This window comes from Bombus terrestris, chromosome 5 (genome assembly GCF_910591885.1).
Source record: "Bombus terrestris chromosome 5, iyBomTerr1.2, whole genome shotgun sequence".
In the NCBI taxonomy this organism is placed as follows: domain Eukaryota; kingdom Metazoa; phylum Arthropoda; class Insecta; order Hymenoptera; family Apidae; genus Bombus; species Bombus terrestris.
In genome coordinates, this window is record NC_063273.1 from 2986440 (window position 1) to 3058528 (window position 72089).

The window sequence follows — 72089 nt, forward strand, 5'->3', positions numbered from 1 at the left end:
TTTATTATTAACAATAATCGCATGGCGAATTTAGCGTATTGCTTGCATGCTCGTGCACATAAAACGCGAATGCACCCTTTGTCCTTCTCTTTGTTCTACGTCATTGCTACGTTTCGAATAAATAAATTGTCAATGGGTATTAACGGAAAGCTTTGCTCAAAATATAATTAAAAGAAGCGCAAAAATTGTACTCGCTTCTCAGAAAATATTTCAAGAGCTCTCTGTAACGCTGCCACAAGCGTGGTGACCTAATATCCAAGAACGAAAATATCAACGCCATAGTAACAGAAAAGATCACGGATAGATGAATACGATCAAGGTAAATGCGAGGATAATGAAAATACACGTGTGCATAGATAATTTTTCAATCGAATAAAATCATCTCGTTAGATGTCACCGACTGACGAGACCTTTAATCCCTTTGAAATTTCTAGAATCAAAAATAATAACTGATTTAAAGATAATCCAGAAACGATGGTAGGCCATGTAGTAAGGTAGCAGGGAGGAGAAGTATAATTCAGACTCGACAAGCCGTTGTTATCAATAACATTTTTGCAGAGGCCGTAATATCCCGGGAAAGTAATTAGAGTAAATTCAGGGGCTCCCGGCCGACCCTTCCAGCCGCACAAAATGGCGGCGGGAACCGCCCTTGCGAAAAAAATTAGGCCTCCTTCCGCTGCGCAGTAAAATTTACATGAAAAAAAGGAACGCCCAGTGGCTTTCGGGAAACGAAGCTTCGACAATGCGAATCGTTCTCTCCTTTCTTTTCGCTCTCCCTCACCCTCTCCCTCTCATTGCCGTTTCCTTTTTTTTACTTCTCCTCTTTTTCGCCTTCCTTTTTTCCTGTGTTTTTTAATGGGTAAATCGAAGGGAGTCCTGCTGCCGGGGAAATACCTGTAATTTATGTGTAGGAAATGGAAAAAATATGGTAAAAGGTCACGTTCGTCGGTGGACTTTAAAAACGATTAGAATCTTAATATCCGTCGTAAAATACGGACCCGGCCATTATCAGGCGAGAATGTATTTGTCTTTACCACCAATATGCATACTCGTGTCAGAATCTTGACAATACGAGCTCTTCGTCGTGTTTAATATTTTTCCTCGGCTGTTTCAGAAGAACAGGAAACCGAAAACGAACCTACGTACGATTACATTTCGAAAGGTTTCTCTTTTCTTTCGAGTTTGTCTGAACTTTGTAAAAGTCGTAATTTTCCAGGTTGTAAACATTTGTTCTGCCATTTGATGGGTGCGGTTATCGATTTAGATGGGTTAATTTGCGTTCCATTAATTCAGGTAAAAAGTATCATTCATTGTTCTGTATCAAAGCGTTTATTAATAATCTGTTGGTATTAATATATTGCTAATCGGTTACACGTATAAATATTAACTTTTGAAGTACGCAACGAGCGCAACTCGATGATTTCATAATGGAACCGGTCGAAAACTTCATTGGAAAAGGAATTTTCTTTAAAAAATTTAATGGTCAGAAAGGCGTTGACTGTTGTGCCAATGGAAATTAATACACAGACGGATTTTGAACACTTTTTGTTGTTTTTCGCTTGAGAGAATTTGAAATTTTAATACCTTCACTGCCCCTTGTGTAAACGCTGCCGGTGAAACATGTTATAGAGGGTGTTCTGAAACGGCACGGTGGATGTATCAACTGTTTCTCTGCCGCTTTAATTGCAAAGCATTATCCAGTTTTCTTTTCAGCGAAAATACGCACCGAAACTGTTCGATGGACTCCTAATTATATTTACGATTCTTGTCGTGGATCGGTCGTAAAAATTTATTCCACGAAATTATCCACGACGTTTTTAAATTCTAAATATAACATGGTGTTTCACACGAAGAAATGCTTGCTGATAATTTTTATATCCATTCTATTAATATATTATTAAAAACTTTATGCTGTCAAGCAAAAGCGCTGTAAAATAGAATTTACCGATTGCTCATTGAGAGACAAGCAAATAAATTTATAAAACCAAAGATAAAATAATTAATTTTACGAATAAAATAAGCGCCACGACTTTTCTTTAAACGAAAGTCGATTTTATGAAAAGAAACGACACTGGCAAGAGATTCACTTAAGAAGATACCTACATTCTTCAATTATTTTACGTCACCAAATTTGATATTCCAACCTGTAATTATAGCATGTTAGTAAAATTTGTTTGCCAATTTGCTTTACATACGAAATTTGAATTGGTACCTACTGAACTTTTTCCCTTTCTAGATTACCCATAGCAAGACAATTCTCAACTATCAACGTGCAAGACAAAAGGATATACAAAAGGAAGAAAGAGAAATTTATTAAAAATGGACTCCAAGGACTACGAGAAAAGACTACAACGGAACAACATGGCGAACGACATGACCGGTCCTGACGACTAAGGGAAGTCGGAAGAAAATTGGAGGAGAGGAATCTGGACGATATCTTTTTTAACCTCGTAAATATTCTTTTGAAACGGGCATATTAGCAGGCGGTACATTCTTGGCAAGAAGCCGCTGCTACTGACAGGGCATTCATATTAGCGAACCACCACATGCCATCCGCTTTTTCTCTTTCTCGACCTTCCCTTCCGCCACGTTCCACGATGGAAACGATACCTAGCGAACCTACCAGCCGTTTCTTCCTCTTCGCGTCGTTCGCACGAACATAACAGAGTGAAAGCCCACTGATTGGTAATCGTTAATTACCTCATAGATAACTTCCTTCGGACGAACCCTCTTCTGTTTTGATAATCATAAAATATCGCCATTTTCGCCAGTAACCAGGCCAACAGGGTGGTATACTCGAGGGAAGAGAATCCGAGAGAAGAGAAAGTGACACAAAAAAGAAGAAAAAGAGAGATAGGGAGAGAGGATTGCGAACAAGAAGGTATTGATCGAGTTATAGTCTTCAGGGGCTCGAGAGGCTCTATCGTGAGAGGCCGATGGGAGCCAATGAGAGATCCGGAGGGTGAATTTAGAACAAGAATGGCGACTGAAGGTTCCCATCGAAACGAATCCCTTGCTAATGGACATGTATGTACATGGTACACCCGGATATGTACCTTGATCGTGCTTAATCGCAGTTGAAAGTGGTATATATTGGCCTTCGATCGAGGTTACTTTTTGCAGAGGAGAAGGTGCTAAATTAATGGATCGAAACGAAAGTCTGGCCGATGTTTGAATTGGTTCGTTTCGGACGATTCCGCCGATTCATTAGAGAAGTAAGAAGGTAGAATTGAAAAGGAGTTAATGAGAAATCTGGAGGCTGAATTTAAAACGGCAGAGTCCGAGGCTGAAGTTTCTCGACGCTTGCTAATTAGATGTTTCGATCGGCTCTGAATATTTTACGCTACCCACGATCAAAGTTCTGGGTACTAATGGTACTGACTTTTAAACTGTTCTATTCTTTGTGAAAAAAGAAGGCCCGCTAAATTAACTGGTTGGAATTTTTACGTCTTACCCTATTAACTTTATTTGGCCTGGAAATTGAAAATTTTATAGCTGTTTGCCTAATTCGATCATACTCTGTTGTAGTCGCCGATTTTTTGTCTCAATTTCGCTTTCGTTTCGACAAACAGGAAGGTTTTCGATATTTTCAGAAATTTCTCGCATAAAATTGAACCGAAAAATTATATACATCAGTAACGATCTTTTTATATCTTCTTACAATCTAAGCAATTCTTTGACGACAAGAAACATGACACGATGAACGCAGCGAGCTGCTGGACTTGATGAATTCTAGACCTATCTGAAATTGATTCGTCCTTAACAACTTATAATTTCATGATTATAGAAATTTTTGTACAAAGGATGTCCCAGTTAGTGGCAATTGAAAGTTTTTAATGAAGTAAATTGATAATTTTCAGGACTCCTTCTACCGTCCATAGATGAAGTACTTGCTCAAAATTTAACTAGTTCTATTCTTTATAATGAAAATGCAAAATTAATCGAGTTATTATAACCTGAGTGTCTCTACAAATTATCTCTCACCGACATTTCAAATTTGTTGAGTAAATACGAAGCAAGCGTATTACTTAAAAATCTTCAAACCAGTACCATTTGTTATGTATATTTAATACAGCAATTACTTCAATTATATTATACTTCGAATATTTGAAAAACAATTTTAAATTGTTTAATAATCTTGCCTTCGATCATTTTGTTTTCGTTAAAACTATTTAACACTGAAACTACCGATAACTGAAATATAAAATTTATATCAAGGGAATTAAAATGAGAGACATACGAGAAACGAGGGAACCAGGCAACAATCCATATATTTAAAATGAAATCCATTTACATGGCCAAGAAGTGTATCTTTCTAAACCTAAAACATTCGAGTGAAACATTTTGACATCTCTCATTGATAATTCTAGTGTTCGAGAAATGTTAGCCACCTCGTTTCTACTCTATTCGAAGTGTACACCTTTATCGACGAAGAGCCAGAAGAACAAATCAAAACGAGCACATCAACAGCGATAGAAAACCGAGCAACATAAAAGTTTTCCCCGCATAAAAGTAGCAAAAAAAGAAAAAGGAAAGAAAAGAATGAAAAAGAACGATACGTTCTCTAAGCGATCAAGCGATCCTCTCTCGACGCCCACTGCCGATTGAAACCATCGGAATGGCCGATAATGGCACGGTGGTAAGAACCGTGAAGAGAGACTCGGCGAAAAAAGGTCGGAAGAAAAAAAAGGGAAAAGGGGTCGCGATAATTTCCGAGCGTTCACCAGCCGGCAGAGAGAACAGAGCTGACCGAAGAAGAAACGATACGTTCTCCATTACGACTTTCACGCCATAAATCACAGCCAGCCGGCCATCGTCCCGATAGAATTCCCCATAATTCGTAAATTATTCGTGAAGAGGACCGCGCGGTCACGAACGGCACGTATATGGCTCTATAAGATCCGGAGCGAGGATAGGGTGGCTGCAGAGGAGCACAGGCTGCAGGACATTAAGGGTAACAAATGAGGCTGCCTAGTCCTCCCGTAGGACTCTCTTCCGACTGAGGTGGCGGGAATGAAAATAAGTGTACCTCGCTCCTACGTACCTCGAGCTTTTTTCTTCGTTTCCTCTCACGGACGGCGTGACCCTCTCTTTCGCTCTGCTTCTTCAGCCTCCAGCCGCCCGTTTGTCGCACTCCACGCATTATTCTCGCTCTCCAACCCCCTGCAACCTCCGTTTTTACCACCCCCTCTGGTTCTCTCTTGACGTCCTCGTACCAACTTCCTGTTTCTCTGGCTGACTCGATTTTTTAAACGAGCCACGCTTAGCCGAGAAAGCGCGACAGAAATTTAGCGCGCGCGGCTAGCGGAGCGTGCACACCGTGCACGAGGAGGACTTTCATCGGGGCGTCTCTAAGCGCTGAACCGAGGTGGCGTGTCGCCAGCTGCACTCCTGTACCGCACACACTCCGACGACACCGGGAAATATTTAGCAGTTAGCCGGGATTAAGGAATGCGTTAATTGCGAAATACTAGCTACTTCGGTCTATTAAGCAGAAATGTAATTTTCACGCTGGACCAGGCGCCTGCTTAATTGCTCAAGGCCGATCCTTTAATCTCGCGCTTGATTAATTGGAAATTACGGACTACTCTTCTCGCAAATTCGAACATGCAGCGGCTAAAATCTTGGTACACGATACGTGTATCAGACATTTTGACGTCCAGGCGATTTGGTACGCAACAGATACGTAAGATAGATAGTTTAGATGCACGATAGAAGTAATCGTTTCGTATGTTACCGATTTCTTTATATACTTTGTATTACGATTGTATTGTTCGACGTTACTTGTATATGTATCGATTAATGTATGACTTTATATGTTTGAGATTAGTAATGTTCATATCAGAGCGTATAGGTAATTTAGATGGATAAGAAACTTTGATGTATGATGAATCATATATGTATGAGCTAGGAGCCAAATTACGCAACTCTACCGAGAGTAATCATTTCGTTTCTCAGAAGTTAAACGCCAATCATCGGATTACGAGTGTTTGCACAGAATTTTCATAAATTTATGAATCTAGCAAAACGCACCGTAAACAAAAATTTGTTTCTACTACTAAATAGGACTTGTTATAATTAGTATTTTATTTCGCTCATTTTTATTTGAATTTCCTATAAATACATAAACGTGCACAGTGTAGTAATATATTCTAGTATCAGAATTAAAAATTGTTTAGAAAATGAAGATGATCAGTTTGACTTCTGAGTAGTTCATATATTTAAAGATAGAGATTTGGTTTAGTTCGAGCAAATATGTAGTGTCAATTACGGATACGAGACAATTTTTCCTTACAGTTTCGATATTTTATATAGAGTTTCTGGAAAAGTTATGTACACAATTTAAATACTTAATTGTTCGCTTAGAGAAATTGCTCTCTGCTTATTTCATAAACAAGCTTTCCTTGTCTTGTTCGCGTTAAAATATTATAAATTCTGATTTGCACAAAAGTTCGCAATTATCCACAGTGAGAACAGGAATAGAGAAATATTTAGTCGTCACAACTAATCGTGTTATCTAAAAACGTATCTTTCTATTCTATAAATATGGAATGGGCAGAAAATTTTGATTTCTAATAACAATTAAGATCTATATTAACTTCGGTTCGGTTTTAAACGCTTACGTATTTATACACTCGTGGCTATAGAAATTTTTATATTTCTATTATTTAGAACATATTCAAATCTTCAACCTATTTCGAAACAATTTAATTTTCTTACTTGTTTTACTTAAAATTTAGTAACAACAAACAAATCATAATAACTACCATCGCTAATACGATCATCCAAATCTAACACCATAAGACAAATAGTCTCGATCTGGTGATTGACATTATTGACAAAAGTATGTTCCGAAAAAGAGTTGACACTGTATCTATCATATCTATCGACATAACATTCTATCATTAAATAAATATCTTTATTTTACTATTATTCAAAACGCGTATGAGCTTTTGAAAAAATGACGGATTCCAGTTTCCTCTTTTTCTATAATTACGCGACACTTTCTCATTATACAGAAATAATATATCATATAATTATACAAAAATTATTATTATAGACATTTATCAAAATCGACTCATAGTTATACATACCTGTGGCTTGACGCAAGAAGTGCCAATGTCAGTATTTATAAAATTGAGATATTAACACTTAAAGATATGTTAATACTTCTTGTTCAAATAATTTCTGGCGCAGAACTTTCAACTGTTCCAAAATTCTTTTCTAATGCAAAAAGGGAGAATTAAAGCCTATGCTATTTGGTTCTTTTTCCATATTGACTTTGGTATTTTTTGCAGAGAGTCTATTTCATGAAAAATGTTAACATTGTCATATACAAATGTCACTATAGTCATTCTAGATAGAATCTGAAACTATCGTTTTTTATATAGAAAATACAATAGTTTAGAAAACCAATACCGGGTTTAACTCATCTTCGCAAAAATACATTAGTACCCCTAGCACCAAGCCACAAATATATACATACTTTACTTTCATATCATAATCCTTTTAGTTATAATTTAAGTACGCATTGGAGGTTGGTTGTTCTAGCGTTGACTACCAAACCGTTTTAAAGTAGGGAAAAGCGTAAAATGAAAATCTCGGCTTGGCTAATTGGTAAACAGTTGCGAAGCAGCGGGGTCTCCTCCGCGAAAGAGGAACAAAACAAGAGGCGATGCAGGATGGCGAGGAAATATTTTCTCGATTATTACCAGGGATTAAGAAGTCTACTAACTGCAAAATACTGTAGCAGCGTTTTTTCATGATTATGCGCGAAACGGGGTATCCCGTAGGACGCGGTGGCCGGCTTTTGTTGATTGGACGAAAGCGTGGCCACGTTCGCGTTCCGGTCAGCTCGCGTGCATGCGCGAGGATCGAGACGCGCGTATACAAGCGTAAAAGAAAGAAAACGAGCTGACGGCCAGCCGGCCGAGCCGTGTGTACCAGCCGATGTGCGATTGATGCAACACGAACTATCGAGAGGAATGAATTTGTGTCGACGGTCCTGCGAAAGAATGCCACAGGTTGACGCCGGGAAAATCGGTTTCGCGGTCTCCGCCTCCGATACACAGACCTCGATCCGTATGTTTTCACGCGGCACGTATAATTGAAACGATCGTATCAGATTGCCGTTTATTCGATTATTATAATTTCGTTTGTTAACTCGTTCCTTATTTTCTTCGAATGTAAATTTTTTATATAAAAATATAGAGAGTATTTTGTCAACTATTCCTGTGAAAATCTTTTGTGTTAATGAAAATTAAAATCTGATAATTAATTTAGGATTTAGATTATCTTAAAACGCTGATATATTTTTAAGTTATTTTCGAAAGATTTAGGAAAATATATTTTGCTTTATTCATGTAGGTATATAATTTACAATTTCTATTATACGAAACGGTAATACAAGAATAAACAGGACGGAAAAATTTACATAAAGCGGAAGAAGTTATCCATCTTTTGTATTTATTACCATTGTGCTATGGTGCACTGTTAACGTGTTATTGCTACAATACTCTTAAGTTTAACAAATTTTTGGATAAAATTACATACCGCAACGAAACAATTGGGAAGGTAAAATAAAAAATATTGAAATATTATGAAATATTTATTAAAACATGTTTATATTGTATAAAACGTTTAACAAGTGACAAATAAAAATATTGTTCGCGAAAGAAGATACAAGAGTACAAAAAAGTTCCTTCTACGATAAAAAAAAGCTAGATAACTGCAGAAGCTTTTTCTTTTTTATTTCTTCGCTGCGATGAGTAAACGCAAACCCAGCTTTTTTTTTTCTAAACAATCATAGATTACACACTTTACTATCCCCGGTATTTATCGCGGACACAAAATACACGTAAAACTCGAAACTAAAAGCGACCCAGTTTCCCTTCTGCAAGCGCCAAGATTTCTCTAACGACCGTCGAACCAGCGTCACGTAGGTATCGTATCGATTACGAGCCAATTAAAATCGAAATGCACAGAAACGACCGCGAAGGAAATCGCGGAAGCCTATTAATTAATTCTAAAAATAAATTGATACAAGAATAAACGAGCGTACGTCGCGGATTCGCGAATAATCCGGATGCGGTTGCAGCCGGATCCGAACGAATAAAACGCGTCAAATTGATCGCTTTGGAATTTAAATAGCTGGCATTAAACGCCCATTATGCCGGCGAATTTTATTACCGTTCGATCGTTACCATCGATCCGTGTATAGACAATCAAAAAACACAACGATACCCTGCGACAGACACGCCACAAATTCCAATAACAGAGTCCCACATAGAGAAAAGAGCAAAGACAGGCGGCGAACGATACGACGCGTCGGCGAGAGGCGCGCGAAAAAATAGAGCAAGCAAAGAACCCGCGGTAGAGATTTGTATAATCAATCGAATATAGTCGATAAATCGAGCGCGCGTAATCCCACCGCAAAAATAAACTATGGCCGATTGCCCAGCTCGGTCGACGCGGTTCGCGCGATACGAATTCCGCACACACGCGCCGCTTCCTCGCCTCCCGGTATTCCGCACACCCTCCGTTTCCTCGTCCGTTCGTTCATCTCCCCTCTGGCTCTGGTGGACGCGTTGCTCCCCCCTAGTCGCCGACACCCTCATCCCTTCGTCCTGCCTCCGCCTCTTCAACCCCTCTTTTCCCTCCCTCTCCACCCCCGGCTACCCCTCTCGCAAAACAAATTCGCGGCCATTTTTCTGTTCCGTGGCCCGCATATATATATTCCGCGCTTCTACTCCGCGGAGGCGCGTGTTCCACGCCGCGAAAAAGGCGCTGGGAGGCAACAGCCGTGGTGGTCGGTTGGTCTGCTTTCTGGACACGCTTCGGCCACGTCCGTGTGTGGGCGGCTGGCCCGGGTGGATGGGTGGTTGCATACGTGGGTGGTTAGAGAGGGTGGCGGCCCAACAGGAGGAAGGGGGCGCACGGTGGTGGTCGGTGGCATGGGTTCGTTGAATGTAGCACGCTCGGCTCCGGGGTTCGCTGGTAATTTTTTTTCCTCGAGTTTAGCAAGGGAAATGACCTACGATATATTTCTAAGGGGTTTTTGCTGGTTGGTAAACGGGTGAGACGCTGCCAGCCACCCACTGGAGGACCGCCCGACCCGCTCTAGGGGTTACCGGACAATTTGCATTTCTCAACCATTAATCTAACCTTCATCCGGCTCTTTTTTTGCCGACAGTCCGACTGCCCTTACGTTCAGATGTGGCTAGTGGACTCCTTGTCCTCTTTTCTATGGCTTCGTAGCTATCGTCAGGCTACCGGAACATCCCGGAGGATACTTGCGGTATTCTAAACTCTAGAGTATCGCTGCAGATTGAGATATTTTTATCGGATGAATAAAATTTGTTTCTCTGATTTCTTGGTTGTTCGATGTCGCTGGATATACTATGACAGCTTTTATATATCATAGACTACTGGTCGAACGTTTGGGATCACCACCATATACTAACTTTTCTGTCAATCTTGCTATTATTTCAACATCAATGTTACAGGTACCTACTAATTCTTTTTATTTCGTTTTAGTTGCTTGAATATATGTCACGCAGAAGCGAAACTGATCAAGTCTTGTTGTCAAGTCGCGTTTAATTATTTAATGTCTGAACAATTTTTTTAGAAAAGTGCGGTTAATCATTTTGATTTCCGAATGGTTCGGATTTCTTTCATTCTGTTATCGGTAGTAATTTTCTCTATTTCGATAGATTTTTGGCAAAAATGACTCCTAAGATAAGAAAACTTTTATTCTGGTAATTTTCATATTCTTTTAGTGGTAGATGATAACGATACTGAACTTTCGGTTGATACTACATTTTATACATACTATGTATGTTTCACGAGATAGATGCAGTGGGTAGTTTCTAACCTGTTGACATGGGAAATATCTTTAAATGGTTCTTCGAAGGACTGGTACATCCCTTGTGTCAGTTCAAACGAAAGATAATTCAAAGAGGAAGTTATCCATTAATCTTTTATGAAACCAGGACGAAGTATCACACTGTGGTGAACTGACATCAAAGGTATTCATAGAGGAGTCTATTTTGGAGAGTTATAAAGGCTTGAGTATATTCCATGACAGCATAAAACCAGATATGAATCACTGCAAATAAAATTAATTCTTCCAAATTGGTATGGATTTAATAAGAAATGATTATTTTATACATTTAGGTATCGTATTTGAAAATGAGCTACTTAACCAGTATTATAAATAATTAAATAAGGAATAAAATACTTTACAATAAAAAATTCTTTAAATATATGCTGCATTTTATTCTTCCATTCAATCTCACGTTAAGTATTATGCGATCACTATACTTATGTGTATTGTAACGAACAGAAAAGTAAATTAATTAAACAAGTACAAAAATTGAGCTTCTTGGTCTCGTTATCGCGTAATCTTTTACTCTCAAGACCCACGTTAGCGATTTGCAATTTCGTTTATTCGCTTTTAAAAAATTATATTCCAAGAGTTTAAGAAAATAAAATATCTCTAAGTGGTACTTCGTCCTGCGGCGAAGAACATACGATGTACTGCGAGATAATGTCTCAACTGCGAGGAAGAGAGATATCTTAATTTGATAAAACTATAAAACAGATTGCAATTCGTTAATTTGCAGTAGGTTGGTCAGTCCTCTGTGAAGTTGCAAAAGAAAAACGATTTCAATCCTGGCTGTATTCATTTGCGTTGCTCGTACTCGCGGTGAAACTTGCCGCGCGTAGGAAAGTTTCGCAGAGGAAGCCGAGCGGATAACGCACAATAACGGCATCTTATCGTTATTAAAGTTCAGTTTCAATATGCCCGTTTCGTTGGCCAAGTACATTCGCTAAAATATTCGATCTTTGTCATAGCTTGTTAAATGAAATTCCATATATTAATAGTTGTTACGTGTGGCGTGGTAAGGCGGACGAACATGCGTGGATAGAATTTCCTATCCCTGCGATATGAGGCCACATCACGAGGGAATGAAAATGGTAAAGGTGGGAAGAAAGAGCGAAAAGCATCGAAGCAACGAAGATAGAAGTAGTAAAATCAAATGATAGAAAGAGCGAGAGGAAGAGAGAGAGAGGACGTGGCAGGGTGATGGCGATGGTAACGCGGTAAGCGTTATGGTGGATGGTAGAGTCTGAGGGCATTCAGATATCATTTTTCAACAGTTTTACTTCGCAAGCACGTACCTGGTACAAATGAGCTCGCTATCTCCGGGCGACTTTCTCTTCTACCCATCGCTCCTACAACCTTTCCAACCGATCTGCCTATGGGTGTGGTCCAAGTGTTCAGAAAAACACGCAAAGGGACGAAAAAGTGCGAGATAGTTAACGCGATCTTTGGTTACAAAGCTGTCGATTATAACGGGGTCTGGGAAAACCTGTTCAAGTAGCATGGTCAAAGGAAAGAGGCGGCGATCTCGATGAGGGAAACGATCGATACAACCGACCGGATAATTATGCGGAAAGAAATTATATTAAACGAAAAGCATCCATCACCCATGGTTATTATAATATCGATTCTACATTAATGATTCATTAAATCATTTTGACCGAGCCGAAGGGAGCCCATAAAGGCAGAGCTGGCTTCCATTAAGTAAGCAATTTTCATCGGCTCCCTCCAAACCGACGAAACGTCAACCGTCAACGAACAGAACGTTAACCCGCCAACGATCCTACTATCCTAATTCCTATTTTCTCAGAAAAAAATCTTCTCTGAAACTTATCTACTCTACTTGGAGAAAAATCTACGTTCAAGAATACACGACGATTGTTTTTCAGAAAATTAATCGCATTTTCAAGTCGTAATTATAGATATATAGCTTCATGCAGAAATATATAAAACATTTAACACAACATAATTCACTTAATCTACACTGACTGTAATGTTCTATTTTTCAAGATTAAAAGGCTTTCCTTAGAAGTAATCGCAAGAACGTCACCTTATGTCTCGACGTGCTTCAGCTATTTCCCATGCCTCTTCGAGTAAACACGCCTATATCACGAAATATCTATAGGATGTACCGCATCAAGCTTGATTGGTATTACGGAATTTTAGGCACGCGTGCACGCACATGTTTCCTCGCGACCGTGTGGAAAAGACGGGAAATGAGATGGGCTACATGTTGGAACACGATAGAGATGACCGGTAATTTGTTGAGGGATTGACGTCTCGGAAATTGGATATTAACCGAAGCCTTCTTGTCCTCCGCCACCTGTCATCCCTATAGTTCCATCCCTACTCCAAGAGCAATTGCCAGCTACCGATTCCGGTACTCTTTGGCTTTCATCGTGGTCGAAAAGAGAAAAGAATCGAAAAAGAAAGAAAATGGATTCCGTGAGAGACTCGAAGATTGGTCGAGATGCATTTTGAATTCTGCGCTACGTTAATTGTCTCGGTTACGTAATTAGCGTTATTTATCGGCGGCCAGCTTATACGGTGCGCCGGCATTAATCGCGTCGCAGCTGCAATTCTACACAATTATTTAATGGAGTCCGGTAACCGATCGATTATATTAATAACGGAGCGTTTTATAATTACTTTATGTAATGCGTCCGTTGTTTGCGACCCGCGTCAGGCACGCGGCCCGTTTTTGTAATTGCCCACAGTAAATCAGCTGATACCGGCTCAGTTTCCATCCAATTGAACCTTATTGTTTTATAACGACACTTTAACACGATTATTTTTCTTTGTCTCTCTACTGACAATCAGAGATGATTATTTCCTATTATTACTAGTTCAACGCTTCAAATTTGATTAAATTCTCTTGCAATAGAATTTTCTGTTTTAATAAAGTTGCTAATTTTGTAAACAGTAGATATTTACTGTGTTTATCATTTGGTTGTAATAATTTAGTTTCAAAATTTCAATAAAATTAAATGTAGAAAGGATTACATTAGATCATATTTGTGATATCGTCGAACAGTTCAACTGAAAATATTTTGTATAGAATTAACAGTTACACGTATCTGATATAAATTCTACTTGTCACGTAATCGATATATTTCAGTCTATTTCAATTTAGAACTGCTTTTTTAACAAATCAATAGCAACGTAATCGAAATCAAGTTGCAATATATCATACTACAGTGGAAACCAATATTTATTTATTCACTTATAATTATCAACTTTGATGTCTAAAAATTTGTTAATCTTTTAGAATATGAAAGAATAACGAAGAAGATCGTCATATGACGACATCAGTTTCGTTAATTTCGAAGATACAAAGACTAATTTCGTCTCCGCGAATGCAATATTTTATCAGAGCGTAGTAATTATTACTAGACCACCCTTGATAAATGTTTGTATAAAATTACATTTGAATAATGAATTATTATATTACGGTAAGTACACGTCAAAACAAACAACTCGTCCAATATTTGTCTACCATCAAATTAGATTAACAGATCGAAATAAACGGAGATATATCCACAACCTAATAAAGGGATTAAATGGAACCAGATAAAATCCATTTAATCGCTAATTCCATGGCTGACTATAAATGAGTAAAGATCGGTCTTTGTAAGTAAATTCGATACTGGAATTTCTTTCGAACCTCAAAGTAAAAACGCCGTTTTCGTAGCAACAGTAGCTTTCTTGCAGGAAACAAGGGGGTGAAATGGACGTGCATTCGCGAAGGGTACGATTTATTGCTAAAACGCAACTAACACAGCTCGTCGTGGTCGGCACTGATTAGCGACGCGATTGGTTAATCTGTCGGCGATTATGTCGAATTCATCGGCGCAACGTGCAGAATTCGCTCAACTTCCGATTTAATTATTGCTATTTACCATTTCGAATTCACGATGAGCCATTACTGGCGATCGAATCGGTAATATTTAACAGGCCACAGGAACGTGAAGATTACGGATATTCATCCATGTTCCGCGCGAATTGCTTATGCGAATTCCGTGATGTCTGTTACGTGCGCAGAGATCGGCGTTGTTCCATTCATCAGTAGAAAAGAACTGTTGTTAAATCCATTCGAATCCGATTCGTATTCAGATACAAAAAAAAAGAGGACAATGAAAAAATAAAATAGGAAAAACGAAATATTCGATAATTCAATCGAAAACAGGCAAAATATTCTCTCTGGTTAAAACTCTCCGGATCCGTTACCAAATTAATCTCAAGATTGGAGCAGCGCGGAACTCCGCTTCGCGTTCCCGTGCGACACGAGTCACCGGAAATTAAACAGGCCGGTGGAACAACGAGTACGCGCGCAATAATTCCACGGAAGATATGTAAAACGATTAAAAACATGGGTGACCTAGGTAAAATGCAACGCACGAGAAAAACCGTTCGCTACCCTTGTCCTTTTTCCTGTGGGGGACCCGTATGGTTCTCCAAAATGGCGCGACGCTGTTACGTTCTACGCGGTCACCGTCGACCCTTCCTTCGTTTCATTCCCCTACTCCTCTTCTCTCCACCACCTTCTTCGCCGTCACCAAGCTGGGACGGAGGCTAATTTATTCATTCGTTCCTTTTTACTCCGCCGGCTAACACGTACCGTACTTTCAGGGCCTTTGTAAAAAGGCTGGCTGGGCGGGATGCTTACGGCACATAGCAACGTGCTCCGTATTTACGTTGCTCGATTTCCCGCCTCGTCCCGTAACTTTTTCATTCCGTTTGCCCCACACCCCCGCGGCCACCGTTCCTTCGTTCGTCCACGGCAAAGCGTACAACAGCCTGTCTCGTTCCACCGCGCCGCCCCTGGAAAAATCCCCCTTTTCGACGTGCTTTTTGTAAGAAGGCTAATTTTTCAACGCTCGAAGCACGAACCGGGGAACCACGTACACCGAGACCGCGACCACTTATTAACCCCGACCAAAGTTCCGGCTCTCTCGTCCGTTGAATACCGGACCAGCAGGCGTACACGTGGTCGTACAGCTGGATTCCGTCGTATTGGTTCGCCTGCTATCGCGTGATGGACAGTGTCAGTGTGTGTTCGATCCGCGCGTGTCAATACGCGCACGCGTTCTCCGGAATTCGAGCACGTGCGTGTCCCGCGGTACACGTAATTCGATTCCGATTTGCCGCCAAGACGTTGCCACTACCGATAGCTCAACGGGAGAACGGGAAAAGTTCAACCTGGATTTCCATCCACGGATGATACATTCATTTTTACCGCATAATTCGAACGAACGGAGTCGATAAAATACCATGCCGGAAATATCTTTCGTTCGCGTGGCTGGTAGTTTCGCAAAAAAAAAGAAGCAGAAATGGAGCTTGGCTTCTGCTAAATTGCGTGGATTCGGATTGAAAAGGGTTGTGACGAAATTCAATTTGAAAAAAACGGAGTTAACAGACAACGCAATTAAGAGACGTAATGTATTCGCGATTGAGCGAACTCAATAAACATGTACATTTTGTTCGACAAATTTGAACAAACTTCCGAAAACGTTGGTATCGCTAGCCGATCTCTTTGCGAGAGACGAAGTAAGAACGTCGATTTAATCAACCCATTAGGCGGCATCGATTGTATATAGGGAAAGCTGTAAAAGAAACACGTGGAAAACCAACGGTAATCGTCTATACGTTGCGTTCCTCGTTTACAAGAAAGAAAAATATTTCTCTCCATCCTCGACATTCACCCCTGTCCTCAGTTACCAGCAAGACGAACCCTCTTTATCTCTCGAATTCTCCCTCTCCTCGCGTTTACCGTCTCTTTCCCGCGGCACGAGGCTCCCTTTCGCAGAAGTAATAGAGTCGTCAATTGCAGAGTGGCAAAAAGAAAAACCGGACAAAAGCAGAGACGACACGATGGTATCCCCCAGCACCCGGCGTCCGTCCCTCTGTCTCACCGAAAAAACTCCCACCAACGGAAATCGACCGCGCGTCTCGACGCGGAGACTCCTCTCGTCGCTTATCGTGCCGTTCGAGGGTTCTTCCCTCTTTATTGCGCTCTCTCGTGCCTTCTATCCTTCTCCAACGGAGACGTCAACCCCTTCTCTCGTGTTTCCATCTCGTCCTCTTCGAGGTGGCAAAGCTGAACGGAGAACGCGCAAATCAGACGAGGAGAAGGAACTCGTGGGAACGGGTGGAACAGGGAGAAAAGGGTGGTCGTGTAAGGAAGAACAGAGAAAGAGATGGAAGTTTCGAGGGCTGGCCGCATAGAGGGAGCCAGGATCTGAAAAAATTGGCGGGGAATGATGGCGCCGTCGCCGTCGACGAGAGAAGCTCGATGGCAAGGGGTGGAAGAGTTTCGTGGCAGAGAGAAGGGTGGTGGCGCGCGCGAGAGGGTGTCGTTGGGTGGCATCCATCCTGGCTGTTCTTCTTTCCTCCAATACGTACGCGTACTAACCGTACGTACGATAGACGAGGTCCTCGAAAAGCCCAGCTGGGGCTACGCACACGTGCCGAGAACGCGGCAGCCGCGCGCGCGAGGGCGGTGCTTTTGCGCGAAGTTTTCAACGAATAAGGCGTCGTGACGCCGACGCGTTGCCACGCCTACGCCACCTTTACAGGCACGCAACGGCCGGAATTTTCCCTCTTTCTCGCGTAATCAATGAGAGACGTAGCCTGGGCCAGCGTCGGCCGACCGGCAGCCCGTCCACGACGACGCCTGCCGCACCCCCGTCGCCTGCTGACACCGACGCTGCCGCCGACACGGCCGACGCGCCGCCAGCCGCGTCGGTATTATGCTACATTACGTATCACGAATATAGCGCTAGGGAAAACCGAGTCGATCCTGCTCCGACCGAATTCGGAGGAAACCACCACCGCTGTCTCCCTCGCTAGGGGAGACAACCCTAATTCGTTCTCCCTCTCCTTTCCACCGAGTCCCTTAAGCCTCCCTCGATGCTTCTCGCTTTTGCCCCTGCTGTCATGCTCCTCCTTTGATTCGCTTTTCGGGTGATTGTCTTTTGATCTTTCTCTGTTTTTCACTCATACCCCCACCCCCTTTCGTTTATACCCTTCTCTCCTTATTTTTCTCATTTATTCGCGTCTTTTCTCAATTTCTCTGACTTTCTTTGATATCGTGAATTCGTGTTTCTTCGTTCCGTGTTCCATAATCATGCTTACCACTTTATACGCCTTATTCCTCTGTGTACTTTTCTGCTACCCTTCGCGTTCTGCTCTTTTCTATTCTATTCAAGCGCCTCTTTAATGTTTCCCTCGCTCTGCCTCGCTCTCCCTGGCTCGGCAACCCTTCTCACCTTCCTTTTCTCATGCTTACAGCGTGCTTCGTCCCTTTCTCGTCTTCCACCCTCTCCACACCATTCTCCTCTACTTTCGTCCTCTTCTCCAGTTTTAGCTTTATCCCTATGCGTCCTTTCTCCCTTTCTCTCGCTTCACATGCTCTTTCTTCCTCATCCCCTGGCTACACCCATGCTCACGCTTCCACGTGATGGAAGGAAAAATGGCGCTCCTCTCCCCTCTCCTGACCTGGAGCAGGACAGAATTCGTGGGATGTTTCGGTGTGTTACGATGGAATTTTTTCCCCGCTGGAACACCGCCGGGCGGCTGTTTAGGTGGGTCCACGCACGCACTCACGAGAGAGAGGGTGTGACAGATGGAAGGGGATGCGAAGCGAGGGATGAGCGATGCGGACCGCTCTGTTTTGTCCATTGATACATCGAGAACTCGCCACTTGTAGGTCACGGAGTACGTAGGGCGTATCGATACGGTTTTGATCCGGCTGGAATGCACGTATCGCCCCTCGACTCTACTTGCTCGCGTTACTTCGTGTCACAGAGTCACGCTCACTGAATCGTTGTTCCATTCTTCCGGGTGCTATTTTTCTTCCTTTTGCCCATTAAATGTGTGCATTTAGCCAGTTCGTAATGAATAGGGAATTGCAATTTTTAATTTGGAGTACACATTGGGCCCCGAAGGGGGCTACAGGGCTGTAGCTCGCACACACGCTCCTACATATACACGAAAATTGTTTTAGTATCTATATATAACTATAGGAGTATCGTTACGACTGCTCACGGTGCGAATACTGCGGCAACTTTTTCGTATGCGCTCTACGTGGTACGCGTTCTTGTACGTTACATGGAAATGAAAAACATTCCCATGCAAAAGTCAAAGCTGAAGAACGTCCAACGGTGGAACACACTCGACCGCCTCCCCGCGCTGAATGTTCCGACAGTTTGCAGTTTGCTCAAACATGTATGCGGACGGGGCTGGCGAACAGACCAGAGAGAAAGAGAGAAAGCCAGGGACTCACGACGAGGACTTTCGGAATGGGACGAGCAAGTTTCACTTTGCTACATCGCCGACCTCACGGAAACGTCAAAGCGCGCGGCTCGCTGTGACTGCTGCCGCTGCTACGCTCGATTCTTACCGAAGAGCACGTCGCTTTTCGAGCAATGTTTACCGCCTGTTGGGCTCGATTTCACTCGATGAGTTCATTTAGACCAGGTTGCAGTTCGTAAGATGAGTTATCGCAAAAATACACACCGCAGAATGCTCAGATGAACGCCTACGTTATTTCATCTTTGATGGAATTCCGTGACACGTTAAGAGCGGCTCGTGATACAAGAATTTAAAATATTTAATTTCAAGTAAAATATTTGTGGATTGTATTAATTATACTAAATAGCGAAATTGATATTGTCTACCAAAAAAGAATAAAAACAAGTTCTAGCATAGAAGGATACGCAAACAAGCGGGGCTGGGGATTTTATAATGAATTGTTATTATTAATTGAATGGGAGGTTATCGCCTAAAACAAAAGAGCAGCACGCACCGACCCGACGGCTTTATTAAATTTTCGACGTTAGGAAAGCGTGATAATATTTTCATAGAAAATTACGTGGCTTGCGGTATAGAGGCGGTCCACGGGCCATATACCGAGTAATCGAACGATGGCAAATATTTGTATAGACTTAAGCACATGGAAAACAAGTTTAGCAGAGGCGGGAAACAATCGAAGCCGGGCGTAACTAAAAATTGTACCGTGCTAGTCTAGTTGATGTCGGTGTTCCCAACTTTAACGCCTCGAATTACCCATCGCTTCGAAATCGGCAACGGTTCCGTTCCCGTAAAACACGTCGTCGGACGATTCTTTCTGTTCTCTTTTCGCTGCTCCAAACGTCAGACGATTTTCTGCACCTATTGTCATCAAAACTTTTGAAGTACAAGGGGAACGTGTTTGCGTCGTATCAACGCACGCTTACGCGAACGAAGGAGAGGACGAGAAGGAGAATGAAGCGAATGACGGATTGAACAGAGACGGAGGATGGGAATTCCCGTGTACAAGAGAACAGAAGATGAAACGTGTAAGTTCTGATTTGTCAACGGATAGGGATAGCGTCGAGTTCTCGGATGTTATAAACCGCAGAATGGTCCATACATCAAATAATTGTAGAGCAAATGACGTTTATATCAACTTGAATAACGATTATGATTGCTAACGTTACAGCAACGTGATTTCGCGTTTTAATCATGCCCAGCACGGTAGCCATGCGAGTTTGGTTCTATTTAAATTTTCATTTCCACGTACGCGTGTAGCTGAAATCGAATTGCAAAAGAATTTCGAATTTCACGTCACAGAGACAAAGCGTCAAACCGTACAATTTGCTTTTTGGCTTTTCATACGACACTTTGTCATTACTTAATACTTAGTACTGAGTAGCTTCTATGTTGTTAAATGCGATATGTATTTGAAAATCGAAACTATTCGTGTAATTCGATTGCTGACTTTTAAAATCGTTTTAAAATATTTATACCTATGTTGATTGTTGAAATATTTCCTTACAATTAGTATAAAATATCGGCAGATAAAGAGCTGTAGAATTAATAATTTCTATGAACTGTTCTATCTCTTAGTACCTCATTACCATTTTAAGTTAAAAAATGTTATAACTTTTTGACGATTTCCTTTCACCCTTGCCATTGTGACCATGTTTCCTAAATAAACACTATTTGACGTAAAAAATCCGCAGTATTCGTCATTCGTAACCGATATTTAAAAAGAACAACATATTTAAAAAATCGTTTCAGAACCAACCCTGTACTATCATAGAGCAAAATTATTTTCCTCGCCTAGCAGATCGCCCTACTAAATTTATCATTCATCGACCGATTTGCACGGAAATCCGCTACTTTGAATGAAAATCAGTCATTACCGATTCCAGAATGATTCCGGTTTGATGGAAAGCGACCGCGTAAAAGGAAGTCAGCCAGAGCAACTATTGGAAGCCTTTTACCCGAGCCGGTACGCGCATTGATTTAATCTTAAATTTCGATTTTGGCCGTGTATCAGCTGATTAAAGTTCGTCGATTCCCCAGCCGTACGCTTTTTCATGTCTTTTTCCTTTTCTCGAAGCAGTGAATAGGAGGATTAATCAGAAATTTTCATTTCAACCGCGTTTAAACTGCACCATGACGGCACGCGTATACCTGGCCGGTTTTGGCGCGAATTTTCGATTAATCTAGGAAACGATCCTAAATAGGCGGGACCGGCTGATGTATTTGTCACACGTACAAAGGAATCGTAGACATACCCGCGGAACTCCGCACCGCCAATCAATATTTTCGTAGGATTCAACGGGTGTCCTGTTTACACGATGTCAGTTTACCGTGCGTTCGCTTCAGGATGTATGAGTTTGCCGAATTAGCGTGCTGTTTAATCAGGCGCGAGGATTGTGTCCTTCCAATGTCCGTGGCCCGATGTTGAAATATCGAGAACCAATGACGGCCCGGCCAGAGCTTACTCCATTCGAGCATTGTTAGCCGAAACACGCGATTTTTGAATAATTTCAGAAAGTGGCCGCGCGATCGCGCGCGTCCATCATGGACATCGGCGTTTTTTATTTCATCGGTCTCGCTTTCTCTTTCCCTCTATCCTTCCCATCTTCCTTCCTCTCGTTCCCACCATCGCTCTGTGTCTCGTCCACTGTTTGTTCCAACCGATGAAACAGAAAAAAAAGCAGAAAAAAATAACGTTCGCGGCTACGCGCGACACCCGATCTAAAAAGTGCAATTCTGTGTCGCACGCGACTACATCGAGAAAATCGATTAGCGACGGGATCATGCGGCGCGCGAGACCGTGCAAATAACCGATGCTTCGCGATCCAGTAAATTATCTCGTGCCTAAACGAAGACCGAAGTGCCTCCATAAGGGAGCTTCTTCTTTACATCGACGAAAATTATTTGCAAATACAACGATTGAACGTTTTACTGCTTTTTTGGAATTAATTAAGCGAATCATCGAAATATCGCAAACAGAAAATTGTAATTTATCAAAAAGCTCGAGCCTATATATCACGTGTATACCACAATTATGTAGAAAATATCATGCACTTACATATAATGACGTATTGATCTAATCTCTCCTTTCTCTGTTCTAATTCAACTACAATAATTGACTTTAGCGTGCAGTAATGTTGTATTTGCTATCTATCAATCATTTTCTTCAAGGTACTTCAAGGCAACATTAAAATATCGATAAAAATTATATTAAAATTTCGTTTCCCTATGATTGTACACCTTTATTCAATCTTTCCTCTCTTTGAAATTGTGCGTTAACCTCCTCTTTTCAAGATCGTAATATTCGCAAATCCTTGCTAAAATCTATAGTTGCAACTTGTACGTTTGTTTATTTTCGAAAAACTGTAGTCTAACGATGCAAGGAAACGATCTATCTGTAAGACATTCCTTATTTTGTACGAAAATGTATACGATGTATTACAGGATCATTCAGATTGGCTGAAGAAAAGAAGCAATCTGAAAACTATGAATTGGCGGAGTGTAAAACAACGAAAGAATATTTTCGTACGTAGTAATTGCTCAATAACGTGAAAAGTAATCTTAAACTTGGAACCTGTAGGTTGTTGGCTATCTATAGAATTTGCAGACATTCAGCCCGATCTTCCTATATACGTCGTTAGAGCCATCGCTCGCTCGAATGCCGCGTAATAATGCAGAATGGTCCCTATTCATAATTAAAACGGCGAATGCAAAAATGGCGCACGCGTCACATATCGTGATTACTTTGGGCCGACTCGGCTCTGAACTCCGCGAAACGTGGAGGATTTTCCGGCCATGCCGAATGAGAAGTGAGAACATTAAGGTCCCGCGGCATTCCTACGCCACCAAAAGAACGATTTAGCCAGCTTGCGGCTCCCGCGTACCCTATTCAAGCTGAAAAGCTGCTGCCCACGAGATGGCGGTCCGTGGAAGGAGAAAAAGGGGAGACGATTTTACGTCCTAACATTTTACGTTTTACCCACGCGTCGTTTCATCCTAAGAGATGATTTTCCGTGCGGCTTTATGAGGCATACAGCGAGATGGCTGAGTGCCCATTTCACAGGGAAGAGCTCATTGGATCCAAGCCATACTATGTACCCGAAGCTTAGAATCTCATACTTGTGGTGGTCGCGAAGAGTCATGAACAGCTATGTCTAAAGTGTTACTAACAGACAGGCTAACATCTTGAGAGTAAGTCGATGTCGTAAAATAACAAACGAATGAGTGATATAATGCGTGATGCTATTTATAGAAGCAAGTGTTTGTTTATTTTATTTTGGAAAGATGTAATCTAACTGCAAAAATATTATAATATCCGCGATATATCCATTGAGATATTCATTCTACCTATTTCCAATTATAAATAATTACAGATTCACATACAGGCGTAATTATGCAGAAACCGACGAATTCTTCTTGCAAACTTGCATTAGCTCGCTTTGCATGAAATAACAAATGAAAAGCGTCTGTAACTGTGCCTCATTGCAATCGTTCTGCTTTTTGTTACAGCCATCGATACAACGTTCAACTTCAACAATGAAAGCGACAACGCGTGACATTTGAGAATCGATAAAATTTGCACTGTCCATCGACGCAACTGTAACTGAAAAAGACAAAAAAAGGGCGCAAAAAAGAGAAGGAAACAAAGAAAAAAGAAGGGGAAAAAACGAAAAAAGAGCAGATGGGAAGAAGAAAAAACACGAAACTGGTACTACTGTCGATCGTATATACGATTAGCAAGGCAATAAGGCGAGGGCCTCTATTTCCTCCAGTCGATGCGCTTCCTTCCTCTATTTCCACGCCAGTTTTTTCCTTATTTTTTCGTTGACGGTCCGCAACGATGAGAAAACCGACACGCGTGATCGGAACAGGTCGTCCGCGCGAATCGTTATTTCAGAGATCATGAGCGATGCTAATGCACCGGCCGCGGCGCATAATCATAAAATGCGGGAGAAGCGAAATTTGATGATGATGGCTCTCCGCGGCTGACTCTACGGTTTTCGGTAACCTCATAGGAAAATGGTAAAAAGAAAAAAGAACCGAACCGCCCTGGAAATTCAGCCGGCGGATCGATGTTGAACGATTTTATAATCGACGTGCGGTTTGTCTCGACGCGGAAGCTTTAATAGGATCCACCCGCTCCCGGAAAAAGATCTAACCGGTATTTTATCCGTCCTTGTTTCCGCCAACACCCAATATTTTTGCGGCGTTACATGACTCGGTCGAGGAAGTTAACCGCGGCTCGGCTACGCGATCCAGCAATTAAACGTTTAAAATCCAATAAATTGGTGGCCCCGATAAATCTCGTTTTCCCGATCACCGCACGCCTCGATCCCATTCCATTGCACGAAACGGCATCTTTACCGACTGCTTCTAACCGGGACAGAAAACTGGCTTACCGGAATCCACCGGGTGGTTGGAACAGATTCTCAACGGTTTCGTAAGGGTCGCCACCATCGACCAGAGTATTTAGGGTTGCGGAATGAATACCTATCTAAGATATTTTTCAACTATATAAAATATTTAGATAATGAAAAAACTTCGAAGAATTTTTAAAATTTTTACACAAACAGATGTTTTGAAAAAAATCGAAATAGGATTGGTATGAAATTAATATATCGATTAAAGTATTAATTGAATATTAATTTAATTGCCAATAGTGGATTTTTTGTTATTTTAATTAACAGCCGAGACTTATTTTTCTTTTTGTAATTTTCTTTTAAGGGTAACTATAATATAATATATTCTTCACAATAGTTTAATTTAATTGCTCTATTGTTTCACGCACCGTAAGTACTTACTTATATCTTATTGTTAGTAATAAATACATTTCATAGTTGATCTACGTTAAAATATTCGACATAGTTTGGTGTAATTGTTTTCATTTGAGCAACAAACAACCATTAATAGTATCGGCATATTTTTGGTATTTTGGTATTTTGGGTATTAATTTAACACACTAATCGAAAGATCGATAAAAGTCCTCAATCCCTTATTCAACACCTAAAGAAATATGAAACGCTTTATTCTCATATACGACGATTCTACAAGACAAATCTCAATAAATATTCATAGATCAAACCAAGGAATTAAATTAAGGTAAAGAAACAAGTAAAATACTAACAGTAATGAAGACGTCTTCTTTCCACGCCTAATTCCACATCCAACTAAGTTATTTAATCTAAATATTTATGGTTCATTAACAATCATAATCAAATTAAAAAATTAAAGAAGTGAATTAAAACAGTAGGATAAACTCAACACGTCGACAGTAATTAAGACATCTACCTCCTATTCCTAACTGAAGATCTACCCTCGATGGTCGCTATAACGCGTGAACGAGCAACGCAACAGCGTGTGACCGATGGTTCGGAAGCGTCCAATAAAAATCAATCGGGGCATATTTTAACGTTGACCGATACGAAAAGAAAATACGAAGAAAAGAGGGAAGATCCTCCACTGACCCAGTACGTGTTACACACGCGTGCGCACACTTGATACATGGGTGCCACACAGGGTGCACGTGGGTATCCCGGTACACTGACAGCACCAAGCGATACATCCGCCCATTTTTTCGCATTTCCCTCGTACACGCATAGCGAAACCAGTTCGCACACGTATACGCGATGTTACCTTGTATGCACTCCCAAGAGGAACGAGCCAGGGAAGGACGCTCGACTACGGAGATACATACATATCGAGGTAACTTTACGTACGTGTGCTGGCGCGCGAATCCTTGCACGTATACACGCACACGTGCTCGTCGTATGATGTACGCTCCTGCATACCAACCTGTCGCGATATATAAACATCGGCGAAAGAGAATCCGCCAGGGAGAGACAGAGACGAAACGATGGGCCAGCCAGGCAGAGGGATGAAAAAAGAGCATGGACCAGCCCGGGGAAAGAGAGACGCTGAATGAAACGGTGATATGAAAAGAGAACACAGAGAGAGAACGAGAGGATGCACGTAGTCGGAGACTGGCCACCCGCTGGTTCGACGAAGAACGATATCGTAGAGGAGGGAAGAGGTATTGCGCGAGAGAGCAAGAGGGAAGTTTCGAAAAGAGAAACACACAGAGGTGTGGTTCGAAAGAGAACGCAGGACGGTAAAAGCTGAAACGAGATACGGGAGAGCGAGACGAGAAGACCTGGTAAAAGAGAGAACGGGAGTTGCAGAAAGAGAAAGAAGAAATGGAAAGAGAAAAAGAGAGGGCGATAGAGAGGGAGAGGATGAACAGACACGGACGGCGAAGAGAGTGAGACGAATGCATATGTGTTCTGAAACAAACGTTCGATCAGAGTGCCGATTGTTGCCAATCATACGTTGCCACGGCGTACCCCTCTGTGCCCGTGGCCAAGCCGCGGATTCAGTTCTGCGTTTTTACGCGGCGCGGTAACCATCGTTCCCGTTCTTTCGTTGCCTGTCGCGTGTTTTCGAAGAATCATCGCGAAAAATATCTATACGTCATGTATATAATATATCTCTTAAGACGTTCCATGTGCAAAGTAAGTTGTTCCACTTGGTCATCACGGTGTTCCCTGTTCGCTGACCCGATGGTGTGCGTGTGGCCCGAATCGAGCGTGCGAGCGAGCGAATGAGCTCTGCTCGCCGCAACAAACGTCGACGACGATGACGGAACGAAGATGGTAGAGAGAGATGGTGGAGATCCTTGGTGGAGGAGAGGACCCTTCACGGCGGAGAGGCACGGAAACGTCTGGTGGCGTGGCGACACGGACGAACACGGTGTGCGTTCGGTGGCTGCGTGCGTGCGTGTGCTTTTTGCGGAAAATGTCAGCGCTGCCCGTGGCATTCGATGATTGATGACGACGGCAAACTACGAGCTGGGAGACGTGTATGCGTGAGAGCGTGTGTCAGTGTGGCCGAGACCGAGCTCCCGGATGTGTTGGTCCCGTGTCCGTGGAACAACGCCTTATGCATACTCATCGTAGGTGGGCACACGGACGCGAGCTTATGCGTGCCACTCGGCTGTGTCTGCGGGTACGCGCGCGAGAGAGGCGATGATTTCGGAAAACACGGCAGCCCGCGTCGACCAATGGCAGCACGCCGACCGCCGGCCGGGCAACCAGCAATACGCGATGACGAAATCGGTTGGACAGAGACGACACGAGCGAGAGAATGACCGGGTGGGATGATGGGGGTGGAGGAAAACGAACAGGGTTTGCGTCGAGTAATAATGAATGTTTGTTGCCGGCGGCTAAGCCTTCATTTTCGCTGCTTCAACCTGTGGACGGATCTTCGTCTGCTCCGTCCAATAGCGTTGCTAGAATCGTCTATCTCCTTCTTCATAATGTATCCTACTTGCGCTAATTTGGTATTTACTTGCGTTGCTCGTATCACCCCATCGCGACGTGGCCTCTTTCCCTTTATCTTTTTCGTAACCGACTCTGGGCTGTTCTACGTTAAACGCCCTTAAAACTTGGAAACACTTCTAATTCATTTTTATAAACTTTCAGACGGTAACTCGTTTTATGCAAGCTTGTGTTCGAGCTATTACAGCTCATCATTATATTTTATCCCATTGTTTCTCAAATTACTAGTAATTACTAGTGGATAATAACACGTAATGTACGATTAGAATAATCGGCAGTCACGCCCAGCAAGGTATACGTATACCTTATACCCGTGATTTACACATAGCGAAATGAATCTGCCCTATTGCATTTTCTAATCAACATTTTTATTTTCATCGTTCTAAGCCTCTCGTATAGATCCATTAAATCGATAACCTCGACAGATAATCTTCTTCGAAGCTATAAAATGAAAATGTAGTTAAAACTAAACTATAAAATTGCTTATTGCAATGCGTTCGCGCAGAAGCTCCTGTCAGAAGAAATGACCGAGTCACCAGGCGACCACCTCAGAAGAAACTGTTGCTTCCGTAAAGTCGTGGGGGAGTTTTCCACAAGGTTTTCACGCGGGATTCAAAAATCGTAGACACGCGGCGGGAATTGGGGGACGAAAGGCGAGAAGGCGAAAGGGAGAAGGGAACGCTGCGCAACCGGATAGGACTCTTCGAGTAGGAAAGAGGGGAGTGGAGCGGTTTTCACGAGAGCACGGTGCAGGTCGTATAGTAGTAGGCGATAGTGCGGAGGGCAGCTCCGGCCGCGCACGCGCTTTTTCGAAAAATCAATAAAACGAAAAGCTTACCTAATGCTATGTTACTACGGGGGTAGACTCCGCCTTCATCTACTAGCTATAGTGGTGGGTTGATCGCCGCCTAGATACTAACGCTCCACTCGGCCAGATGATCATCTGTAGATGACGCGTTGCCGGCGTGTACGCCCAGGGTGCATCATTTCTGCCTTCCTTCGGAAAGTAAAGCGGGTTCGCTCGATAGAAATAACGTTCCAACGATTCCAGAAAATTGTCCTTTTCTATAATTTTATTTAGTTCTGCTAATTTCCTTTCTCTCGTATCATCTGTTTCATTAGATACTTCTGTTCTTAATGAAATTTAAATCTCTGTGAATAGATTACTTCGTAATACAGGCTTGGAGAGTGAAATATTAAATAATAATTAAAGATAGAAATCTGTGCGACCGTTTAATCGATTTAACTTTTTCACTTTTATTCGCTGTTTCAGTCAATTTGATCCTGAATGAAAACTGAATATTTAATCGCTTCTTCTTATCGATATATTCGATATATGTGGAATTAATTGTCTTTTATTTGTATGTAAAAATAAGTATCTGAGAAAGTATTTGTCATTCGAGTATGCTTCTCGATAGATTCAATGTAGTAGCTAGATAATTGAGACGCAAAATTAAAGCGAAGCTTTTATAGAGATACTATGGGAAGAGAGATAGAAAAGGTGAAGAAATAAAAGAGGATGAAGAGAAACGAATGGAAACAGTAGTATGAATAAATAGTCGAAGACAACTGCTTTCTGTACATTCTCTAAATATATTCTTTAAATACACGCACACACATATATATATAATATTCTTCTATAATATTCTAAAATTTTTTAGAATTTGAAAGAACGATACTAAAACTTGCTCCAATTAGTGATCGTAAATTCATGATGAGAAACATTGTAGATCACGTTCACTTCATTAGTATTGTTACATGCCAACAATTTTTGATAGGCTATAAATATCCATTCAGAGGAAAGAATAAATTGGCGCTCTTTATTGACGGTAAATATTGATTAAACATGAGAGATTTGCAAAGCAATGGTAATTACGTGTTCGTTACATTATTATCCCATCATTTACATTCGTAAATCACGAATACCATTAAAATAACGAGATTAAAGAAGAAACACATCTACGAAATCACTAGTGGTTGTGTAAATCATTTCAAATGAAATCAACTTATAAAAAGCAATAAAAATCTTAATCTGTCATAATAAAATTCTATCTATTTGCATTTCAAAATTTCTTCCCTGTATCCTGCAACTTTTGACAGTAATTATTTTTTTGATCGTTTTACATCTGAAGCACCTTTACTATCAATTCTTACATTTATGCAAATTCACGTTTCTATAACCACGATTAGAGAGACGAAATCGAAGTAGCTATAGATTTATTTCATCTATTAACATTTAATAAATATTTTATGTATTTTTGCATAATACGCGTATTCCGCAACATATCGTAAACATTTCCCATGTACAAATATACTGTCATACGATCTCTTCTAAATATCTCAAATTAATTTAAAATCGACTCATCGCCTCCCTCCTTCCTCCCCCTCCCTCAATCATAAAGCTAACGATGGAAAGGCGAAAAGATCGAAGGAATCTCATCAACGTTGCGGCCACTCACACCAAGATGACAATGATCGATCGATCGATGGAACGAACTAACGGAACGACGCGCCCGATGTTTATCCCTAGCCATTCGCGTGGACGATAAAACACGAAAGGAATAAGCTGTACAAGGTATTTCGTAGATTCGAGCAAAATGGGGGATGCGAATGCGGCGAGCCATGATTAGATTGTGGCTTGTGCTCGAGGCGTCCGACTAGGTTCAGCACGTTAGCGAATTCGGTCCGTTGAGTGTTGACAAGTCCGCATCCTGCTCTCCCAGCCGCCTTTAGCGCTGGCCGTGTAATTCTAACGAGCTTAGGGCCGTGCCGCTCCTCTCCGTTCGGTTGCATTATCTGAAACCGCGAGGCGTTCTTGGCCCGAGTGGATAGGTTTCCGCGAGTTGCCAATGCCAATAGGAAACCCGATGCACCCTATGCGCGCTAGTGTGCAGGTAGAACAAGTAGAACCGCCGATAGATTTCCATTTGGTACACCTGCTACGCGTAAACGATACGCCGACCGCGCGGTCGGGCCAGATTTAGAATTTTGCGACAGGGTGGCCGGGCCACGCTGGATTGAATTATTGCCGGTGATCTCGGCCCATTATACCACGGTTTCGACGCGTGTTTTCGCTACTCGTTTCGTTGCTTTTCGGGACTGGTCGCGTGGTAAACGCGCCGAATGATTGATGCCGGCATATAAGTATGTTTGCCAGTGGAAAAGGGGAAAAGCGTGGATTGATCGAAGGGGATGAAAGCGTCCAATTATTGATTGTTAAATCGGTCGACCGGTCTTTTATCGATTCGATCGCCAATCGTATAAATTGATTGTTTCGGTTGATTTTTAATTTAGTCGATGTATAGGAAGAAGGCGAGAAGGTTTAATTGTGTCGGAATAGAAGAGAGTACAGATAATGAGAGTTATTGGCGATGAGGTATAAATATGTTACGATTAATCGGAAGGAATGGAAACATTGAATTATTGAATGGTCAACGATTGACTATTCTATAGACGTAGATTCAGTTATGAAATTTTTTATTTCGTAACCTGATTTTATGTAACGGCAGATTGATAGGAAATATATTAAGGGGAAATATCAGAATTAATAGAAAAGTAGGCAAAAAATTGTTTGCGGTCAATATGAAATCGAATGCAGTTTCTTTGATCACCAATTGATAAAAACATTAACCGTCACGATATTTTCATGTTTCAGCATAAACCGATATACGGATAAACTGAAAAGAGGAAGTCGATTTTAAAAGCGTATGATGCAGAGATGCATAAAAAATGCTCGAATTAATTTCGGTGGTGATACGAGCAATTTATTTCATAGGAATACATGGAAAGCTTAGTACGTATATCCTTTCGTCGTTAGCAACGTAAAAGATTGTAATAAACACATACCAACCAATCACCAAAATTATTGTAACTTTTTAGAAAAACATCAAACTTATATTTATACGAAACTTTTCTTCTGTGAAAAATACACCAACCAATCTAACGTCTATAAACATTCGATCTCTACAAAAGCTTGAAATTGTTCTTCGATTATTTTATATAACAATGACAGATCCTATTCGAATAAAATGGAAGGAAATTAATCAAATTAAAGACTTTTAACGGATGTTTGCGGGACAGCTGCAGTAACAGAGAAGAAAATGCCAGAGGCAAACGAATCGATCGATAATTCAGTTAAGCAGGCAACTTGACCGTAATTGGTAGTGGGTATATTTAAAAAGCGCTTTCTGAAAGTTCGATGAAAATCGATTAAAGACGAGCGGCAGCGCGGCGCGAAAGTTTGATTAAAAACGCGAACGTCCACGAGTCGGAGCCCCGACTTCGCTAATAATTGACGACAGTTAGAAGCAGTTCGTATTACCCTCGAGAATATATCGAGCACTTCAATCGTGCGTCTCTTTTCCTAGTTTCTACAGCCCCCTTTTTTCTTTCCTTCTTCCTTTTCTATGTTCTTTTTCGTCGAAACAAAAATTTCACGTGGAAGGACGGATAAATTTCACGAATTCCAGCGCAGTTGGAAAAGAAGCAAAGGGAAAAGAGGAACTTGCAATTACAGTGCGCGAGTAACAGACGACTCGGCGTCAGTTAAAATAATTAGTGCGTTCCTAATGGAAGGAGTATGAATTGTTGATGACAACTCATCGCAGCAGCGGATCAATGTCCCTTTTTGTAAACGGACGAATAGGACATTGAAATTTTTGCAATTTCCAAAGTAGCCAATTTGAACAGAGTCGGTGCATTTGGCTATGTAGCTTCGTGATTCAGTGAGAAATTATAGCAGAAATGCTAAATCCAGTTTATTTTATCGAAAAAGTTTATAGACCAAAATTTATTAATGATTAAGTATAAATTCTTTAACCATAATGAAACAGTGGAAAATACATTTTTCTATATCTAAGTACGTAACGTCGTTACGTAATTTATTTTACATTAAATAATTTTGAATAGACGTAATGAATTTAATTATAAGTCTTCGTTAGTAAGTTATTACTAGCGATTAGAATTTAGTATTATTGTATTTATAGAAATAGAATTGTGCCAATTCCTCAATAACAATCGCGTATAATGGATTTCTTCTATGTGTATCCAACATCGCTTTGGCGTGTCCGTAGTAACGAATAAAATAATTCTAAACGAGCGGAATAAATTTTTACTATGGAATTTCTTCGTTGTTAAATTACAATTTTTTTCAACTTCCCCACAAACGATCGAGCTGTGCTCGTTCAGAGACATAGTTGGGCGTTGAAAAAAAAGATTACGTTTTATTCTCAAGCTAACAATTCTTCCTTATCTGAAATGAATATTACATCGTGGCGTGTACGATTCGCGCGCGGTTACAGCGGGAAAATTGCGCGCGAGCCGAACAACTCCTGCGATTCACGAATGTCGACACCGACGGCGATGTCGTTTATTTTTATTACTTCCAAGGACAATAAACATAATCGTTTTCGTAACTATCAAGCAGAGCAGAGCTTAGTCGAAAAGATAACGCCACGGAACGTAGCGAAATTCTCTGAGAAATCCTTTTGAACTGAAACTACTGAAAAAGGAAACAAAGAGCAAGCAATAAATAAAAATTACAGGTTACTATCGATCCCTACCGCGACGAATGTTTTTCAATCTTTCTTTCTAAATAGATTTATACACGATCGTGCAGAGTTTAGAAAGAAATGAAATCTTAAAAATCTTGAACGTTCGTAACATCTTCAAGAAAGACAGATCACTGCTCATGGAAAAAAACAGGAACTGGCCATGTCGAATTTCAGACGTCGACGTTAGTCGTAGGTAAGAAAATGAGAAAGAGAGATGGTAGAATGAAAAACCAGGGGAAAGCCCCGAAAACCCGGTCATTAATTGTCTTAGACGTTTAAGCGATGTAAACAGCGGAGGTCGCGAAAGGGAAAGCCTCCGGGTGAAAGCTTGGCCAAAAGTACAAAGACCGCAGCCAGCACTTTTTCCGGTTCGCGAGACCGTCGTAGCTCGGTAGTTTTCACGATTTTGCAGAGACTGTACCGCGGGGGTAACCCTTCAAGTATAAACCATCCCCTACGGTAGCCATGGCGACGCGGACGTGGTATTCCTACCCGGCAACTCGTCCCCTTCCCCCGAACCACCACCTCCTCTTCCTCCTCCGTACACGCACCCCCGTCACCCGCCACCACCAACACCCGGGCCGCCACCCTAAAAACAAGAGTGTAGTTGCCGGATCACGTGGTCCCGCCGCTTTCCAGGGTGGGAGGTCGAAGGGAAGTGAGGATAGAGCCAGAATAGGATAGAAGGGGTAGTTCCTAATTGCACCGGCTGGGTGGGACACTAGAGGGGCTCCAGAATTGATGCTGGAATTTTGAGGTTAGGTTAACTCGCCCTCGCTCTCTCTCTCTACCTTTCTCTTTCTCCCTCTCGATCCCTCTTTATCGACCTATCTCTCTCTTTCCCTCTGTTGTTTCCTCTTTCTCATCCTATTCCTCTCTTCAGCCGTTCTCACTCGGACTTTGTCTCAAATACGGGATATTCTGCTTTCCCGCTTCGATTGATCCTCCTCTTCCTTCCTTCGTTCTTCGTTACCCCTGTCTCGTTCCGTACACGTATATACCTCTGTGCTTCGTCTCCCTACCTCCTCTCTTTTACTCGATCCTTGGCATATCCATTCTCCCGGCTGATTCTCTCCCTCGAGTGAACCGAACGCAGAGGACCTGTCAGGGTTTGGTCCCCTAGACTGAAAAATGCTGCGGTATACCCGGTCCGTTACCAGAGGGGGTCCTTTTCCGAAATCCTCCCGAAACTGTAATGAGAAACTCGCCGGCCGATTTTCCTTGCTGACCAGCTCGCGCGGAAACGATCGTGACTAACCGCCACCGAGCGTCCGAGGATCCTCTGTTTTAAGGGGACGTCCACGACCTGAAGGACTCGTCGGTAATTCCATTTCGACGCGAGCGTGTACGTGCTCGCCGCGCTATGGACCCGTAGGTTTTTCCCGACCTGGCGGTTGGCGGAAGATGACTGAAAAATGTACGGTGGCAGCGCGACGAGGAAAAACAATGGGATCGTTTGTGTTCAACGGCTGAAACGAAGAGCGAAGAGGAGCTCGACGTCCCGCTGGAGGCAGAGACTTCAATAGGCTTCAATTTTTTTTCAAGTGTCTTCAAGCATGCGCGATCTCGGTGACCGTTTATTTTTCCTTTGTCCGTTTGTCTCCGCGAATGAAAACAAAAAAAAAAAAAAAAAAAAGGAAAAAAGAATGAAAAAGCACGTCGTCCATTCGACGATCAAGCGATCTGTATTATAACGTTGAAAACGGTTATAAAATGAGAAATAATCACGAGATAAAAGAAAGAACACGTTCCTATGGCGTTCTACCTTATTTAAATTCCCTCCGGTACGCGGTGTACGTCCGCGGAAAAAAGTTGAAATCCCGCGGGCCGCCTGAAAATGGCGGAATTTTTCAAATTTTACGAATTTTTCCGCTTTTTCCTCCTTTTTCTACTTTTTTTTTTAATCTTAACATTTTTCAGGATTTTTAAAAAAAAAGGAAATTTTTCGAATTTTTTTTCCCACCGAAACGAGGGCCTCGGAGATTCCTGGGCTCCGCCCTGAAAGTCGACGCGGAACGAGTCCCTCTTCGGCCGCTAGCCGACGAAGAGGGTAGTTCACGTTCGTGGCGCAGCGGAGAGGATGGCCGCCGGACACAACCCTCCGATCAATGAAGGCGAAGCGCGCGCAGCCCCTCCGGTTTTTTGAAAATCTGCCCGCCAACGTGGCACTGCCCCTTGCTCCCTCCCTTGCTACGCCGTGTCTACACCTGAACCGCATACCAAGATAGGGAAACGATGTTCCACGTATACACCATTTTGCTCTGGATTCGTTCGATCCAGCCCCAGGAACGCCATTTTCCTCGAATCAATGAATCGCAGCGAATTTTCGCGAACTCCAACCGCTTATGCACGATACATATGAAATTTTTAAGAAAGAAGAGAAATAACGCACACGCAACGTCTTGCGCGATATTTAGAATAAGCGAAAGAATTTTTGGAAGTTCAATCGATTGTACCGTTCGATGAAAGTATCGTATAAAATCGAGAAATTTAAAAAGTTAAAAACACCCGCCCCGCGAAAAAAACATGGCTGCTGTGAAAAGGAAAAAAAGAGATGAGTTTTGGCTGGATGAAGGGGAGTTGGTGCCATCTGTCGACATTTTTTCATACAAGATATTCTTCCACCTCTAAATGCGTGTAGAGGTTCCGGGGTGCTCCGTACGATGGCAGCACGTAACACGGACGTGAAAAAAAAATGATAAAATTCCAGAATTGCCAGTGTGTTATTGATATCTGCTTGGTAAATGCGTTTCTTTGAATGTTGTAAAAAAAGGTATTAAAAAGTTTCTACTTTTTATGTTACGAATGCAGATAGTTTTTCGTGGAAAATTATACGTCGTCCTTTCGGAACGCTTTGTGCGCCGATGTCGAACGAAATTAACAAAGTTTTAATGAGAAAGGCATTTAACTAACTTTTACGATGAACGTGTAACGATGCACTTTAGCGCGGTCCTCTGCTCTTCTGTGAGTTTCCTAGATGGTGATGCTGTTCCAATGCCATACGCCATGCGGTATTAAACGACAGTAGTATAGAACGGAAAATGGTCAAACGGGTCATATGATACAACTTTGAAATAAACGCTCGTAAGTTACAAATATTTTTACGAATTAAAAAGAGTAAGATCACTATTACAGATAATAAAATGTTGAAAAATTGTCAAAATATTCATTTGAAATTGCACACTTAAAAATAAACTGGATAAGTGAAAACTATAAACTTCTTTCTTGCGAAATGATTACGAGACGATGAGATCTTAAAATGTGCGTGATAATATCTTTGAGTTTTCAATCAAATATTTTATCGATAGTAACTGGTTATAAGTTTCTTTATCTTGTACATGGCTTAATATTGGTAGATTAACTTTCAAATGCTTCTGACAAATTAAATAATTAATTTTCTCTTATTCCAAAGAGATATACGTATACTTCTTACTCTTAACACTTTTCAAAGATGAATTTAACCATGAAATATAATCAGAGAATTGAAACGAAAGGTTCTGATCATTTACCAAATGAAAAATATGAAATTCTTCTTAATTGAACTAAATTTCAATGGAAGTAAATCCTTTCTGACGATATTAAATTGCCATATATATTTATACAAATTAATAATATGCATATATCAAACATAAATGGTGTTAGGACGGTGATTTAGAAAAGACGCTTCATTATTTACATAGATTTTAATATCTCTCACAAGGTACAACATATATTATCTTTCTTAGTTAATTTGAAATCCTTTTGTCAAATGCAATTTCAAATTTTTCTCCGAGGATATATACGAATGCATGAAACTAAGTTTCGACGCACCATCGATAACTGGCACATGAAGCTCCATGACCTTTACCACTAATTTACATTCGATGAACGTCTCGAAAGCTCGCTGCTTCTCTGGCCAAGCTATTGCACAATCTTTCACGTCGGTTCTAATCCTACTAAATTTCAGCCTCGTTCGGTTCCTAACACCGTTTAATACCCAATTTCATGGCTTAAAGTGGGGGAAGAGGGATCAAATAATTCTGTGAATTATTAAATATACCAGACGAAAATAAACATTTCTGCGTCAAATAGTAGGAGATCTTAACGTGGAATAAATTCGTACAAGTTTTAGATTTGATATTGAAATCTGATATTTGTATGCTACTTTTAATTTACTTTTAATTTAAGGAAGAAAGTAAAGGGTAAGACTGGTACGTAAATGTCTGGTTAATTATTTTTAGAAATCTTCGATGCTTATGTCTTTTAGCATCTAGGTAATTTTAGAATAATCTTAAGAACTTGATGATTCATATAGAAGAAACAAATTAAGACTTCGGAGAAACTGAGCGATGGGATTATTTGTTAAGTTCTTAGATAATACAGCAGAAAGTATATTTACACGGCTTATATGGAATGGATCGTAATAAAGGGCATGTAAATCACACGTTTGGTTTAACTGAGTTGATAATTTTTAACATCATCGTTATATTTACATAACATAAAGTGCAGGCAGACCTATGAGCAATTTAACACACTTATCAGTACAGATTTCTTTCGCAATTTACCGTAATAATCATCATGATAACCACATGTTCTTACGTTTTTATTATTACCAATGAATTTCGAGTATGATTTTCAAGTTTTCAAAATAATCGTATTTAGATTTGGATCTTTTAGACACACGAAAGAAATCCTCGTCAAAGCTCTCAAAGTCACGTTGCATTTCTTTTATAAACATATTATTAGAACATCACATATATATAATATTCAAGGCATACTCTAAGGCTATTTAAGGAAAATAACGAATAAGACAGATTTTTCAATTCTCCCTTCCATTGCATTTCGGAAGATTACTTGTAAAAGATTAATATCCAAATTAATAATAACGCTAAAACGATTTATTACACTATTATATATTATGCATCTCTGCTATACTTGTCCGTTTCTTATACTTTTTCAACCATATAATTGTTAACGCTTTTCAAAAGTAAATTGAACCACGAAGAACAATCGTATAATTAAAATAAAGAATTTCAATCGATTCTCTGGTAAAAATTATACACGTAAGTCTTATATATATATATATATACATTGTACGTATTAATAAAACGGCACTTTCAATAGAATGCTAAATTCCAAGACGTCCCACGGAAGTTTTCTCGCAGATCTGTTGAATCTGGAAGCCGGCCGCATCTAGGATCTCCATGCACGACACTCGTTTCCGGTTCACAGTTCCTATAGTTGCGTTCTTGTCCGGATTTCGAGGATGCGGTAGTCGCGCGATAATAAATTATTCGAGATAGATGATGTTGCCACGCCACAACGGGTCTGGGCTTGCTCTCTGCTCCTGCTCTGTTCTGCTACCGGGTATTTATGCCGAGTCTGGCCGCCATGCTTCATACCACCAGGATAGCAACCCCCTGAGTTATGTCGACCGCGTTGGTCTTGATAGATTTTACAATTTACGATCGGCTTGTACACGCACTCCTGAAATATCAACCTGCCGTGAAAAGATACACAGTGTCTTGTCTAAGGCTCGCGAGTCCTTGCGACGTCGTCGCTCAAAGTATAGCAGGACAATGCTACGAACGATTGGATACGCACACTTAATATTTTTGGCAGTGCAGAATGTTCAGAAGGTTCTTTAGAAATCTTGGAAAATTGAAAATAAGAAGATTCTGATGGTGCGAAGAGTATAGTAGTTGCGAATGGAATGGATTTATTTTTGTAAAATTTATTTGAAACGTTTGATAATTCCGTAGCGTGTTAACTTACTTTGAAAACTGGTACGAAAGAGAATTTTGTATCCAGCGTAAAATAGGCCGTTTGGCTTACAAATTTATTTAAATGTTAACAATTTTGGAATAAGAAAGCTTTACAATGAAACAATATGCTTGCGAAGAAAATTGATTTTTATAATAATGGAGTAAGAGTTTTTCTTAATCATCGAATATAAAATACATCTTTGAAAAGAGGATATTTTCATAAAATATACACTGATAGAAATACGAACGAATGTATTGAGTTACAGATCCAACATATCAATTACTTATTGAGATATTACAAAGTTCGATAGAAATATCAGGGTGTGTGTGTTATTATTCCATACAGATATATCGAACATTAATATATCTATTATGATATACTAATATATTTAATCCAATGTATAATCGGAGAACTTTAATTAATTATAATTATAAATTAATACTATAAAACAAATTATTAGTTTGCACTTATCAGATTATCCTTTTATAACATCCATTTTTCAAAGTTTCTCAAATTTGACAATTTTACGCGAAAATACATTAAAACATTATGTTTCTCTTGTTAAGCCATATATTTGACACGTTAAATGTTTTGAGTAGTTGCCGGACAACTACTTTAACCTAGTTTTCGTATGGTCAGGTATAAAAACGTCGAATAACCGCATTTCATGGAAAGAAAATACTAAAAACATATTTGCATAAAAATTCTTTTATTTTACGTACATTTATTTAGACAACATTTTTCCACTTGAAATTCACATTTTTCATACTTCGAGAAATTTCATCGTTTGCAAGCCATTGCGCAAAAAATCTTCGAACTCAAATTCATCAAAAGAAAAAAAGTATATAAAATATATGAAATATTAATTCGCAATCTATTTGGAGTTCATAAAAATATGAAATTGCACAGACAACCGCGATCTACCAATGATTATTATAATCATACTAACGAGTTTCCTACCAATCCGAATAAGATGTTGACGTCTGAAAGTCACCACATACGTGCTCCTCTAACGCGAACTTTGTCGTTCGGGACATAAAATCTTCAACGAACTACAACACAGTTGGAACGCGTAAAAGTGCAGTAATCAGGGTAGAACATTATGATCTCTATTAGGGGGGGAAATTCTGTAGGAGTTTTGAAACAAGCTGTAGACTGGCAACCGCGGTACGCTCGTCATTAAGCGTACAACGGGTTAGTTTTATAGCCCTGCGAAGATAAACCTCCGACTGTTACTATCCCCTAGTATTATCTCTCTGCGCTAGCTGGAAACACAGCGTACATCGGTATCTCGCCGAACTAGACTGCCGTTTCATAAGCTTTCACATCATTTTCTCTGGATAATAATCCGCTCGGCTGATGCTTTCTGTTCAGTCTTGAATCTCGCTTCGATCAGATAAGATAGACGAGAAACAAGCGTTACGATCGCTTCGAAATACGCCCATATGGTTGATGAAAGCGAGCTTTCGTCTTTCAAATCAATTATTTTCAAATGTTTCTCTGATTTTAAATAAACATAGGAAGAAACTAATTAGCAACAGCGATACCGTTATTTAGTAGAGACGCTACACAAGTGTCTCTGTATCTTAAATCTTCCAACCCTCGACGAAACCACTGATCCGACAAATTCTTGCGAAAAAGAAACCTGCATTTTACATACTGATTAACACCCTCTCGTCTCCACTACCAAGTGGAATTCTACCTGGATTCGGTTGAATAACCATCAGGGTACGTTGAAATCGAAAAGTCTGGTCGACTCCCGTCGAGTTCCGCGATGAAATACTAACGCAATTAAACGCCGCCGACAAGGCCGCGCCGGATATTGGCACTCCTCGGCCATGCAATTCTATTACCCTCACGGGTGAGCGGCAGCGAGTCGTCGGCCGTTCCTCATCCCGTTCTCAGTCACCCCATTTTCGAGGTCCGGCCTCTAGCAGGGTGGCAAAGGCTCGATTTCGAGGCGGGCACGAAACAAAGCAAGTGCCACGGAATCGTGCAATACCGAAGTGTAGCCGTTGGAAATCCTCGATATCACTTTCCGATAGTCATTCGGCTGTACTATTCGGTGACAAGGAAAGCGGGAGAGAAAAGGGTGTCCGATGCGATGGCGACGGGGAAGAGGGTAGCACCCTGGGCCGGCCGATTAAGCGAGCAAACACCGTTCCGCCAACGATCGACACCCTCCGCAAGGACGCTGACTTCTGGAACTGCTCGAGATTCCATTCTCGCCAATTTCCAACGACCAGCCAGGACCAGCTGCCTGTGGCATTCCGACAGCTACCGGACCGCTTCACAACGCATCAATTCGAATAAATTAGGCAAAGGCTTTTTTCCGTGGAACGAGGAGTACGTGTTTAAAATGTACTATTAACCGGTTATTGGTACGGCGAATGAGACATATTCGTTTTTTTTTTCTTTGATTTATGGCCGATCAAAGTCACAGGAACGTGATAGTTAGAAACTAGACGAATGTGAAGTTTATCGCGGTCAAGTAGTATTTGTGGATTCGTTTACAGAAATACATTAGCGATTTTTTTGAAGCTATTAGGTTTTATTGTATCGTTCTGTCCGTGATATGAGATTAAAGCGAAAAAGACCCTTCGAAAATTATTTAGGGCGTTAGCTGAGTTTTACTTCGTTAATAGATGAATTGAACGACGAGATTTCAGGAAGAAATTGAAGTGTCAAAATTCTGAGATATTCTTGTTAATATCACTTTCTGTTATGGTATACAAATAGTACTCTATTTAATAATATATTTTAATTCGTAATGACAACTTTCGTAACAGTTGGAACGTTATAAATTCTTCTGCATTAAATTCTTGTCAAAATTACTTTTGCTCCGTGTTTAAAGCGAAACGAGAAGAAAAAAGCGAGAGAGAAAAATAGAATATCAAATGCAGTTTACTTTTAATCAAGCTGTCGACTAATTTACTCGGCGTGTGGCAGAATTTATATAGGACAAGATAAGGACCCGTTTAACCGGATCGAGCAAAGTCCCCCGTATCAAAGAAGCAAAATATAATTTACAAGTGGACGTACGGTAACAGAGAAAAGTAACAGGCTCGCTTGCCGGTATTTCTCCGTAGATGGAACTAACTGCTGATAACGGCAAAGTGGAAGACAGAAGGAAGGGGAGACAGACCGAATTTGTCAGACTAACAAGGTGCTAGCTTCTCACCGCGGCGCGCCTCGACATCTGTAATACTCAAAGTTAATTTCCAACCGTTTCGAGAGGGTGACACAGACCGTTCGCCCGCAACAGATACAATAGAGATCCGACAGTTTCTCAAGTTTCATCATTCTATAACGATTCTTCGTTCGAGAAATGATTGCCAGAAGAAAGGTCTTTTCGCCGGTATAAAATTGTTCCAACGTTTCACGCATTAATTCCTTAAAAAACAAGAACTTCTTTATCATCGTTCCGATCTGTTTGCCATATTTTTATCAAACCGTTTGAACTTTCCCTTACGAGGAAAATTTTCAACGCAAGATCCCAAAAGTTATTGGGTCACCGATACGAAGAAAGTAAAGAGTAGTTTTCGTAATGTACGTTGATTCGGAGCTCAAAGAACCACGAATAGAACCTATGCAGAGATAGAATGTCACAGAGGAATAGAGTATCGGCAAAGGAACGATTGGTGTGAAATCTCGTGGAAAATCCTTCATCGACCAAAAGCTACGATTCCAGGGTTGAGGAATGATTGGAGTTTGAGGTTAACAAAGTCGATGGGAAGCATCAGTTATCTCGTCGTCAATCTGACCGAAGGTAGTCTACGTATATCTACACGTAAAAGGGGTCGGGAGGGGAGGGAGTGGGTGAAAGAGAGGTGTGGTGTGGGGGGTGGTGTCGGTGGTGTAGGGCTGTCGGGGATGCGGGGGCGGGTGCAGCGGTTTGGCGAGGACACCGGGTGGACTCGACGGCGCTGCCCGGCATCGACCAGAATATTATGGACTTATCAAGCCATCCTAATAGTCTCATCAGGATGCAAGCCTGCAGATCTCATCATCCTCGGCGTCCCTGGACCACGTACCTACGTAGGAACGAGCGAGCAATGGCGTTTCCTGGCGTAGATAGCGTTATAGGAAGTAATAGCGGACTGGTATGATTACGTGCTGTCCTAAGGCACAGACAGCGTCGTAGGACATTGCTGCGGGACCTGAGCAACGATCCATCTTCCTGTCTCTCCAGTACTCTCCACCTACATACGCGGTTCGGTCTTTTGCCCCTCTTCAGTGAGCGAACGTGCTCCAGTTACCGTGAAAACTCTTCGAGACGGCTGATTAGAGCTGCACACTGCATGCTTCTAGCTACCTATTTAATTGAAGATCGCACGTTCGATACCATCATCAGCCGTCGTTCCAGTTCCGGATAGATAGAAATCCTCAGTGAATCTTTCGACCGTTTGAAGGAACTAGATTCGGAAAATTGATAATCTTAATGGACGAGGGACGTCTGCGATGAACGTGCAGCGAGAAAGTTATTTTAAGAGAAAGTTACTTCGTTATAAATTCCTTTGGAATTTCTGCTATACGGATAAGAAGAACGTGATTATATGTTTTCACGTTTGAGGCGTTGGATTTTCCTATTTATTAAAATATTCTGTCCTAACTTCCATTCTGATGTTCGATACTTGAATATCGAATCTGATATTTGTGACCGATTTTGAATTTGAGATATAGTTTCATTATTTGAATATTTAAAAACATTTAAACATAAATAGCGTCGAATTGAGAATATGTATAAAAATATAAATAATTTTTATCACTGTGCACGGTTTTTACTGATATAAAAAAAAAATATATAATAAAAACGTCGCACTACGTCAAAGAGTTGCAGAAAAAATTTTCATTTTAAAAGGCGATAGAAAAAATTAATCGTCGATGAATAAATTGGAAAGAAACGAAATGAAAAAAGAAAGCGAACAAAAACCAGGGTCTGTTCGCAGCTCTTCCTAGCGCATATTGCACAGTGTGTATACGCGCACGGAGAATTACATAGTTTTGGGATATATATTGTTGTTTAGTACGGTTTAGAATTTCCATAGATAACGGAGAATTATAACGGAGCCCGCTGTCACGCGACCGAGAAACTGCACGGCATATAGCTCCGCGTATGCGAACGCTTGCAGACGTATAAATTGCTTCTTTCGTTCCAATTGCATCGCGAAGAAAAATTTGAATAACCAACTTGGACGCGTTTTCTTATAGAAAAGTATAATCAAAAACTGCTTTAGAATGCCTTCGATCACGTTTTATTTAGAACTATATGTATAATATATTAATGTTCGTATTTTTTTCCAAATCTTCATTTATACAATAGAATGTAGCATAAACGAAGCGATATTACGCGTAAGAGTCATCCCAATCCTCGATCCTCAGAAATGGAAACATCTAGAGATACAACCTAAAAGTAGCATACGATCTCTTCTGGATGCATCATCTCTAAATAATCAACAGCAAGCATTTGTCAAGGCAACAAGAAATTTATCTCGTTCTCATGGTTCGATCTAACAGGCAAAAACGACTAAAACGATCTAAAGCAGAGGAGGCGAGCGAGTTCTGAATCTCGCTCACCTGACCTCGTCATCTTTCCGTCAGCTCACTGACCCTTAGCCGCAACTAATAACTCCGCTTTTTCTTCAACCACGAACTACAAACTAATCTACGGCACACGTGCCCTACCTCGCTGCTATGCTATTGGCTGGTAACGGAAACTTGCAAGCTTGCTATATTCCAAAGACGCACTCGTTCGAAACGATACTCAAATAGAAAGAACCATCGAAACGAGTCGAGTAGATCTTTACAAATGAGAACGAGTTACAGCGAGAGAACCGGAAGAACCTCGATTCTTTGGCCTGGTCAACGGACGAGACTTGATCGTTCAGCAGCCGAGAGGAGGTTAGGTTTAAGCAACTCTGTGAAAGTTGCGGACAGGGTCGGTTGGCCCGAGGGCGGTGGCAACTATTATAAACTGTAGCACCTCGAACTACCGCCTCCAGCCTTCCTTCTCTTCCTCTCCTCTGACCTCCTCCCCCGGTGCCCACCGTTTCCTCTGCCTCCACCTACTTTTCCTCTTCACCCCCGCCCGGACTCTTCACCCTCCGGCTCGAACCAACACCGCGTCTCCATACCGCCCCCATATAACCTAGGGTCCCTGCCGAACTAACCCACACCGTACAACTCTGCCTCGACTCAAGCTCTCTCGGACGTACCGCGTACCCTCTAATCAATCAACCCCCAGGCATTTCGACCGGTCCGCAGCAGGGATCGCGGCTTTCCAGTCTCCTCAGAGAGACGTCTCTCTATCTGGAAAGACGAGGTCGAGCGGACCGGAGCCGCAGTAACCCTGTTGCTGCACACATACAGCACCGGGGTCGCATAAACATCGAGCACCGACCGGAATCTCCATCGGCTGCGGGATGGAAGATTGAAAGACCGAACGGTCCACTGTCGACGACCCAGTTCTCGGTTACCCCTCGCGTACGGAAAGTAGACGTTTCACAGGTTTTCGGATACACGAAGAGGGTTACTTTGTCACAGTTTTATTACTTTGTCACACCTGTTGTAGATTGGAAGACGAATAAACGTAAAAGAATCGATACCATTTGACTAAATATCCGTTACTTTTTTACTACCACGTACAAGTAAATTATAGTCAGACTGTAATTAAAAAGGCACACTATAAATGGTAAAGTCATTCACAATCTTGAACATATTTCACAATCAAAATCGTTAGAAACTTTGATGGTATAGGAAAATAGTAAACTTACACGATAAGAAGTAATTGTTTAAGGAAAAGCAAGTATCGTAAGCATCGGTTTTCTTGTTTAAATACATCTCATTAACCAACTTACGCGAATCTTATAGCGATATATCAAGCTTATATAAATTTAGATTATCTCAAACAATATTATATCTTAAGCGTACTTTAATTGATAACATTATCTCTGATATAACATATACGATATCCACGGATGCCTTTGAATATTTCGACCGAGATGCAGAGAATGAACGAAAGATGCCAGAGTTCGGCGATTATTTGCACGATTGGATGACAGGCATTGTTCTTTAGGATAGCAAACGGTGCCAGGCACAGTGTAGGTAATAGGTAATTATCAGAGTGCAATTTTGCCCAGCAGCCAATCCCATTCATTTCCTCGATATCTTGAAACGAACGAGCCGTGCCCCTCCTCCGGGTTTCGCCCGCACGATCGTACGTTGCGTTCCAATATCTACCGTTTTCTACCATCGATTCCGCCCTACAGGCTGCTACGACATAACTATAGGCGCAAGAGGAAATAGAGTAATTATAAGGAAATGACGGGCGTTGCCTGTGTGGTGGCCAACATTGAGACCCGTGCGTGGATTCGCGTTCTCTTTGGTCACGCTTCCCTTCCCATTGTTTGCGAATCGAAATGTAGTAATATCGTATGGAGCATCGGAAACGTGGGAGAAACTTGTACCACCGATTATCGGAGAACGTTCAAATAACGATAAATTTTACCATCTTTTCGAAACTCTCTTAAGAAGTCTCTTAAGAAATTTCCGCAGCAATAATTGGTAAAAAGGATTATTTTTTCGCTAAGTTACAAAAATTAAATTTTTCACTTTTTTGTGGAGATCTTAAGGTTGCTGCTCATGAGACGTCACGCATTTCAAGCAATTGATACCATGCTTTAACTTTATAACAGGACATTTTTCTAAGAATACACGTCGTTGATAGAATATCTTCGTTAAAAAAAAATTAAAGTTCCAACATATATTACTTTTCAACAATTCAAATTACAAACTTTCGATGTTAGTTTTGCGATATTTTATCTTTCAATCCAACTATGCACTAATAGTAACTACGATGATAACAAAGAATTAAAACGTCACAATTCCTTTTATCTATACTTTGATAATTAAATCGTATTGCACTAAAAAATAAGCAAATATTCAGACGGTTTTGTGCGACAGTATAGAAAATACAGGTTGATAGGAAAACGTGCAATCTCTTTCGTTCGACGTAGCCTGGAAATCCGTAGTGGAAGCAAAGCAGCTGCAGTGTGATCGAAAGTAATTATATTAATTGTATTGTACATCCCCGAAGCTGTTGCATGAGGTATTGGTTCGTCGCCTCTTCGGTTAGCATGCTCGCGTGTGCGTGCGCGTGTGTACCAATGCCTGGAATATTTGTGTGTCGAGGCTTGCGTACCAGCGCGGGCAAGTGTCGAAGGGAACTAAGTGTGCAATTAAATGTTAACGAATTAACGTCTGCTCGAGACATTGTGGAGGAACGTCTTGTTAAATAAATGCGGACCCGCTCCGCAAATGTAATTTGAAAGCTTGATGCAAGGTGGATTTATACGAATCTACAAATCGAATAAATGGTACTCATTTTCTTGAGGTATGCTGGATATCTATAAAATACTTTGTTGTATACGGTACGCTGATCTTTTGTAATTCCATTAACAATAGCATAAATAGGAAAAACTGTTAATTAAGATTTTATTAATGGGGTGCTTCTGCGCAATAATTTGTTCGAAAAATTGACATTAACGATGATTCTGTTCAGATTCAATTGAAATTGTCGTAAGATCGTATTAAAATGAAACAGCTTAGGGTCGTGTTAGAGAAGCTTCCACTATTACGTCTACGTCATTCGTATATTATTTATATAACATTATTTAAATTATACTGCAGCTTATAAGACACACTCTAGTCGATTCGTTACATAGATATTTCTTATGTAAACAAGCCTTTACGAGTCTGATGGATAAAGAAAGGAAAGAATGCTTAAACAATTTTCGAATATACACTCTCGAAAAATGCACGCATTTAAACACCACATTACGAAAATCCACAAGACCCCTGAAATCTCTAAAAATTTAACATTAACGAATGAAACCAACTGTACGCATGGAAAGGTAGCAATTCGACAATTTTGCTGACACGTCTTTTATGTTATAACACGATTTCTCTTAAACTTTGGTCTAGCTACGAGACTAACCACAGCATGCAAAAGCTGGCAAACACCTGCTGGTAACGGTCCACTAATCTCCGAACTTGAATAATGGAGACTGTGCAAACTGCAGCAAAATATTGCATCCCGAACAGAGCGGCGGGGTCGGGGTGAGCTGATGTATCGAGCCAGTTGTGTCTTGAAACAGGGCTAGATAGCGGGCAAATGGTATCCTTAAAATATTCAATACGCTGAAAGATGTTGTTCGTACCCGACCAGAGCGAATCCAACTTGCTGTACTTGTAGCCGTCTCCACGTGTCCGTGTACGTTTGCACACGTGAATACGTGTACTTTGGCGTGCGAACAGCGAAGCCGCCCTGAGTTTGCCAGAACGAAACTACGCGCGTGGTCTGGATGCATGCAACTTTGACTAGATTAACGCTGCATTATTCAGCTAATTAACTGCTAGAAACGCTTCTCCCAGTGTTTTCGGTATCTCCCTGAAAACAACGTCGTTTGTCTTGCGCCTCCGCTCTGATCGTGAGACACTCCGCCGTTACGCTCTGCTGCCACTGTAGGCTCAAGGCTGGCTTATTTCAGTTGCCCGCGTATAAGTTAGCTGCAGTAAGAACCGGAGAGCTTTCACGCTTCGATCTACACGACCAACTTGCCGCGCTACTGTTCCTACGATATTGATGTTTCGCGTCTTCAAATGAAATAACTTTCAGACACGGTACATAGAATGCTCAGGTTCGGAGATTAATTTTAAACGGTATTCTAGATAATATTTTTTGAAGAACAAACACACGGGGTAATTATAAAGTGGAAAGTATCGCAGAAACGAATAGGAGATGTTTCCTTATGCAAAAGTAAATTAAAAGCATGGAATAAAAAATTTGTGTCCGAGTCGAGTGAGACTGTAACGACCGTTGTCTTTACCTGCAGTATCAATTTTTACGAGTTGCTGGATTCGAGTAAGCATAAAGGAAAGTTTTGTGAACAGCGTTCTTCAATGCTTTTCGCTATGTAAATGCACGCGTGCGTAAAGAATTTCTAAAATCAATTTTCTCCAATCTAAGATCTACCAGAGCCAAAACGAAAAATTTTACTCCTAAATTTTCACTTATTTTTGCATAAAGAATCGCTTCCTCCTCGCTTGTACGACACTTTCATCCGCAGCCGACATATTTTCTACGCTGTGGTTGCAAAACAGAAGTCTATTACTCGAAATTTGTGGTAAAGTTCCGTGCAAACTAATATCGATAAGTAAATATATGCAAGAGATAGTTGATCGGTGCTTTGATGTTTCCTAGCACAAATTACAAGGATCTAAGTAAACCAAGCGTCAGTTAATTACTATTTGGTTGAGAACTGCGTTGGCCAAAGCGTATAATGCACGAATTAGAAAATTCAACGAAACCAAGTCTTTTTGATTCGAAGTTTAACGCGGCGAATATTCAGTTTCAATTTCCCAGGACGGCATCAAAAGGAAAATCATGTCTATTCCGAGTACACGAAACGTATCAAATGTTACAACCGCCATCTTCTTCGAGAACATTAGACGATATTGCACTGACGTTCAGCGTTTCCTCTCAAGCGCGAGCTCTCCAAACTTTGGGCGAATCGAGGATAGAGCAACAGACGGAGAGAAGCGGCAACCGAGAAACGAGAAAGCTGAGGGCAAAGCAGGAGGAATGGCTGAATATTCCTCGAGGACGAAGCTACAGTGGCCGGTAGCATGGACGTCTAAGCGCACGCTGATTTAGGAACTAAGGTATAACGCTAATATAGAGCTATCTTCCTACATACGTATAGACATACAGAGTACACATACAAACGCAGTAAACGCGTCTTTTGCAGAATATACACGGGTATTTACCAAAACTATCGCGAAAATTATTTACGCTTCTTTGACAATTTATATTTTAGAAGTTCCAATTTTACTCTACATTTATACAAAGAACTTGTTTTACGTGGAAAAAATAACAGATTGAACGATAAATAACAGTTGTAGCGTAAACGCGCATGTTATTTCTAACTTTATATGCAGACAGAATAATTCATAGGAAGTAAAGTTAAGTACAATCCGAATAGGAAGATAAATGGATATTATGGACTTCTCTTTCACGATCTTACCAAAATCGTCACTACCTATAGTATACAACTTATGATTTGAAAAATTTTACCAACTCAATCGTGCAAGAGGGTGCAGACTTCGATATCTATATAGAAAAAAGAAGCGTAACGAAACTGTGAGTGCACCTTCGCGTCCTGGATCAACCACTTCTCGCACGAAGTCTCGTCTTTGCCAGCGAATGCAATCAAACATCGCGGTGGAGATACGATTGTTGAACCAAGCGTTCGAAGGAGACGTCCCTGGGAGTTTGACGTCAGAACGATACCACGAAAGCATTTCGTGGGAATTTGAAGGTATACGAAGGTATACGAGACCACGGACATTCTCTCTGGAGGGCAAACAAGCAAGCTGCAAGTAGTGCGATCGCGTTATGTTGCAGACTAGAACTCCCGTTAGTCGCGTGTGTGTGGGTACGTACGGGGACCCTGTACACCCCCAGGAGCCACCCCGTTGTTCACCTCCGCCTCAACCAGGGCCCCTTCCAACGTTCAACCCTTCCTTATTGCAAGTTCTACGGTTCGTGCATTAAACTATGGAGTTGCCCAGGCATCGACCCAGCCCGACCACCTACCATCTGGATATGCGGCCCGCGCGCATATACGCTATGTACATTTCTAATCAAGCGATATTGTAACTGCGGTCTAACCTCCAAACACCACGGCCTCCAGCAGCGCCTCTATTCCCGTCTTCCCCGCCACCCCCAACCGCCGACGTCGTTGCTCCCTCCATACACTCTTCGTTCGGCCTCCTGCACCCTCCCGTTTTATCTTCTACAACTTTATCGAGCTTTCTTCATGAGCTTCAACGATTTACCAGGCTAATAATGTCAGTGGATGTTTGAACGAGCTGGAAAATTTGCAGAGGAAGGTTACAGTGGTAAACCTAAAAGATGAGATTCTTTTGGAATTTGTCGGGTCGATAGGAGATATGAACATGAGAACCAGGGAATTTAGGTGACTCACGAAAGAAGTTTGGTGATGTAAAAGTTCCGATTATTTTGGAACTGTTTAGACCTGTCTTTTTGTGAACTTTTCTAGAGATATTAATACTGAAATCAGGCCAAGAAAACGTATGCAGAAGTCTGTGTATTTCTTTCTTTTTCTTGCTGCTTCCTCGTTCTTCGGCGAACGATTAGGTCGATGAATTTTTAAAGTGAAAACGGTGTTAAATTGATAAAATTTAAATTTAAAAAGCTCAAGATTGTAGCTATTAGAAATGAAATTAATTTTACATCGCAGACAACGCACAGACGTTAGCCGTTTAAAAAAATATATAAGAGCGCACGTGAAGACATCCTCGTAAAGGCATTGTTCAGCAACGAGGGTATTTTAGGTTTTGCAAAAGGAGGAACTCCGAACGTGTTATTGATATCGAGTTCTTCAAGTCAAACAACGTATATCGACAAACGGAATTGCGGTTTGTGTCTTCGACCAATCCCCTCTCTGTGCGAATTTCTCGGAAAATCAACGGACTCTGCTACTACCATTCCTAACCCATGCAAATATGGCTGCTACTGCGTCGTGACTGCAATCGACTCGAAATGGAATTCGTGTGCAATCGTAGTTGAAGTTATGCAATCACGAAGACCGCCATAATCGTGGAATAAGACATTTAATGAAAAGCTAAGCGCGCAGACCATCGGGCAATTGGTAGCAAAGTCGAAATTAATTTTAAAATGAAATTCAACGGGTGCAATGGATTCAATTACACGCACGTGTTTTTCCCCTTTCAGAGGTGAAACTGAAATTCTACAGCGGACTATCGTCTCTTTATTGAACGAATAAACCAAGTACAGGTAACTTTCGTACAACGGGGGAGTTAAGTTTCAATGAAATGTCGCGTTATAAAAATCGCATTACGCGAGATTCAGATTACGTTACCTTATAAAAACGGACTTGTCAAATAAAATGTAAATTCTATCTACCAAAGAAATATTATTACGAAACGTATCGTAATTCGACGTCAATGTTTTATATCCGTTTCCAGAAAAGTTTTACGTGATTTGATGTAAAGAAACGAAGATTTATTCAATCAGATAAGGTGTACACGGAGAACGGGGCTTCATTTCAATAACATTTCTACAGAGTTACTCGTCTGTAGGGAAAATTCCATTGAATATAGGGGTCCATTTTGTACGAAGTTATTTGACGCTCGATTAATGATACGAACATTACGGTACACGCCCACCCTAAACCCATGTCTCAACCCTTACACGGCTAAGTACCATCGTGGTATTATGCGATTTTGCGAACGATAGATCCGCATAATCCGTAAAGGATCGTGACCGAGAGAGAGAGAGAGCTGCGTAGGTGAAAAGTTGAGAAAGACACAGTAACCCCTCGTGTTGTGTGCAATCGTTTAATCGCCAACCCTATAGAAGCTATGTCTGTTTATCTTTTACTTATCATTCGTACTAGAAATGAAGACTGAATATTTTTTACATATTCTTTTAAAAGTTGTAAAAATTTTAAAAGTTCATGTTTAAGAATACGCTAACAACAAATAATGGGAACATTATTAATTTTATTCTGTTTCGAACGACGAATATTGGAAACGTTATAACACAAATGTTTATACAAATTCAATACACTTTTGCGTATTTAAATTTCCCATAAATTCACGAAAATCGACATTCTTATGATATCCGGATTAAATCATTTAGATTAATGGATTATATAAAACATCAAATTGTTAGACATTTAACGTAAATGTAAGAAATTTAGTTGGCAATATTTATACATTAGAAAGGAATATTTCTCATACAAGTTACGTATCCAAGACACGAAACTCCGCTGCTCGAAACAGGTCCATGGCAGACAAGGAGTTAGCAGATCTGTTCACAGCATAACTGTTTTTGTGAAAACCTGTTCTATCGGAAAGTTACTCTGGACCGAGTATTTTTCTCACGGCATTTGACCACTAGTCATCTTACGAAACGCGTACGAGATGCGTGGAAATATATCCACCCTTGACGAGTTCGGAGGGATGAAACTGGCCAGGGCAGATTTAATAACTTTCAACAATTTTGCATATGACGATTCGTTTATCATGCTTGACCACTGGCTTTTACAATATTTAAACATACTATGTCATTTTTTAATTTGATACATTTTACAAAAATTCCATATTTCTGTATATACGTGGAAAATAATGCAAAATTAAACAGTAAGAATTTCATTACATAAAATGAAAATTAATAATAGAAGAAATATTATTGCAGAAATGTAGCAATAAACAATGGCAACTAAAGTATGATACGTGAAATAAGAACAAAGATTTCTGACAATACTGATAAAATCTAACAGACGTATTATTATAAATAATTAATATTCAAATTCTACGTTATCTATTCACAAGTTTTTTCGTCCTGAGATATTTATTGTAAAAGTACTTAAACAGCAAAAGAGTAGCTAATACGAAAAATTAACGAGCAGTGTAAACTCATTTAAAATAAGCTAATACTACAAATATTAAAAATTACATGAAATAATTAAATAAATCGAACAAACTAAAACTTTAATGCAACGGTACTAAAAATCTATCTCCATTTCTGATCCCGACGAGTTTGCAGTTTGCAAATCCCTCTTCACAAGTATACAACTATAAACCTTGTTACTATGAATAATGCATTGACAAAACGCAAACCACACTCGTAAATGCGCATAAAAATGATCCCTACCACAAACTTTACCACGAAGGTTGCAAAACTTCTCGATCATTTTGTCCACGTAGGTAAACGAGTTATCGTGTTATCCGTTACCCGTCAAAGAAGAAGAAAAGGCAAAGAAAGAGAATAAAAATGCACAATTTGTTCTGGAAATTTGAGACGAGAGCATCGATAGCTTGATACTATGACACGTATCCGAAGATAAAAAGGAACCTGTTCTTCCGAAGGCTAGGGGTGACGCAGCGCTGGACCACCCTACGTTCTCACGGTGTCGCGGACCAATGGACATCATCCGTGCTGCCGAGAAAAAAGAGAACAAGTCTTCGCGGGGTGGGGAATGTTTAGAATTTGAAAAAGAAAATTCCACTTCCTAATTGCGTGCATTAACGGCAAAGAACTGGTTCCGCGTATTTCAAGAGACGAAAATCTGGGTCTGTTGGTCAGTATCGGGGATGCTGCGGTCCACGCAGCATCCCTCTTGCTCGTAAAGTAATTTTTCATAATCCAACAGTTTGTAACAGTTCTCGACCGTCGTGACAAACTACATTACTCGGCTCATAAACAAATTTTTATTACTCGTTTCGATACGTTTCGACACCAGTAAAATATAATTTCTTTGGACGATTTGATCGTAAAGTATTTTATGTGTAAAGTTTTACGGTTCTGTACAATTTAGTGTTTGGAAAAATTGAAGAAACAGTGACTTCGATGATCGTTCTACATCTCCGTTACTATAATGGTGAGTATTTTTTCATTTTTCTTGTGTAACGTTATCAACTAAAATCATCATATCGTCTTGTAGCAAAATATAGATTAGGTAAAAGAAAGTGTTGATTACTTGATACATTTTTACTTAAAACGAAAAGAATATTTCTCTGTAATAATTCTCTAAAAATAATTCTACGATATAGTTTGCTAAAATCGATATTATTTAATCACATCTCATTTTACAATACTCGATCGTCTCATACAAAATTTCAAATTTGCTAAATTTTTATTACAATTCCTTTGTTTCTCTAAACGACTTCGTATAACTTCGAGCGTTCTAACCGAATCAATTAAAACGATCCCATACTTTTACGATATAACAACTTCAAAAAGCATCGTCGAGGCGTATAGTTTAACAACTTTGTCTGCCAACTTTTATCACAATCTATTATTAAATAATAACCTTGATGTGATATCGATCGATAATTGAAATTCGAAAGAAAAAAGGAAGAAGAACGATTCGGAGAGTCAAATTCGCAGCTTTGGCGTAGGAATTGGTCAAGCAACTTCATTGAAACAAAATATCGAACTCTCTATCGAAACATTATATTCCGACGGAGCAAGCAAAGGAGCTTCGGAGTAATATTCGACGCAAAGCAATATCGCGTTACATGCAGTACCATGTTCGATACTCGTGACCGAGCTAGTTTAAGGTTAGAATTATTGATCTAATACTCTGAGGAAGCTAAGCCGAGTGTCTACGTCGGCCGTGAACGTATCTTATATTTCCCATACCATCGGCCACCCCCAACTGAGCTCAAAGCTTCGAGCTTCGCAGCCCCAAAAGGAACCCAATAATTAATCGCGTCCCAAGCGAAACACCCTCGAATAGAAGCAGTCTATCACTAGATGCTAAATAGATTCTCCATACAGTTACGTCGAGGCGTATAAAATCATATCATGATTATCAGTTTCTTCAACTATTCTTTGAAATACGTGACGGGAAACCCTTGGTATATTCCAGTTTCCTGACATTTATTTCCCAGAGAAAAGCAGAGAGACAAAAAGCTCTTCTTTTACTTTCTTCCTGTCTGATGAAGGAAAAGGTTCATAAGCGTATTTTATTTAAATTACTCAAGTACCGTTCCTTTTTCCTCTCGGGTAAAAAGTTACGTTCAGTTTTTTGCCTTTCTGAATAATACGTTTCTCTTTAGTGATTCTAGGTAGAGCGAAAGATTTTTACATCTGACTGAATCGCTTCTCAGATACAAAGAATATAGTAGCAATTTAATATGAATGTAGACATTTCGCGTTCTTTAATTTAATCTGACTGAGGATGTATCGGAATGTAGAAATAAGTTTAAACACATCTGTTCGTCTTTCGAATCGTTCGAACTATTATCCTTTTCCTTTCAAACTTGAATTCTCTTTTAGCCTGCAGTAAAAATGTACAAGATTCCTTAAAATGGTATATCCTTTTTCCCAATATACACATATACGATAAAATTACTCGTATTCTATTAAACAATAACAATTAAGAAACCTAATTTTCTTCTGACTTGCAAAAGATCACAACAACGGATAAATCGTAAAAAAGGAAGTACAGTTTGCGACGTGGAAAGATGGAAGTGAATACTTTGGAAAAGTATAGTCGATCGGAAGCAATTAGGAACACGAGGTCGCGCGAGCATCGACAAACACCGGCAAATTAGATACATACGCGGAAAGGGGTTGAACCTTAGACGAAGTGTTAGGTCGGTCAAGCCAGGTTGGAAACTACGTGCGGCCGGTGATTACGTCGATCGTCGAAAGAACAAACTCCGGATTGGATTAAGCACACGGCTGCACCGGCACCTTCCCCATTTACTGGCCGTGGCCGGCGCCGCCGCCACGGTTTACCATAAAGTTTACAACTTCTGTCAAGCTCCGTGGCTGCTGTAACCGTACTAGAATGACGACAGACCGACCCTTTGGTCGTCGGTGTCCCTCTACGATCCGCACACTTATGTCCACCCATACTGCACCTTACGACCATGTATGCACACGCTCAACGGCTCTGCATCGGTAAACTTAACGATTACGCTCATTGTCCGTCGAAAACCTCCTGATCGCTCGCAATTTGGGTGAATCTCGATTCTAGAACGGATACTTAATCATCCCGAGTGTTCCTATTGACGTTGGACGATGAAAATTTCGAGTTAAGAGAAGTGATACGTGGATTTGAAGGTGTTTGGCTACTTTAAGAAAAAATATATTATGTTTTCTTGGTGAATGGATTAAAGGAAGTAATTCTTTGTTATATTTTCATGTGATTTCTTTTTTTCGTAAAATTCAATCCTGAAAGGATTAAAGAATCAAAACGTAGAATAAAATAAACGCGTTAAAATGAATTTACAATCTATCCATTAAAAGAGTAAAGACAAATGATCAAAGTTACGCGCAAATTCATTAAGATCCAAAATTATATTAAATTATCGACAAGACAGCTGCGAAACTATCAAGCAACTTCCCATTTTCAACGAAGAAGAATCCGATACCAAAAATCGACGTCGTTAGATACGCACGAAGAAGCATACGAAACTACCATCGTAACTTGCATGGTGGAGCAAACGAAGCCTCTAGGCTAATCATAATGAAACGCAGCATCCCCCTGCAACGGACGGTTCGCCTGGGTCTTTCGGCACGAGGGTCGGTCATCCACCCTCTCCTTAATTCACAACTAAGATGGCAGTCGGTCGGTCGGCCATTTAGTTTCGCCGTCCCTCCAGGACTTCTTACGCCGATAAAAGCTCACCGCAGCTAGGCGTCGGGGCTTGTTGGAGTCACAGACAGTTGCAACGGGGGAAGTGAGAACCGTACAGTCATCGACTCCGTGTAACATCGGGGCCAGGATAATTTTCTCAATTTCACAGTGTCTCCCGCGGGGTCAGTCGTTAAGGGCTCTAAGTGAGATTCCAGGGGTTGAGGAAGGTTTCGGGAAAGGGCTGGTAAGGGTTAGACCGTAAGATAGTTTGATAGGCTTGGTTGCCAGGAGACCTCTAAGGCCCTAGCGTGGCTACCTAATGCCGAGAAAGGCTGCTGCGAATACATATGTACTTCGAGCTTATAAGTGATCCCGCCTATGTATCTGCCATGGCACAGCCTATCTATCGGGCAGAACCGGGAAACAGCAAATATCGATGCAAATTAAATGATGTTCCTGCCTCAGAGATGTTAGGCTTTAAGGATCGTACAATAGACTGTTAATGTTTAAGAGAATTCTGTCTCTTGATAGTCTAGGAACGTCCACGCCGAATAATACGGGATCTACAGAGAGGTCGGAACGTAAAATGTCCCCAATGCGAGAGTTTTACGACGAAGTTAAAAATTTTCTCCGGGACGGTACGAGAGAACAATCGCTACGGGACTAGCCGAGGTATCGAGTAACCGATGGTGGAAGTGGAACAATCGAGCGAACTAGAACAATTCGTCGGAAACTTGTTGAACTTTCTTCAACGCGTGCACCGTATGCTCCTCGATGAGCCCCCTCAAAGTCAAATGTGCCGAACGAATATCGAATAGATGAGCGACAATAGACGACGCGAAGTTGAAATAATCAAAATAGAACGATGAAATTAGAAATGGAAACCATCTAATGTAATATAGACATAGTGCTAATAACTACAATTTTCGATTCTTATAAGCATTTTTTTATCTACTCTATACCGTTTCAACGCGTTAATTTATAATACAACTGGCGAAATTTTGAATCTTGTTATTTTGTATCAATGAATATAGAGATAAAAAGAACTTCCAGTATCGCATCAAAATCTATGTTAGGGGAACTGGAGAGTTAAAATATTCTAAACGATCAAAAAGTAGAAATTTTATATAGGAGATTCGATCGATAAATTAAAGATTAACGAGCACTGAAAGAGCGAAAAATGATCTCACGTAGGTGCATCGCTAACGATTCACCAAGGATTTCTTGCGTGAACGATTTTAGCGAGCCGGCATTAATGTTGTATAATGTACTGACATGCATACCTGACAGACAACGAGTATAAGGCTACAGATACTCTCGTGGCCAATGGCTGAACGTGGTAGTCCTGTACAGAACAGTTTTACCGATAAGACCCGGCGTGTTTAACAGCCGCCGGCTAAAGCACCGCTTCTCCACCCCCGCGCTCTCTTAACCATCACGTTCATTCACCATGGGACGTAGACTGGGTGTTACATTCTATACACGCACAGAACTAGATTCTATAAAACTGTCGCAGCTATGACGTCAGGAACGACCGACATGGTTGCGGTTTAGCGGTGAAAGTTGTCTCGCATGGTGGAAAACGCGAGATTTCTGATGCTTCTTGACTTTCTCTCTAAAGAGAATGCCTGTGACAGGAAATGTGAAATTTTCCACTTTGTAATCGAACTCTAATTGAGCAGCGAATTAACGCTAATAACCTACGACGAATGGCAATTTCGATGAAAAATATGAAAACGAAATGATTACGAATTATAAAAAGAGAAATGAGTTAATGCTTTACAACGTATAAAATTGAAATAAAACAAATAAATCATCCTCTAGCTCTAAATTAACAATCATTAAAGAGTAGATGTAGCACGCGGACAAGTGCAACAAATCTATGCAAGAAATCCCATTGAAGCTCGGTATAAATCTCGCGGTCGAGTAAAAAAGAAGTTTTTCAAGGTTACGCTCGGAAGCGAGAAAAGAGAAGAAGAAAAAAAAGAGGGAGGAACAGCTGAAAGGCGGGTTTTCTTCGGTCCAGCGGGACTCGCACAGCCAGCTCCTGGAGCGCAAGAAACGACCTTAGACCTGGATCAATAGAAGAAGGGGGGTTGGTACTCTCCTAGAGGAGAGGGGCGGGTGTAAGGGGTAAACGAGCAGCAAAGGAGGGGGTAGCAGCCAAGAGGGTACTGGCGGTAAGAGGTATGGAAGGGGGTGAAGTGGAAAAATCTTAGGTTTCCCGCACGGTGGCGGAGGGAGACTGCTCGAGGATCTAGGTGGGGGTAACCTTAGACAAGAGGCGTGGTCTGTTCCTATTCTCACCCCCGGGTTTCCACGGAGAAGCAACCCTTATAGCCGACGTGGAGGCCATGGACGTCAACTAGTATGATCACGAGAACAGATGTCGAGATCGTGCGAGATAACCGTGTAATATCCTTAAAATTCCCGTTTCTTCCACCCCTTTGTTCGTATCTTCCTCGCGTTCTCGAAATTTTCTTCTTTCCCCAAAACGTTTCTTCTCTTTGTCCTTTGGCCCTGTGCCAACTTCTCGTACGTCCACTGAACGGCCCTTTTCGCACCAAGAGAATCGCGTTCACGATGGAATTCAGCACCGAGAACCGAGCGGACAACGCGTCTACAGCAACGTCGAACGAGAGTCTCGCGGCGGAGCTTTTTTATCGGCTAACCGGTAGACGAAGCTCGAAGAGTAAAACGAACCCGTGGCAGCCGTGCTTTTTTACGGCGCATGCGGGCGTTTCAGCAGGAACGAAGTGGGGGTCAAAAGAGAATCGAACTCGACCGCTTGTTTTCCACCCTTCGCCCCGCGGCCTCGATTACGGTAACGGATTTTATTTGGGGAAACTTCGGCGACGCGGATCAGTTATCGATCCGACATAAAATCGTCGGAAAAGGGAACAGATAATATCCTGACCTAGAATCACGATAAACGAACGGACGAACGTTTCTTAAACAGAGTGAGAATAGATTCGATAAAAATGTATTTGACTCTTTGGTTTCTAATTTTATATATAAATTTACGTTATAATGTAATGTAATATAATACAAATATAAATATAATTTAGTGAATTCTAAAAGAATTTTTATTAGATTTTTATGCAACGTTCACAAGATCGTGGATTCGTCACAGTAGTCTGTCAAAAGACAAACCATTTAACTATTCTATTTGTTTCTACCCTTAATGTTGCTGAATTTCTCGAAATACAAGTGACTTACTTTCGCCTATTTGTGCCAATGAAATCACGAATTCGAAGATAAATTCTAATGTTCCTTAAATTAATTCAACTAACTAAAATACGTCCATGACACATAATCTTTTTGCGCTGTGGTTATAGAATTATTTAACTCAATAGGCAAACGATATCTGATTTGTCGTAAAATAAATATCACACTACATTTCCAATAAAAAAAAACTAAAATAGTAAAATAACAACAACAATAATAAAAACACTACTTCTGTAGCTGTCGATACAACAAAATGTAGATTTAACATCAAAAAAAAAAAAAAAAAAAAAAAAAGGAAGAAGAGAAGAAAAAAGAAAAAATTTCATATCCGCTGGCTTTTTTCTAACAAATATATCGTACGTGTATTGGGACTTGTTACCATGAACATTTCATTCACTAAACCATGAAATCCTGCAGCAACCAAAATCGTTACACAAAACTCTGTATGACACACAAACCGGTGAGCAAATGGACCACAAACAACGAAACCAAACCTCCTGGCAAACAGGAATCCGCGTTGATTGCCTTTCGGATCCCGTCAAACGGTGAAAAAAGGTATACGAACGAACAGAGCGTACATGGTTCCCCTATGGAAACTTTAGTACAACGAAGGTAATCAACGAGCTTATCGACATGTAAATCGTACGATTCGTGACACGGACTTCTGATCGTGCGTGGCGTTACACAGAGAGAGGAGAGCGTCGCGGGGTCCGCAACGGGTAGGCATTTACACGTGCAAATGTAGCAGTACGAAACGTTCATACATTTCGGTTACATTACCGTAGACATCATCGGATGTGTTGACGGGAAATACGAGCATAACTCAACCGAGGCTACCTGCCGGGATTTCGCGAAAATCTCCCTCTCTGTCTCACTGTTTCTCTATCCGCCAACTATCTTTCTCTCTCTACGAAACGCGTCACGCATTTTCTGTCCCTCTCCGTCAGTCTCTGGTATACAGTCTCGCGCAATATGTGTGTACACGTATCTCCACTTCTATTTATCTCTGTCTATTTCATTCTCCACACCCCAAACCATCCCTCGACCCCATCGTCGTTCTCCCTCGTGCCGAACCCCTTTAGTTCCTCGCACCGTTTCCACCTCGACGCTGTCTTTCCCTTCCTGTCTCTCTCTAACGTTGCACTGAGTGATGACGTCATTTCCTACGGAGCATTATACATCTCGCAGCATATTTCCGTCGACCGATTAAGATTCGTCCGACATTCGGCTGCAAAATGAGATTTTCTGGCAACCCGGTCCCTCTTACGAATTCCAGACACCATCAGCGACGCGTTCGTGACACGAAAAAAATAGAAATTGATCGAAATAATGCCACGAATTAGTCGACGATGGTTGCTGATGTGTACAGGTGTTAGGATTGAGAGGAGAAAGTATTTTCTGTCACGACAGGTAACTTGATCGCGTAATAAGAAAGCTATTTGAGATAATTTAATACGATTATTAAAAATATACAGATGGTTTTGGGAAATTGACGTTAATTTCTACTGAGATAAAAAGATGATCGTACATACTCGTTTGATTTAATATCACTTTAATTATAATCATCCACGTATTGTATATTTAGACACTTATTATATGCTAGTAGTTCTGGTAGGTCTTAACTTCCTCGTTTTTACGGTAATTCTATAATTACACGTTTGGAATTGTAAATTAAAATTTCTCGGGGAGGAATTACGAATAATCTTTATTCCATTTCTTTTAAATAAATAAATATTTAGAAGAAAATACGAAATGAACTACAATTATTATATCTAGAGATTTAAAGGAATTTAGGCGCATTGATGCAGATTGTTTCGTTAACACAGAAGTCCGAGGTTTCGTTGCAGTTTCATCAATTCAACAACAATTAGGCGATACGTAATAATAGTCTTTTTCAAACGTGTCCGACAACTACTTCGTGCCCGGTAAACGCACATTCGTACAATTTGCAATCTAAACGGTGAATGCGATGCTTTTACTGTTATGGGAACGTAAAAGGCGAATTGCCGTTGAATTACCATATTCCCTGCATCCTCGATATGCTGACAGTTTCTCACATAAGTGCGAAATCACCATTGCAAGATTCGAAAACGTGTTTATGCAATCCAATACTTAATACCACTTGTATCGAAACCACTATATTTATAGCTCTACTATCATTTATCGTAATCGTTACAAAATTTATCCAATTGTAAGAGGAACTAAATTACTGTAGACTCTAGAGCAAAAGCTAAACCGAAAAATGTATTATCGATAAAGATGACGTGATTTTTCAAAGCAGAACTCACGAAGCTATAGATGTCAAATTATTATAACTATTGGATGATTCTATTGTCATTCCTATAAAATTTAATCATCGACATGAAATTGAGTATTTCAAAGCTCTGTGAAGGCTACTCGAAAGAATTCATTGCCCAAAAGTATTCGAAAAATTTTCTAAAAAATTCTTTAAATAAATAATGGTATAGTTATCCTCTTGAAACTATAAATAGCTATAAAAGTCGTTGAAATGTTGTTCGATAAAAAACCTAATCGTTGAAGGTACTTTAAATTGTCCTTAAATTATACTATCTACTTTTCTCAAATGACCTAATATTTCCTACCGAACAACGTTGCTAAATTAAAATTTCAATCCACTTTCAAATACGCTTAAAGACGATAAGCACTTTAAAGTTCGCGAAGAGAGGAAATTTTTCGCACGGGAGTAAAGAAGATTTCTTACTCGTGAACTCGTTTTACTCTGTTTCCGGCGAGCACATTTGCACTTTTACTTAACGCTTGACGATCCTCGAACGGAGCAAGCTTTCTTTCGAGCTATTACCTGCTAAACGACCATCGGATTAAACGCTAGTCGCTTCAGATTGCGTGAAATACAAACCGAATTACATTCGACAAAGGTAATTTGATATCCTTAAAAGAAGAAAGAGATCGCTGGAAATTAATTGAAAAGAACCTGTTACAATCATTAAAACTAATCATATTATATTCTAAACGAAGATCTTTTCTTCACTCCGTCGCTTACTTAAATAGTTATGACAGCTAAATTAGTTAGGATACAAGCAGCAATAATGAGACGCAAATAATAGAATATATGAAAAAGCAAAAATTGTTTATATATTCGACTGTACCATACCTACGTGTTTCATCTTTATGATATATGCAACATTTGATTTCTAAGCCTTGTACAACACATTTCAAAGCAAGGGACACACGATTTAATATCGCAATCTCTTGTTCCCTATAATTCTTTTGTCATTTCTGCTCTTTTGGAAACAACGTGTATTATCGTATTAAAATTTAATTTACAATAATCACGAACTGACTTCGTAAAGATATTAATTGGAATTCGGACAGAACAACGGAAAATTTGGCCCACGTCTCAATCGAATGTTGCTATAAATCACACACGAAATTGAAGGAAAACAGCAGAGAAGAGGAAAGGAAAAGACTGCGAGTTGATACGGGGTCAACAAGTTTCGCAAAGAACCGGTTGGCCCGCAGCTCGATAAAAAGTTGTCGCCACTGGTCGAGAACTTATCAGCGCGTAATTAACGGCGAAGCAAAGTCGTGTCGTGGCCGAGCAAAAAGCCTCTCGCACGGATACAATCCCGTAAATTTCGGGACCGGACCAACCCCCTGTCCAATGGCGAGCAAGAAAATCCCTTGTTCGCTGTTTTGCACGCGTTCACGACGCGACGTGTTTGCCGGAATCAATTGTTGTTTCGGGGTTTGTTTGCGGCCGAACCGCGCCTCCCAATGAGCCAGCGCGGAAATATTACCGCAGCAACGCGAGAAATTACACAATCACCATAGCTTTAATGCCGCTGGATCGTGTAACATTGAATCGGACGGCGAAACCGATGTCGCAGAGAGTCACTCGCGATTTGTAACGTTCGATGATGAAATCAATTACAAATTAAGAATCGGGAACGTAAACTGTCTTCTTGAATTTGTATTTCTGAAGAATATCAAATCTGGGTTTGTATTTGTATTTTTGACATTTTTGTATTGAGGTTGGAAATGTAATTAATTAGTATACGAATTGAGAAAGGCAGACTTAGGACGTTATGACAAGACAAGCGCAACATCCAGGATTCAGTGACCCGGCAAAGCTATCAAAGGAATCAAAAACAATAATCACACAAAATTTCAGAATGAAAGCTTAATTAATGAAATGAATATTTCGAGTAGTTTCCCCTCTAATTTAACAGAGAGGAATTAATTAATTCTCCGTTAATGCATGTAACAGCATATCCAACGATTTAAGAAATACTAATTATTTCACAGTGGTGAACAATGAATTTTGCGATGCATACTAATTTTTCTGAATGTTTTCATATCATCACGCAACAAAGTACATGGAGATACAAACAAGAAATCAACTAGCTAAACTACATTGCTATTTTAAGAATAGTGAAGGTAAAATGTAGTAACTTTTTCAATAAAAGTAAAAGTTCAAAAGAAAGATAAAATTCAAGGGTGAAATTTCTTTTGTTTTGCCGACCACTCACTTTGTCTACGCACGATTAAAAAGGATTTCAAGAACTGCAAATCTGAAAACCTGAAAACATAACTTCACTCGACTCCGCTGCTGATCTCAGCCAGGCCAATAAAAATCCTTCAACGTAAGACATTCTTTCGTATCCTAGAAGAAAAATTCCGCACAAATTGTCTCGCGGATAAATACAAAACCAGAAATCCTCAACGGGCGAGCACAAAAACTGGAAATTGACGATGTCGCTTGCGTGCATCTGAAAATCCCACGGGACACCTTCTGCTACTGGAATCCCTGGACCGCAGAATCCGGATTTCGAAGAGGGTAACTCCTCTTAGTGAGAGGGGAAGAATTCCGTAGGGTTCGAAGGTCGTGGGACGAATTCCTCTTTGGGAACTGGTCCATAATATCTTGGAACCCTACCACACACGGTTGACATCCGCGAGTCCAAATCGTGGACCGTTGCGATCGAAAATTATTTTATTCGAACTCCATCGAATGGATAATTCCCTGGTTCGACATTAGAAGCGTCTTTGTTCCCATGATTATTCGTCGAATACGGCCGTTTCATTTTCGGTGTCCATTAATATGAATGTTCATAACGATACCGTTCACGGTTTGTTCCCGGTGTACGAATAAAAGCGAAGCTTAATTACGTTCCATAATTCAAATTTTCATTCTATAATTAACTCCGACTGGCGACCGAACGGACCGCGGTTGTACACAATTTCACCTACGATCTGACCTCGCCAATTTGAAATTTAAGCAAAGCGGCCAGCGTATTCGTTAATCGTGTTTTCAACCCGTCTCCCTCCTCCTCCTATGCCCCCTCGTTTCAACACCCCTCGCCGCCCCGCCGTTCACATCATTCCTTTCATACGTTTCCAGTCGACACGGACAGTAACATACGAGTTTCAAGAGAATCCAATTAATGCTGACACCTCTCTGGATGTCTTTCACCATTTTGGATTTTAAGCGACATAATATGCTGCCAGACACGTTCTGTCAGCCTCTCGAACTACCGACTGTTTCACCCTTAAACGGAAAACCGAACATCGTTTCGGGATACCGTAATGAAATTGTCTACTGGCCATCGAATTTCTTCCCGTGACGTCCCCGCCAAGAATTTCAACTCCATGTGGTGTAAATAGGATGAAAAGTATGGTAGACATAAGAGCTTGAAAGCTAGTTTGAGAAGACTTTCCTGGTTTCGCTTTTGAAAGGATGTTTTATTTAAGATAGCGCAGTTGACTCTGAATTCTAAACAAATTCGGACGATACTTGTTTTACCTTTACACGTATGGTTTGAGCATATAGAAATCTAAAAATCCCATTGGAAATACATTTTTGGGAAAATTATGTTTCTGATAACATAATATTCAAGCTTTCGATAAGATGGTTTGATTGTTCGATCGTTAAATCGGTCGAGTAATTCCCCCGTATTCAAGGAGCTTCGATAAAGACGTTGGAGATGGAATGGAGATCCGATAACAGAATGATTTTTCATCGAGGTAACAATTCATCATACAACAGAGGACAATGCCGCAGTTCCTTACCTAATCCTGAAACAATGCCTCGGCCGAATGGCGTCGGCGATTTTGGAAGGTGGTAGGAGGGTACAGTTCTCGAGGGTGAGAACCGAGACCCCTTTAGCTGGTCGGATGTTAGCGCTGCTCGGGGGTTGGAAGGTGGAGAAACAGGAAGAGGAGACGAAGCCGGAGGAAGAGAGTAGAACGAGAGACGAGGAGAGAAAGAGAGAGAAACGCGAGGGTGGTCACTTGGCGATTAAGAACACGTACTAACCCTGCCTGGTTTTCCACCCCTGCAGCCTAGGATCAATACAACTTAGTTTCCCGTCTCGCCCCCTCCTTGCACCCCCTCTGGCAACCTCCGACGAACCCCTTTGTATCACCACCACCATCGCCAACTACGATGTTCTTATGTCGCGGACGAAGCTGCGCTTCTTACGAACCCACGGACCTGCAAAACCCGCCCGGTTAGTTTCGGAATCTAACGGGTGGCGCCCTAGAAAAGGTACTACAGGAAAAATAATTCGTTGGCTCTATAAACTTGGTGATGAACTTTTTGGCAAAGGATTAGTATTTGACGAAGACGAGGGAAATGTTACAATTGTATAGAGATTGTACGAAAGTTTAAAAAATGGCGTGTCATCGAGAAGGAAATGATAAGGTCCAAGAAATCTGTTTCTGTGTAAATTCTTCAAAAACACAAGCGTTTTAAAAACTCTTGTCGCGTGAACGATAGGATAAACAAAAATAATAACATAATGGCTTGTGGTATGAAAGATTCATTTGCGTGTTACGCTTTAAATAATCAAGAATATATAAGATGTTTATGTGAAATTTAACGATGTCCCAAAAATCGGTAAAAATATGAAAGAAATAAATACAAGAATAAGATATACGCAACTGTCTGAATAAACAAACAACCTTTCACACCTTGAAACATTTACGAATTATTTTAAACGCGAACCACCCGGTACGAACCGCCGCATGAAAGTGTGAGGATCGTAGGTGTGCAAGTCTTCTTACGATCAATAGAGGTTAGTCGCGCCCAGTTCCGCGGATGAAGGCACCCACCCCTTTTCTAGGCACCGCAGGGTGGTGGTGGTGGTGACCCGAGGCGGTCGCCTTCTGGAGGTGGAAAGTTGTTTCTTCGTCTCCTTCTTCTTCTTCTTCGAGGCGCGCGTAAAAGCTCGCGGCGTCGACTCCTGACGGCTGCCTCCTGAACGACCGAGATTTTCCACAGTGGTGGGGTGCTTTTCAGTCCTCTTTTCCTCCTTTTCGTTGTAAACACGCTCTGCCTTCCCCTTCATCTCCCCACCCTTCGCGTTAAACCTGGTTATTCGCGTCCCGTTTCAACTCGACACTCACCCCTTTGCACCTATTTTGCATCTTCCTTTCATCGACCACGATCCGGTCCTTTGCTCTCGTTCTCCCATCTACCTGTCTGCGTCTTATCCTTCTACGTTCTCTGTTTTACCAGAGCTTCTGGCATCTTTCTCCTTCGCCGCCACTTGCTCCCGAGAATACCTTCGTCCTTGTTATACATTCGCTCGCCTCTGTCGCACCTCCGGACTTCTCTATCTGCATTTCTTCCACCTCCGTCTTTTGTTCCTACGTTTGAGCTTTCTCGTCGCGTCTTCTTCCACTAATTCATCCTTGTCCTCCACAGAACTCTTTTTTCGCGTTCGCCCCTCGCTCTCGTTAAAGTCTATCTTTTATTACCTCATTCGTATCTTTCCAGTGCCTGGCGCCACGTCTTTGTTCGGCGGACTTTGTCTTCATCTTTCATTAACGCTTCTCTTCCTGTCTATCCTTGTTCGTCGTCCTCCTTCGAGATGGTTTTGTACTGTCTTCTCCTTGTTGCTCTCGTTCGCTCGGCAAATTCGCATCTTCGTCCGAATAATTCTCCTCCTCGTCGTTCCCTCGTCGTTTCCCAAGCAACCTGTCTGCGTCTTATCCCCCGTTCGCGTCGCACCGCCTCTTCGCTCTTCCGAGCTTTTCACCCCCTTTCCTCCGTTCCCTCGTTTAACGGAGCGCAAGCGCTGCTAGTTGGAATTTCTGTGAGTTTCTGCTGCAATATACGCATATAACATTGGAAACCTCTCGCGAGAAGGAGCAACAATCTCCGGACCCCCATTGGCGTGAGATATGGCAGTATTTCAGATAAAGAGCGCCAGCGTGATGGTTTTAGAATGCTTCCCTGAAGAGCGTCGATATCTGTTTGTTGAAAACTCTTTGTACAATATTTTCTCAGGGATTATATATTGAATCGAGGAATTTTTGGGGAAAAAGATATACAAGACAAAATCGACTATATTGCCTTGGAAGGTTTAGATTTAGTCTCGAATTGATAATTATAGTAGCTCTTAAAGAGCTTTGTCTTTTTTATACTTATCTTCTTTCGGAAAACTCGTCAATCAATAGGGAAAACACGAAATAGTAACGAATAACGCAAATATGAGGACAGTGAAATTATTGTTGACAGAAGAAATACGAAGTAGTAGCAACTAACGTTGTTCTATCAAACTCGCGAAAGAGAATAACCCAGGCTGCAGAAGTTTATTAGCACGAACAATTACCGTATTACAGCAACGTAGAAAATGCACCAATCGGAAATATCATTCGAATGCGAAATATTTTAATACGATATTCTGTAGAGTACACGGTTTATAAGCACGGTACGGTACACGCGCGGTGTATAGATTTAATAATCGTACCGCATAATTTATTTCCACAGTCGCGTGTAATCGCTTTTCCGGTGAATTTGTAATAACGTTCGACCAATTTTACATTATAACGATTCAATATTTGCGCGAAGCATATATTCGCAATAGCATGATGCTCTTAAAATAAATACCTAACAAATAGTATACCCGATTTACTACGCTCAACTATATAAACACGTAAAGCAAGAGAAACCAAAAATTATTCCATATATACGTAATTGTATCATATCATTTATTTATATAAACAGAAGAGTCGTCTCGTATTCCAAATAGAAGAAAAGTTTAGTACCATGTACCGAGACGAAGGAGGAAGCTACGTTTCGTTTGACGAGAGAGCAAAGCAACGCGAAAGATGTGCAGGGAACTCTTCCGCTTCCCGGAAGCAAGCGTTCGAAGGCGTCAGTCGACAAACACCTTAGATCCCTGATAATCGTAATTCGAAAATTTTGTAGGTGTATCCAGACAGCAGGCTCGTTAAATCAGCCATTTTAGCCGAGTCCCTCGATAGCTTTTCCTAGGGTACCTGGTGCCACCCCTTGGATGAGCTTCAGCCAGCAGCGTGGCAAGCCAACCCGGCAAAAGCGATTAATTACTTTGAGCAATTTGCTCACCAACTCCACTCAGCTCGTAGACCGACACTATTCTCATTTCTCTGTCCGGGCAGCTACCACCCTCTCTGTCCAGCCTGCCCGTCCATCCGTACCTACGTACGTCCGTATCATACGCATACACATACGCACGAATACGCTCGTGAGAGCACCAGCCCGGTACACATAGCCACCACGTACACGCAAAAGACACAGCGACATCGGGCGTATACTTATGGTTGCGAACGGTGGTAGCAGTACGTAAAGCGTGCTAGCGTGTGTACTGGTCATTCAACGAAGGTACAGAGTGACTTCCTGTAAAGCTATATACATCTAACCAACGGGCATTCTCGTTCGAGTTGTCGAAGGGGTAGAGCGGTTGTAGTCAACATCCACCGAACGCTATTTTCCGCCCGAGTACCGGGTGGCACTTTACTACTGGATCGATCGTTACCACTGAGCAACCAACCTCTTTTATGATCGCCCGTTCGAAGAAGAAAAAAGAAGACGCGATCGCCGATTCCTTTTCGTTACCTTTTAACCAGACTTTTCGTTGCCCCGCTAATTGCCTAATGAACCGCGTAATTTTCGCGCCGACGCCAACTACCACCATCCTGACACGAACACACCGTGTGAGACTCGTGATCGTAGTAGAACAATCATGGTGGCTGATATATATATATAAACATAATTAGTATGATAAGATAGATATAATTAATAACAAAGAAAGAGGGAAGATCGTACTCCTTTAACAATGGAAAACAGATTTGATGTAAATATTGAACAGCCTATAGATATTTTTCTTATGCATTGCATGTTCTTATTTATTCATTGCTCCATAATAAAGGATTACGTATCGGTTAGATATTAAACAGGATTTGATTCGAGCTGACATGGCTATTATATTGATGGTAATTGAAGGAACCTCGATCAAATATTTGAGAAATCGCCTCCATCGTCTCTTACAATTGGATAGCGTGACGATTAAGGCCGTGAGGAAATCTCTGTAACTTTTGCTTCTGATAAAGTCGATCGCTTTCGTCAATACATAATTTGTTTAACGCTCTAAAATAAATCTAATACCATAGATTTAGAGATTGGGTTTACCCCTAGATATAATATTATTTGTTAGAATTTAAGTAGAAACACTGTGTATTCCAATTCTGAAAGTATTCATAAGTCATTGTTGAGTCAGACACGATATTCTTCGACGAGATGTTTCGGAGACAAAAGATATAAATTTCGAAATACAGATCCGGAGAGATATTAAAGTAATGAGATTAATTAATAGAATAGACCCCGGTGTTAATTTAGAAGCGTGTGTCGGGATGACCACGGAGTTACTTACAACTGGGATACTCCGCGGTGTATCTATAGGACGTTTCAAAATTAACTTGCAAACAATTAATTACAACAGTATCGTATTTATTTCAAAACATTTTGAAACTTTATAAACAATTATTTTTACCGCGTGATATGTAAAAATAATTATTCGATAAATTTCCATTGGTTTACAATTCCATGCAATGTTCTGCAAATTCAAAAACTTATCCAGAAATATTAATAAAATAAGACAGTTGCATGATACTTGCTTATTTACTTGTCTGCCTTTCTAAAGATATTAAATTCTAATGCGCAAGAATTCATTCAACGATTTGAAATAATAATTTCATTTTGTACGTATCGCTGTCAATGTCGTCATCGTTAGCGATTATATCGTAATTTCTAAAAAGGCGCTGTGGCAACGACATCGCCGGTAAGATGAGACAAATCCTTAAGCGACGTTAGTTACTTTTTCAGCATAGTGGAAGCAAAAGCTAGCGCAGTCTTGTTTACGGATAAATGTCTTACTTCCCCTACGTCGGTGGTCGCGGCCATCTTGTTACCCCGCCTTTCCTTGCAAAACCCCTTTCATATTCCCCTGCAAATGTTAGACTACCACCACCATCACCACCACCACCGTTAGTCCCGTCTTACCCTCTCTGGAAAACCTGGTTCCCCATACCATTTGCCCCACCCTTTCCATCCACCATTCTGACTTACCCCCTCCAAGCAAAGGAAAGGGTATTATCACCACTCCGTAAATTTCTTTCCCTCTTAAGGATAAGAAATGCACTCTGCGGAAATGAGCGTAGTTTCGTGTCAAAAGTAATCGGTTAAAAGAGTTGAAAGTCATAAAGAAGTAAGGTATTTAAAATGCTGAGGGTAACAAGGAGGAAATGTACTAATAATGTAAAAAGAGAAGGAAGCTAATTATGCAATTTCTTTCATCGTATAATACTATAATTGGAGGGCTCTCTGAAAAATGGAATTACGAATCTATGCAAATGCAATTTACTTCGCCGTTCTATTTTGTGAATTGTTTGATAACGATGTTTCGCGAGCAAAGCGTCTTTCGGAGAAAGTATCGTTTAATTTCTCTAACGAGATTTCGGTATTTAATTCGTTGCAGCTTCGAGTCTCGATTACCACAGACGAATCGTATACCTCTTCTTTCTG

At 40.9% G+C, this 72089-nt stretch overlaps 1 long non-coding RNA gene and 1 pseudogene across 1 annotated transcript; one reads left to right on the forward strand and one right to left on the reverse strand.

The window, feature by feature from the left end:
* The first annotated feature begins 25808 nt into the window (after nt 1-25808).
* Nucleotides 25809-32649, forward strand: LOC125385079. Its single transcript, XR_007224032.1, has 2 exons — nt 25809-31321; nt 31408-32649. It is a non-coding gene; the product is annotated as an uncharacterized LOC125385079 (long non-coding RNA).
* A 4099-nt stretch (nt 32650-36748) lies between these two features.
* On the reverse strand, nt 36749-59688 carry LOC125385078 (annotated as a pseudogene).
* Between the last annotated feature and the right edge of the window lie 12401 nt (nt 59689-72089).